We start from the raw sequence: 72,089 nt of genomic DNA, 5'->3' as shown, positions 1-72,089 counted from the left end.
ACCACAACAAGGGCACAAGAAATCTAGAAAAAATAAAAATGTTACCATTATTACATTTTTTATTTTTGTTTTAATTTGTTGAATGAATTGAAAATAACGAAATACTTTTGTTTTTTTTATGTTCATGATATTCTTACCTTCATTTTTGAGGACTTGTTACTCTACCGGAGTGCTAAAATAAAATAAAATTTAATATTTAGAAATATTTTTGGTGATACAAGATGATATCTTCAAAAATCACAATCTAACCACAACCTTATAGAAATAGATTCCTTTTTACTTCTTCTCCTGGTGAACTCTCTCCTACCGAAGATTACCAATCATTAAGCAATCTTACTTTGCGGGGTTCAACTCCAAGCCAAAAATCTGGATATTCTTGGTATACCTTATATTGTAATAGGCATTAAAATCGCTTGACAAACGGAGTCTAGAAACGTCAATCTTACTTTGCGGGGTTCAACTCCAAGCCAAAAATCTGGATATTCTTGGTATACCTTATATTGTAATAGGCATTAAAATCGCTTGACAAACGGAGTCTAGAAACGTTCGATTTCAAGCACAAAACAGGTTTTTATTTATTTTGTAAATAATTTTATAAGAAAACAATAAAAGTTATTCAAGTGAAACTGTCACAGATAATCTTAGCTATAATACTGTATTTTTTTAAAGTTTCCTTTACGCGTTCATACATTTCTATTAAAGAAATATTTTTTTTAGTAGTTTACATTTATATATTTAATTGGGTAATTTATTTTTTTATTTGTATTCTACTCAAACGAAACGATAGGAAAACCTTCAATTTATCTAAAGCATATTTTTTGGTAGTCATAATGTACACCATTTCGTTATAATTAATCAAAATAGTGATTTAGCATTAAGCTTCACCTTAAGTTAAATTTTATCAACTTGTTTGTAAATATGCTCATTGGGATTTTTTTGTTACAAAGTGTCTGTTTAATAGAAAAATGTGAATTAAATTCTATCAATTGTTAGATAGACTGTAATAATAATAAAAAATATTTTCCGCTTAGGTAAGGAAAATAATAATATCAATAACAAAGCATTCATTAATTAAACAAAAAAGAATTCGACAAAATAACAGAAATAATTATAATAAATTGTGTAAAAAGGAGTAAAGAAAAAGGTAAATTATTTTTATTTCTTCTTTATTCTTTTTATTTTTATTTTTTTTTGTTGTCTTCTGCTTTCTACTTTAACATTTTTTATATTTTCTATTTCCATTATAATTCATTCTAATATAATCTTTCATACTTTAAACATGTATAAATATTTAATTCATATGTTAACACTAGACCTCACATACTAACTATATACCATTGGTCGCCACGAGACAGGCAGTCGCCTAGTGTGGTGATTTAATGTATCACATGTAAGAAAATGTATTATTGTATTATCATGTATTCTATAAATAAAAATAAATAAAAAATTAACTAATAAAGTTTTAAAAGAAGAAAAAAATGTTTATTTTCAATCAGTGCGTCTAATATTAGATTGAATTTGAAAAAAATAAAGTTTTGAATTAGTTCAGATTATTCTTTAAAAAAATCTTCATGACAACAGTGTTTATTTTAAAAATACATTTATTTCATTTTAGATATCGCTTTGTTGAATGAATGAATGAATATTTTTATGAATAATGAATTAATAATGGATGATTAAATTAATGAAAATATTGGAATTTGAAATTAACCCACTTCCCGATATCCGATCGAGCTGAAATTCGGAAAATAGGCCCGTTATCGATGACAATGCATTCTAACAATTTTTGTGGAATTCACGCACACAAATGCATTTCTCTGCAATTGGATGACATTATACAAATTTACAGCAGTTTGTGTAAAATTTTAAAATGAGAGATTTCTTACAATCACACTGATAATTACTCATGTATGTAAAAAAAAAAAGAAAAAAAACTGAATTAAGAAATTTTATAAATAAACAAATAAATGTCAATATTATCCATTTGGGATTTTGCGTTGTTAGCGATGTTGACTCTAGTCCCCGGGGAGGAAGATTCAATCCCCAGTTAAACAATTTTTTGTATGTATTTAGTAAAAAAAACTTCGTTTTTTGCGTGTCGATTGTTTCATCAATTTTTCAAATCACAATAAATTTCTGAAATGTACGGAGATTTGATTTGAGTTGTGTAAATACTGACGCAATAATAACAACACATTTAAAAATGTTTTTTAATTTCTAATAACAGAAGGTTGTTTGTTTCGCAATTCATATAAAATCACTAATGGTGTTCTTCACTTGCTTTGTCTTAGCACAATTTAAACTTAATAAACAAATGTTACACTAAAGATGGGTTGTTTCAGATAATTTGAACACTTCATCAAATTTCGAAGTTGATTTTAAAGTTCTGTGAAGGTTCTATTCTATTTCGGTTAATATACCATTATTGACCAGATGTTACACAACACTGAAATAATGAGAGAACTTGGATAGAACATTCACAGAACTTAAAAACAAAACTTTGAAATTTGATGAATTGTTCAAACTCTCTGAAACAATCCATCCTTAGAGAGTATTAGTAAAACGCGAATGCTGAATAAGTGCAAATTTTTTCATGATCTTTTGATATTATTGGAAAATACAGAATTATGATTTAAGTAAAATACTGTCGCAATAATAACTATTTAAAAGTCCTGTTAATCTGAAATTCCGTTAATGACCCATTTGTTTCTCGATATCCGTAAAGCACTGATTTTTGTTTCACTTGTTTTGTCCTAGCTGATGTTAACTAACTTTAAACGCGTGTAACACTTAGATTTCATAAATACGAGTAAAAATCAAATTCTCACCTGATGGAAATAAATAATAAGATCACTTGGTGAATTCAAGAGATCTTCACTGGGGAAGATGTCGAATATCTTTGATGCTAACCGCTTCGTATCGCGAGCTTAAATACTTATCTTCTTGTGAAATCGGAGCAGTTTATTATACACTGGAGATGTTACTTTACTCTTCTAGGAGAATGTTGGGTATTCGTTTATTTATCGAAGGCTGTAGGGACGGAATTAATTTCTGGGTTATTGATAAGTTGTTTAATTATTTATGAAAGTGTAATTGGTTAATCAATTAAATATTTCCAATGTTGTTTTAAAGGATGACGTATCAGATTGTTCATACAAGACAAGAACGAAAACCATACGGAAACTTCCTGAAAGTATTTCAGGAATTCTGTATTTACCCGGCATCAATTTCTTTGAAGAGTTCTTGAGGTGGGTATTTTAAAATGAGAACCGTGCTATATAAATTATTCTTACAATGGTGCAATTTTGCTACTAACTATACATAGTGTTATTACTAAATCAGTTAATCATTGCCAATGTTGTGTTAACACTTAGACGTAAAATATATAAATTATTAAGAGGAGTATGCGAACCATAATATTACAAATCACACATGCACTTACGCACAGACAACTGAAATTAGTACGTTAAATAATTACATTATAATTATTTAATTAATTTTACTAACAGACAGAACGATTAGTCATAATAGACCCGATATAGTTTTACATGACAAAATTAAAAAAAAAACTTATATCATTGATGTCGCTATTCCAATTTCATGTAATATTCAAAAATCTGTTTCTGAAAAAATAAGAAAATACACAGATTTATGAAATGACATTAAAAGAATTTGGCATTCTCAGAGGATAAAAATATTACCATTTGTTATTTCAGCAACTGGCATTATACCCAGCACTCTCATTCAAAATTTAGGCGTATTAGATCTGTCAAAAAATTTATTATGAAAATAAAAAAAAATCATTCATTTTAAATACATGTAGGATTACGAAAGATTTATTAAATATTTATATTGAGGTATGAAGAGGATTTATATGTCCAGTTAGGAGTTATACCGAGCCGAACCCTCTGATGAAAATATCAAGATTCGATGAATTATTTTCCCATTTGATCTCTGGTGAGTTGTATGGTTTATTCATATATAATGCACTTGCATAATGTGGATTGATAAGATTATCATTTGTTGAAAAGTGTGTGGAAGGGTTTAGTTTTTCCTGTATGGAAGATTTATCCCGGACATAAAGTCGAAAAGGTACAAAAATTACGATGTCAGAACATTTACTTTACAAACGGATAAAAATGAGTAATGATAATTTAAATTTATCGGTTTCCTGGTAAACTTTTGAAAATTTCAAATATATCGAAACACGTGATCATTTCGCTTGATTTTGAAAAAAAGACCTAAAAAAAGGCACTTGAATTCATAATTTAGTACACAGTTTTTACTGCAAATAATGTCAGGAATCACTGGTTAAAGAAAGTCAAGTACGACCCTTAACCCCTCCAGCGTTTCATTATCATATTATGACCTGGTGTCCATATTTCATGAAAGTATTTTTTAGGAAATACGTAATTTTTTAACGCTAACATAAGAGAAATAACAATATTTCCTTTATGCTTCAAATATTTTTACTGCAATCCATTAACCGTTCAATACATTTATCACATTTGTTCAGTTTGCAATGTTTTCCGTGTATTTAAAATGCGCTATATACATCCCATTTTTTAATATTCCGTAAAAAAAATACTGTTTTAAAAACTTGATAAAATTACCTTTCCGGAATATGCATTCAAAGTTAACAAAACTATTTCTAAGTAATAACATTTTAATATCAAACGTGAAAAATGTTGCCAAAGCACTAACCACATTTTTACTTAATTCTTACTCAAATCATTGAAAAATTGAGAGAACTCGATATTTCGAAAACACATTAATTTTTTTTTACATATTAAGAAAAGTGTACCTTAAATTTTGTCTCTTTCATACAATAGAAAAAATAAGAATTAATATTCAAAGCTAAACTAAATATTATAAAATAGGCGCCAAAAATAAATTATTCATTATTTTTTTATTATGTGAACGAGATAAAAGTGAAGGTACAGTTTTCTTAAAAATTCTCCAAAAATATGAACGGGTTTTAGAAATATTAAGTTCTCTCAATTTTTCTATGAGTGGAGTAAAAAATGTGCTTAGCGTTCTTGATAACATTTTTTCACGTTTGATATTAAAATTCTATGATTTAGATAGTTATTTTAATTTAATATGCATAGACCAAGAAGACAATTTTATCAAGTTTCTAAAACAGAGATGGTTTTCATGGAAAATTAAAAAAATAGATGTACTTAGCGCATTGGAAATACGCAGAAAACATTGAACAAAAGTGTTGAAAGTACTGAAGGGTACGATGTATAATGAAGGGTATGGTGTATAAAGAAGGGTATGATGTATAGTGAAGGGTACGATGTACAATGAAGGGTATGATGTATAAAGAAGGGTACGATGTATAATGATATGATGTAGAATAGAGGGTTTAATGTATTATGATGGGTCTGATGTATAATGAAGGGTATGATGTAGAATAGAGGGTTTAATGTATTATGATGGTTCTGATGTATAATGAAGGGTATGATACAAAATTAAGGGTATGATGTATATTGAAGGGTATGATGTATAAATAAGGGTTTGATGTATAATGAAGTGTATGATGTATAGTGACGAAATGCGAAAATATTAGGATTTTTATGAACACACTTTCCGACATCGTGATAATACATTCGTATTCTACTAAAAGTTTATCAGATAACTTATAAATGCATTCGTTAAGGACCTGCAATCCCGTTTTTAATTGGATTATGAATAATTTCAAATGATAAATAATAAGCAATGCTCATTTTTCGCTGTTGTGACAAAATCACGCTAACTTCTTCTCCGGCATCTAGCTCAGAATAATACTTAAATATATTGCTGTTTTATACTTACCTCTTCAGCCGTATACTCTGCCTTCTCACCAGTGGGGACTAAGGAGGTGATTTTAATTATGAACATCTATTTATTATGAGTCTCGGTTTTAATTAGGTTTGTCAAATCTTAATACTAAATCTAAATTATACTTAGATCTACTTACATCTATAACTTAACTAGTTGTCATATGGTTCGGATTACTTCTTCACTATTCGCATTGTCATTGTTCTCTGTAGCTACACTGTTGTCACTGAGTTGATTCTGTTCGTTGGCCTTAGTAAGGCCGAAGTCCTAGGTGGCAGCTTCTGCAACCAAATACAAGGTCCCCCGGCCGCGTCTGGTCACCGCACTTTCTTTGCCTCACGCCCAGCATTACGTCGCTGGGCGGAGAATAACATATCTTGAAAATCACTTTCTCTAACTCGTCTGTAACTTCTTCATCCACCGCCCAGCATCACACCGCTGGGCGGCGAACGCGTACTTCACCACCACTCCTGTCTCGGTCTCCTCTCTCTCCCGCCTCGATCTTGACTGTCTTTCTTTCTTGAGCTCGTAGGACCTGTCGCCCTACCCCGCACTTCTCACTTACTTCTTTAAACCCCCCGTCTGTCAACACTTGCCTTTGGGCGCACACTGCGGACATACTCAGTTTAACGTTCAAATTTATTTGTGACGAAATTTGATTCGTCACACTGTGTACTATGAATAAATAGAAATTTAATCAATGGGTTAAATATTTGGTTTACGACTAACAAGTAGATCCTTGACTTACCAAACCGGATCCTGAGTAAAATTCAAATGAAATGTTTTTATACCTTTAATTGATTTTTAAAAAACACATTCGCGACTGCTCAGTAGATTGATACTATAAAAATCGTTCTGGTGAAAAACAACAATTTAGAATCGAATAGTGTTCGTACAAACTGGTCTCCAACTCGTCTTGGAAGAAGTTAATAATTAAGTGGTTCTTTTAAATTAATCAGGGATTTATTATATTTATATTACTCCACGTATTATAATGGTGACTCGATAGTCAACCTAACTAGAAGCTTGCTAATTGGAATCTGAAACAGTAACATTTTTTAAGAGCCTTATCACTGGCCCTGGCGACTACTGGCCACTGGCTCCATATTGCGGACTTCCAAGCAAGATCTATGCACTGCAATCTGTTCGTTCATCTATGAAGCTCTTACTTCCCAACAAATAGCAATTTTAATACAAGCCTCTTGATTTCGATAGATTTGCAAGATTTGCAGAGGTTGATTAATTTATTTTGAAGGTGTTTAAATGATTTGCTAGATACCAGCTCATTTTTTGACTAAATGTTTGTATTTAGGAAGATTATAATATTTCTAATTTCATCACTTATAATCTTTACTATATTAATGCTGTTTTCTTGATTTTCATCCTCATTCCTAGTCGTTTTTTGACATTAATTGTATTTCTGCAAAATTTATTACAAAATAATTGAGTTTATAATGAAGAACTTTGTTTCTCAAAACTAATAACAAGTTCCAGAGTGGTAGATACTTACAGTGTCACCATGATGAAAGATCACCAATCAGAATCGAGGCTTTGCTTTACTGATCTCAATAGCCAGATCCTTCCCAATCTTCCTCTTGCCAACATCCTTCTCCTTCTTTAGCTTAACAATGGATCCCAATCAAGGATGCGATAGTCTCACTGGCTTCACACAGTTGAGAGCAATTGGGACTATTATGCTGTACTCACACATAAAAATTTTTTTTAATCGTCGGACAAAACATTTTTGAATCAAACAAAGACATAAATATTTTTAATCATATTTATTCACAATAAATATTTTATAAAATAATTATTCACAAATCAAAAGACAACAATGATCTTTTCAATTGGGACTGGCACATTCAAATACATTAATAAGTTATATTGCACTATAATCAACTCTTTATCAACACGTCAATGAAATAATAAAGAAAAAAAACACAAAATAAATAATATAGGTACCTACATCAAAGTGAATTTCTAGAAGCCAGCAAAAAAATGATGGCAATTTGAAACACAAAGATGTGGATAATATTAAAATCACAAATGAATGACGTGTTGAATGTAAGTTTCATGTGAGATTCTAAAAGGTTTATGTGGTTTAATATCCTCCGTTGTTTCCTCCTGAGTATCCTCCATTAGCTGGACCCCTGACGTATCCTGATTGGCTCTCCTCGTATCTGATCTTGGGCCTATATCCATTCTCGTCAGCCTCGTAGGTCACAATCTGGAAATTAAAATAGGTAAGATAAAATTTTTCGTTACGCCTTAATAAACAAAATGCTTATCAGCTATGCTACACTGCCTTGTAGGTGAGCTATCACTAAGAAGGCGTTGATGAATGAAGACAACATATCGATACGATTTCCAGTACTTTCTCTCAGATCCCGCACATAACATCCCCGAAGATGACAAAACCCCTGATAGAAATCAATTTTAATAAAGTAAATGTAATAAATTGAAGAAATTGTGGAATTTATACCTGTTTCCTGCCGTCGGGAAGAAGGACGAAGTACTCTCCCTCAGTCATCTCTCCTTGCCTGGACTCCTTGTGGCCGAAGTCGTTTCCAGATGGTTCGTCCTTTACAATGTATTCGAAGTTGTAGTTGGCGGGCTCCTGAAATAACAGACATAATGAACAAACTTACTCTGATAACTTCTGGAATAAAACAAAACGCTGATATAGGAAACAGATATGTTTTTTAGACTTACATTCTGTTCATCTCCATATCCGTTACCTCCAGAGTACCCCTGGTTAGCGGGAAGGTACTGGTTGGAGGGAGCTCCGTATTTTGAGGAAGGTGCGGGGGCTCCGTAGTTAGAAGAAGGCCTAAAAACACACAAAATGTTAGATAGTAAACCCAATGATTCGGAATTTATGCATCTTTTTGTATATGGATGCTGACATTTATTAGGGTAAAATCAATTGACACGGTTGCCAATTCTCACAATCTATAAATGCTGGGGTCCCACAGGAGTCAGTTCTGTGTCCGACTCTATTTAAAGTTTTTTGGACTTCTCGCAAATCAAACACATTTAATGTGTGTTCTTCTAAGGAATAAACGATCTTTTTGAAATATGCGACTAGATTATTTGGTGATATCGTGTAAAACAGTCCTGCCCATCAAAATTATTTGTAAAAAAATTTGAACAGCATAAATTTTTTTCTCTGCGTTTACAAGTTATAAAAGTTTGCTAAAAGCTAAACCTTTTCATTCATAGAATGTAAAATTCAATTTTATTTACCTGGACTTTCTAGATTGGGCGCTTGGAGCACCATATTTGCTAGAAGGAGAAGAGAACTGGTTAGATGGAGCACCGTACTGGGAAGATGGAGCACTGTACTGGCTAGATGGAGCACCGTACTGGGAAGATGGAGCACTATACTGGTTAGATGGAGCACCATATTGGCTTGAAGGAGCTCCATATTTGCTTGATGGGGCAGAGAACTGGCTAGACGGAGCACCATACTGGGTAGATGGAGCACTGTATTGGCTAGACGGAGCACCGTACTGGGTAGATGGAGCACTAAATTGACTAGATGGAGCACCGTATTGGGAAGATGGAGCACCGTACTGGCTAGATGGAGCACTAGAGCCCTGACCGGGGGGGAGGTATCTGTCCACAGGAGGCTCTGCAAAGCATACTGCAGCCAGTACCACAACAATGGCACAAGAGATCTACAAAGAAGAATAGTTTTACAATCAAGCACATATTTGATTTTCGTTGGAATAGTATGTCATGATAATTATTTGATTTTTCTCACCTTCATTTTTAATGAGTTGTTTCTTTACCGGAGAACTAAAATTAGAAAAAAAGAATATTAGAAATATTTTTGGTGAAATCATATGGAATCTGAATCATCACGTTACCCCTAACTTAGAAAAATAGATTCCTTCAAGACTCGTTTCACTTTATTCTGCTGGTACCCACTCAAGTAAATTTTATTTACGCTGCGGGTTGCAGACCGGAAAAACATTAATCTATGCTTAGTTTTTACGTTAATTGTTACGATAAAGTTATTTTTTTCAGTAAGTGCATAAAATATCAATACAAACACATCACAGGAAAAGCTTAATTTGATTAAATTCGGTTCATTCTTGGGTGGACTTTAATAATAGGTAAAATTAAATTTGCTATTTATATAATGCGAGGGAAATATTAATGTAAATAATGTAATAAAATAATGATGTTAGTTTATGATAATACAATAAAACGGTGAATTACATTAAAAATATATAAAAAGGTATATATAGATGTCCAGTGGTAAGGTGTACAAACTTCATGAGGTGATTCTACATTATAGAACTAGTAAAAAAAATACAAATCTCTTTTAGAATTTTTACGCTGGTTGTTTATAGGTACGACAGTTGAATTTTTGTTTAGAGAAAAAAATATTCTTCTATGATTTTTTTTTCGTACGGGAAAGAAATGACGAAATTTCTAAAAAAGTTGTTTCTTTTTTAAAAGCCATAAAAATCTGGTTGAACACAGTGTTGATTTTTTTTACATATCTCAAATCTCTTAATAAATTTACAAAAAATTGATTTCAGATTAAAAAAACTAAAGGAATTATAACTTTAAAAAGTCTTGCAATTTGTTTTCGCGATCGCCGTAAAATGACTGATGTTTTTTTCACTTGATGTTCTTTAACAATTTTAAGTAACTTTAAACACATGTAACACTTAGATTCTATAAGAATTAAGAAATGCAAATGCTCACCTGTTATAACATAAAGATTACGTTTTATTGGTGAATTCAAGAGATCTTCACTGGGGAAGATGTAATTTGTCTCTGATGCTATCTGCTTCGAATCGCGAGCTTAAATACTTCTATCCTTGTGAAATCGGAGCAGTTTTTTATACACTGGAGATGCTACTTTACTCTACAAGGAGAATGTTGGGTATTCGTTTTATTCATCGAAGGCTGCAGGGAGAGAATTAATGCGTGGGCATTGATAAGTTGTTAAATCATTTATGATGGTATAATCTGTATTCTATAAAAATTAAAATGTAAATTATCGTTTATTCAAAATCATAAATCTCCGAAAAGTTCTTCACCGATATCTTTGAAATTTTGACATAACGTTGCATTCGAATATGCGTATGTTTCTATAGGTTTTATATAGATGTCATCTGTGACAGGTAAAACATACTTTTAGTGAAAAACCGCCATAAGTTGGAAGTAAAAACAACACGCGCTATTGTTTCTATATCTAGATATCTAAAGACAGACAGAGCCACAACAACACGTGGCGGGGTACAGCTAGTCAACAAATACATTTATTACAAAGCCCAATAAAGACACTGAAAAATGGTGAACATAGGAAACTCCTTTAATGGAAAATAACAGAATCTAGCATCAGAAGTTCTAAATATACTGGTTATTTTCTTCAGAATAGATGAAGATCAATTTAACGATCTGGGTAAGTCCAATTTTTACAGTTTAATTAAATATAATATTAAAGAGGCGGGTACGGATAATACGCAAGTAGATCATTACAATATTACTATCGTCAGATTTAGGGATTGCGAATCCGGAGCTGTTTCGTAAAATTGATTATTTCGTATTTCAAGAAACTGGAAATCTGCATTTTTAAAAAGCAAACCTTTCTTAAAAAACTTTTCGATTTGTGGGAATGGTTTAATTAATTAATTACTAAAACTACATTACATAGATTTTTGTTCGACCCCATATCTCATGATTATATCTTGTTTTCCTATGGCCTCCCCCACTTTTTATACCATTTAAACACTTCTGGCACTAATAAGAAGAAACAATGAAAAATTCAGTGATATCGGTCGACTACTTTTCGTGTTTTGCGAGCACTAATATACGCAAACTGATTTTTACCTATCACAGGTGACATCTATGTAATATAGGTATATAAAAACACACGATTTAAGATGTTAAACAAACGTACATTTAGATTTTTAACTATATGCATTTAAGAACATTTTAAAATTTCACAACAGTTAAAAGCCAGTCCCTGGGGAGGAAGGTTCAATCCTCAGATAAAAAAAAATCATCTTTAAATAAAAATACATTTTGTAAAAAAACTTTGTTTTTGATGTGGTGATATTTTTAGATTTTTTAATCAATATTTCAAATCCCAATAAAATATTGAAATGTTGTAGATTTGATTTGAGTTGTGTAAATACTAACGCGATAATAAGTAGATATTTAAAAATGATTGTAATTCAAATTACAGAAGACCTGTTTATTTCGAAATTCATATAAAATAACGAATGATTCTTTAGCTTGCTTTGTCTTAGCATAATTTAAATTGAATACACAAATGTTACACCAAGGATGGATAATTTCAGAGAATTTGAACAATTCATCAAACTTCGAAGTTGGTTTTCAAGTTCTGTTATTATATACCAATTGACCAGATGTTTCACAAAACTGAAATAATAAGAGAACTTGGATAGAACATTCACAGAACTTAAAAACAAACCTTTGAAATTTGATGAATTGTTCAAACTCTCTGAAACAACCCATCCTTAGAGAGTGTTAGTAAAACGCGAACGCTGAGTAAGTGCTAATTTTTTCATGATCTTTTGGTATTATTGAAAAATATCGAGTTACGATTTAAGTTAAATACTGTCGCAACAATAAGTATTTAAAAGTCCTTGTTATCTTAAATTCCGATAATGACCCATTTGTTTCGCGATATCCGTAAAACACTGATATTTTTTCACTTGGTTAGTCCTAGATGATGTTAACTAACTTTAAACGCGTGTAACACTTAGATTTCATAAATACGCGTAAAAAGCAAATGCTCACCTGATGGAAATAAATAATAAGATCACTTGGTGAATTCAAGAGATCTTCACTGGGGAAGATATCGAATATCTCTGATGCTATTTGCTTCGTATCGCGAGCTTAAATACTTCTCTTCTTGTGAAATCGGAGCAGTTTTTTATACACTGGAGATGCTACTCTACTCTTCTAGGAGAATGTTGGGTATTCGTTTATTTATCGAAGGCTGTAGGGACGGAATTAATGTCTGGGTTATTGATAAGTTTTCTAATTATTTATGATAGTGTAATTGGTTAATCAATTAAATATTGCCAGCGTTGTTTAAAAGGATGACGTGAAAGTATTTCAGGAATTCTGATTTTTTCCTGCTTCACTTTCCTAAGCGCTCTTGAGGTTGTTTTTTTAAAATGAGAACGGCACTACAGAAATTATCTTTACAATGGTGAAATTTTATTACTAATTATACGTAGTGATTAATAAATCAGTTAATCATTGCCAATGTTGTGTTAACACTTAGAGAAGTAAAATAGATAATTTTTAAGAGGAGTATGCGAACCATATTATTACAAATCACTCATGCACTCACACACCGATAACTGAAATTAGTAGGTTAAATAATTATACAATAATTTTTTAACAAATTTTACTAACAGACCGAACGATTAGTCTTAATAGACCTGATATAGTTTTACAATAAAAAAATTAAAAAAAAAAACTTATATCATTGATGTCGCTATTCCAAATTCCTGTTATATTCAAAAATCTGTTTCTGAAAAATAAGAAAATACACAGAGTTTGGAAATGAGATTAAAAGAATTTGGCATTCTCAGACAATAAAAATAATAATATTTGTTATTTCTGCTACTGACATTATACCTAGCTCTCTCATTCAAAATTAAGGCGTATTAGATCTGTCAAAAAAATTATATATAAAAACGCAAAATCAGTCATTTTAAATGCACGTAGGATTACGAAAGATTTTTTAAATATTTATGTTGAGGGATCAGTAGGATTTATAGGCCCTGTTAGGAGTTCTACCGAGCCGAACCCTCTGATATGAAAATATCAAGATTCTGTGAATTATTTTCCCATTTGATCTTGGTGAGTTGACGTATTGTTCTTGTATTGTTTTGTATTTATTATGTTTATATAATGCACTTGCAGTATGTAGATCGACTTGATGGTTATTTGTGAAAAAGTGTGTGGAAGGGTTTAGTTTTATTTATAAGTATTTTTTACGGCAAATAATAACAGGTATCACTGGTTAAAGTAAGTCAAGTACGTCCCTTAACCCCTCCAGCTTTTTAGAGTCATATATAACCGGGTGTTTATATTTCATAAAAGTATTTTTTACTGCAAATAATGTCAGGTATCATTGCTTAAAGTAAGTCAAGTACGTCCGTTAACCCCTCCAGCGTTTTAGGGTCATATATAACCGGGTGTTTTAATTTCATAAAAGTATTTTTTAATGCAAATAATGGCAGGTATCATTGGTTAAAGTAAGTCAAGTACGTCCCTTAACCCCTCCAGCATTTTAGGGTCATATATAACCGGGTGTTTTAATTTCATAAAAGTATTTTTTACTGCAAATAATGTCAGGTATCATTGGTTAAAGTAAGTCAAGTACGTCCCTTAACCCCTCCAGCTTTTTGGGTCATATATGACTGGGTGTCCATTGTCCATATTCCATTGAAGTATTTTTTACTGCAAATAATGTCAGTTATCACTGGTTAAAGTAAGTCAAGTACGTCCCTTAACCCCTCCAGCTTTTTGGGTCATATTATGACCGGGTGTCCATATTTTTTCATAAAAGTATTTTTTTTCTATTTTTCTATGATGTATGTTTTCTATAAATACCTAATTTTTTGACGCTTACATAAGAGACATAACAATTCTTTTCGGTATTCCTCAACAATTTTTTCTGCAATCCATTAACCCTTCAGTACATTCATCACATGTTTTCAATTTGCAATGTTTTCTGTGTATTTCAAATGCGCTGTACACATATTATTTTTTCATTTTCCGTAAAAACGAATAACTGTGTTAGAAACTAAATAAAATTATATTTCCAGAATATGCTTTAAAAATAAACATAACTATTTCTAAATAATAACATTTAAATATCAAACGTGAAAAATGTTGTCAAAACACTAACCACATTTTTACTTAATTTTTACTCAAATCATAGAAAAATTGAGAGTACTCGATATTTAGAAAACGTATTAATTTTTTTAGGGAATATGTAAGAAAAGTGTATCTTCAATTTTATATCGCTCATATAATAAAAAAATGATTTTTAAAACTAAACCGAATTTCGAAACGGCGCCAAAAATAAATAATGAATTATTTTTAATATTTTATATTTTTATTATGCGAAGGAGATAAAAGTGAAGGAACAGTTTTCTTAAGAATTCCCCAAAAAATATGAACGTGTTTAAGAAATATTGAGTTCTCTCAATTTTTCTGTGATTGGAGTAAAAAATATGGTTAGCTTTGTGCGTTAGTTTGATATTAAAATTTTATTATTTTGATAGTAATTTTAATTTTATATGCATAGACCAATAAGATAATTTTATCATGTTTCTAAAACAGTGATGGTTTTCACGGAAAATTAAAAAAAATAAGATGTTTATATCCCATTTGAAATACACAGAAAACATTGAAAAAATTGTTGAAAGTACTAAAAGGTTTGATGTATAATGATGAAATGAAAAAGTATTCCGACAATACATTCTACCGCATGATAATACATTCTACTAATAGTTTATCAGATAACTTATCGATGCATTCGTTATGGACCTGCAATCCCGTTTTTAATTGGATTATGAATAATATTAGGTGATTGTTAAGATTTCAGGTACTGAAATATTAATATTGGTGCTTGTCACCCTAATGATGTGGCAACATTTATTTTGTGTTAGCGATTGCCGGGGCAATTTCGTATTGCCACGGACTTAATTTTTCTTCTCTTGTTACCATCCGTCTTGGGCGGTCGTTTTGGCAAAACGGCGGAGCTGCCAGGTTTTCACTTACATGTGGGTTATAAAACCGCGGAGAGAGATAGCAATATTGGGCTCACCTTACATGAGCTGCCCTACGGGTCTTTTTTATTGTTAAAATAAAGACCACTATTCGAGAGCTGGAGTTATTATTGAAGACTTACTCCAGTCATACTTCCTTGGAATCTGGTGACTCACCACGCCGGATTGCTCTGTCAGGAGAGTGAAGTCAAGATCCTGAACATTGGTCATTCAAGAGCCGGATGATTATTATTTGGATTGATCCATTTGAGACGGAAGATCATTATTTGGAGTGGTCCAGTCGGGCCTCATCATCATCAGGAGTGGTCCAGTCGGCGTCCTCATCATCATCGGGAGTGGTCCAGTCGGCGTCCTCATCACCATCATTGGATTGATCAAGCGAGCCTCATCACGACGCTCGCATGCACAGCAAATCAGGTTGTAGCCTTCCTTTCATTGTCCTTTCAAATTCCATTTAAAAAAGCTAAAAATCTGTGTAGATGCCACATTATTTCGTATTGATTATATCGAATTATATTCGGGTGTTCATAATCAGATGCTTTCAAAATAGCATAAAATTGTTGGTGATAATAATTTTTATTGTTGTATTCTGCCGAATAACTTTGCTTTGCCTTACCTACATATCTAGCCACGCGTTTGCAAACTTTGTCTTTGCAATTTGCATGCCATAGTATTTTGATCGGTTTCTTTATAATCCATAGTATTATTTTATTCACGTCAAAACGTCAAACTGCCGTTTCGAGTTGTGTATTAAGTTTTAAATCAGGTTATTGTGTTATTCGTTTCTAAAAAATGGAACTCGACAAGTTGGTTAAACAGCGCGGGGTGTTGAAAGGTTCATTAACGAGATTTGAAACCTATTTAAGCAACGAAAATGATATTAGGCCCAGCGTATTGTCGTCGAGATTAGATGCCATCAAACCTTCTCTGATGGAATTCTCCAAAATTCAGCTGGAGATTGATTTATTGAATAAATCAGAAGATCATGACGCGAGGGATAATTTTGAAGGTACATATTTTAATTTAATTGCATTAGGACAGGAAATATTATCAAAATTTAAGAAGATTGAAAATGTCCCGAATACATCTGTGAATTTACCACCAATATCAATACCAATTTTTTCAGGTTATAGTCATAAATGGTTGACTTTTAAAAACTCGTTCATTGCCCTAATTCATGATAACAGTAAATTAAATCATGTTCAGAAATTTCATTACCTTATTAGTTATGTGTCCGGAGACGCACTTGATTTGATTAGTTCTCTAGAAATAACCGGGGATAATTATACTGCAGCCTGGACGATGCTTATTTCAAGATACGAAAATGTCAGACTTATTGCAAATAGACATCTGAATTTCTTATTTAATGTTACACCGTTAAAACGACAGAATCATCATGAATTGCGAAATTTAATTGATCAAGCAAACATTCATTTGAGAGCTTTACATAATTTAAAGCTTCCAACAGAACATTGGGACACATTAATTATACATATTCTAACCTCAAAGTTAGATAATCACACACGTAGCCTGTGGGAATCCATGGAGTGCGATAAAATTTATCCTACGTTCGAGCAGTTTAGCAATTTTATTTCACAAAGGTCGCAGATCCTGGAAACTATCCAAGGTGATAATGATGGAATGCAACAGAAAGCGGAACCAGTTGCAACAAAACCAAAGTTTTTTAATTTTAAGGAAAGGAATTCTACGAACAAGGTTACGTTAGCGTCAAGCAACGTCAATTGTATGCTGTGTAATGACAGCCATTTCATTTATTCTTGTAAAATATTTGTTAACAAAGCACCAGCGGCACGAAGAAAGTTCGTTTCAGAGAGCAATTTATGTTATAACTGCCTAAAGCCGGGGCACCCTTCAAAGGTGTGCAGGTGGAAGGAAAAATGCAGTGTTTGTGATCGAAAACATCACACTCTGTTACATATCAATACTGATAATGTACAAGCGGGTACTTCAACTGGCAAGGGTCAGTCGGAGGCACCAGTGAATTTAGCGTGTCATAGCGACATGAACGGGCGAGAAATTTTACTATCTACCGTAATAGTAAAAATAGAAGACGCGTACGGTGGAACACACAAAATACGCGCACTTTTGGATTCAGGTTCAATGTCTAATTTTATTACAAAGGATACTTGTAAGAGATTAAATTTGCATTGTACAAAATTGAACATACCTGTTTCAGGTTTGCATAATAATTTAATTCATGTAAAGGAAACAGTTGACATTAAATTTAAATCATTATGTTCTCAATACGAGGATGAAATATCTTGTTTGGTATTAGATGAGATTTCTTGCAATCTTCCACAGACCGTGATTAACCCAAAAATGTTGAACATTCCAGACGGTGTCCGGTTAGCTGATCCGCAGTTTTACCAGCCAGCTTCTATTGATATGCTGATCGGAGCAGAGGTTTTCTGGCAGGTGCTTCGTACGGATCAGATACAGTTAGGAAAGGGTAAACCTACATTGCATCGAACGGAGCTAGGCTGGATAATATCAGGAGCTGTACAGAGTCGTCATAATACGAGGCCAGTTAAAGTTTGTCATATTTCATTAAATTCTTTGCAGAACCAAATAGAAAGGTTTTGGAAGGTTGAAGAAACCGAAAATAGTAAGCATCACTCTCTGGAAGATAGTGAATGTGAAAGGATTTTCGAAGGCACGCATAAACGCGATGCAAACGGTAGATTTGTAGTCAACTTACCGTTTAAATCTAACCTATCTCAATTAGGAGATTCATTTAGTATTGCTAAAGGTAGATTAGCGTCAATGGGAAGGAAATTCTTAAGACAACCTAGTTTAAAGGAACAATACTCGGAATTTATTGATGAGTATCTTGCGTTAGGTCACATGACTGAATGTGAACCTCCAAAACGCGATGAAATTACTTATTATTTACCACATCACGCTGTATTTAAAGAAGCAAGCACAACTACTAAAATTCGTGTTGTTTTTGACGGGTCGGCTAAACCCGCTCGAGGGATTTCTTTGAATCGCGCTCTAATGATTGGGCCCACCATTCAAAATGATATATTTTGTCACTTGGTATTTTTCAGAAAACATCAATATGCAGTCACCGCAGATATTGCAAAGATGTACCGCCAAATTAATATCAACCCGGAACACAGAAATTACCAACGTATATTATGGAAAAGGGATGCGGAGGATTGTTTGAAACATTATACGCTAAACACGGTGACATATGGTTTGGCTCCTTCGCCTTATTTATCAATACGTTGTCTGCACCAGCTAGGTAATGACGTTTCATTTACTACATTTGATACTCCCACGGAGTTGCCAGAAACGGCGAGGATAGTTTTGGTTACTAGTAGTCCTGTCGATTGGGAAATATTTAATAATTATTCTTCATTAAGACGACTGAGGCGCGTAGTTGCTTATATGTTACGTTTCATACATAACTGTTCTAAACGAAAACCGATGCGGGTCGACGAGCTTTCTGTAATCGAACTGGAACATGCCATGCATGTAATGATTTTGAACGCTCAGCGATTCGCATTTCGTGATGAAATAGCTTCTTTAAGTAATGGAAGATTTGTATCTAGGCGGAGCAAGGTAAAGGCACTAAATCCTTTTATGCAGGATGGGTTATTGTGTGTTGGAGGTCGACTATCACAATCTGATATTACCTCGGTCTCTCAAAAACATCCAATTTTGTTACCACAAAATCATAAGTTGACTGACTTAATAATAACCCATCTGCATTATGAGAATTTGCATTTAGGATGTAATGCTCTGCTCGCATTACTGCGTTTACGGTTTTGGCCAATATTTGGTAAAAACGCAGTAAAGCGAGCACTGCATAAATGTATTGTATGTTTCCGAGTCCGTCCGCGCGAGTGTCGCCAGCTCATGGGTGACCTTCCTGCTGACCGATTCCGAATCCAAAGACCATTTTATGTAACCGGCATAGATTATGCAGGTCCAATTTTAATTAAGTCTGGTTTAACCAGAAATGCTAAGAGTGTAAAATCTTACATATGTTTATTTATTTGTTTTTCAACGAAGGCAATTCACCTAGAATTAGTGACTAATTTAACTTCAATGGCATTTATGAATGCATTGAAAAGATTTATAGCTAGGAGGGGTAAACCCTCACGACTCTTTAGTGATAATGGAACTAACTTTACAGGTAGTTATAGGGAACTTACTGAACTATTTGATTTTTTGAAGGCATCTGATAAGGAAATCCATAATTTTTTAGCCCAGCAGAATATTAGCTGGAGTTTCTTGCCTCCCCGCTCACCGCATCACGGTGGACTTTGGGAAAGTGCAGTTAAAATGACCAAGTTACATTTGAAAAAAGCCATGCGGTCAACTGTTTTGACATACGAAGGCATGAATACCATACTAATACAGATTGAGGCTTGTTTAAATTCCCGTCCTCTGACTCCATTATCATCAGATCCAAATGATTTAAACGCACTCACTCCTTCACACTTCCTTATTGGCGACAACCTGTTAGCATTGCCTGAGCTTGATATCCATCATCTGCCTACAAACAGGCTTAATATTTACCAAAAGATGTCTACCGTTGTTCAATCTTTTTGGCACAGATGGAGCCGGGAATACCTAGCAGAATTGCAGAACCGAGTCAAATGGCAAGAAGGACGTCAACGCAGTTTACAGCCTGGTGACATGGTCATCATCAAAGACAACCAACTACCTCCGCAGTACTGGAGGATGGCGCGAGTGACGGAGATCCACCCTGGTCAAGACGGACGCGTCCGCGTCGTCTCCTTGAGGACGGCCAGAGGTGTCACCAAAAGAGCCGTGACACAGCTCTGTCTACTTCCCATGGAGGATCCTTCCTCCAACCTGGATTAAGAACAAATTACAACACTAAAAGTGATGTTATGTGTGAATCAAAATGCCGTCAGGCTCAACAGTGCCAAGTGATAAGATATTTTCTCATAAGTGGGTGCAGCGCACCAGAAGTTTCTACGTTATTAGACTTTTATTTTTTTAATGTCAAGTCTGACATAGGGTTATATACGTTGTTATAAGTTTTTTGTTATTATTTTGATATCCATGTATTGAATATTGTTTATTTTTGTATGTGAACCTGTTGGGTAAATTCTGAGTACCAATGTTGCAATCTCTTCCTACATTATTTTATGAAAAACGACTATTCCTTAATACTCGTTTTGGGGCGGGAATATGTTAAGATTTCAGGTACTGAAATATTAATATTGGTGCTTGTCACCCTAATGATGTGGCAACATTTATTTTGTGTTAGCGATTGCCGGGGCAATTTCGTATTGCCACGGACTTAATTTTTCTTCTCTTGTTACCATCCGTCTTGGGCGGTCGTTTTGGCAAAACGGCGGAGCTGCCAGGTTTTCACTTACATGTGGGTTATAAAACCGCGGAGAGAGATAGCAATATTGGGCTCACCTTACATGAGCTGCCCTACGGGTCTTTTTTATTGTTAAAATAAAGACCACTATTCGAGAGCTGGAGTTATTATTGAAGACTTACTCCAGTCATACTTCCTTGGAATCTGGTGACTCACCACGCCGGATTGCTCTGTCAGGAGAGTGAAGTCAAGATCCTGAACAGTGATAAATAATAAGTTTTCATAACTGGATTGTTCTCACGTAAGTGAGATCGTCTGTAAAAACCCAGTATAAATAAATAAATACAGAAATGCACATTTTTCTATGTGTACTATGAAAATATAGAAATTTAATCTATGGGTTAAATATTTAGTTTACTACCAACAAGTAGATCCTTGACTTATCTAACCGGATCCTGTGTAAAATTCAAATAAAATGTTCTTATACATTATTTGATTGATTTAAAAAAACACATTCTTACTATCTTTACCATATAAATAATGTTTTCTTGATTTCCATCCTCATTCCTAGTCGTTTTTTGACAGTAATTGAATTACTGCTAAATTTATTACAAAATAATTGAGTATAAAGTGAAGAACTTTATTTCTTAAAACTAATAAATAGTTCATTAGCGGAAAGTTCCAGAGTGGTAGATACTTCCAGTGTCACCATGATGAAAGATCACCAATCAGAATCGAAGCTTTGCTTGACTGACTTGAGCCGTGTTTGACAACCAGATCTCAATAACCAGATCCTTCCTAATCTTCCTCTTGCCAACATCTTTCTCCTCCTCACTCCCTTTAGCCTAACAATAGATCCCAATCGAGGATGCGATAGTCTCGCTGGTGCCACACAATTGGTAGCAATTGGGACTCTTGTGCGGTACTCACATATAAATGATTTTTTTAATCGTCGGACAAAACATTTTTGAATTACACAAAGACATAAATATTTTAAAATGATTTTTAAATCATCTTTATTCACAATAAATATTTTATAAAATAATTATTCACAAATCAAAAGACAACAATGATCTTTTCAATTGGGACTGGCACATTCGAATACATTAATAAGTTATATTGCACTATAATCAACTCTTCATCAACACGTCAATGAAATAAAAAAATAAAAAAACACAAAAAAATAATATATGTATCTACATCAAAGTGAATTTCTAGAAGCCAGCAAAAAAACGATGGCAATTTGAAACACAAAGATGTGGATAATATTAAAATCACAAATGAATGACGTGTTGAATGTAAGTTTCATGTGAGATTCAAGAAGGTGTATGTGGTTTAATATCCTCCGTTGTTTCCTCCTGAGTATCCTCCATTAGCTGGACCCCTGCCGTATCCTGATTGGCTCTCTTCGTACCTGATCTTGGGCCTATATCCGTTCTCATCAGCCTCGTAGGTCACAATCTGGAAATTAAAAGAGAGAGTTAAAAATTCTGTTACGCCTTAATAAGCAAAATGCTTATCAGCTATGCTACACTGACTTGTAGGTGACCTATCACTTAGAAGGCGTTGATGTATGAAGACAACATTTCGATACGATTTCCAGGACTTTCTCTCAGATACTCCACACAACATCCCCGAAGATGACAAAACCCCTGATGGAAATCAATTTTAACAAAGTAAATGTCATAAATTGAAAAAATGGTGGAGTTTGTACCTGTTTCCTGCCGTCGGGAAGAAGGACGAAGTACTCTCCCTCAGTCATCTCTCCTTGCCTGGACTCCTTGTGGCCGAAGTCGTTTCCAGATGGTTCGTCCTTTACAATGTACTCGAAGTTGTAGTTGGCGGGCTCCTGAAATAACAGACATAATGAACAAACTTACTCTGATAACTTATAGAGTAGAACAAAACCCTGATATTGTAAACAGATATGTTTGTTAGACTTACATTCTGTTCATCTCCATATCCGTTACCTCCGGAGTACCCCTGGTTAGCGGGGAGGTACTGGTTCGAGGGAGCTCCGTAGTTAGAGGAAGGTGCGGGGGCTCCGTAGTTAGAAGAAGGCCTAAAATCACACAAAACGTTAGTTAGTAAACCCAATGATCCGGAATTTACGTATCTTTGTGTACATGGATTGCTGACATTTATTAGGGAAAAATCAATTGAAACGGTTGCCAATTCTCACAATCAATAAATTCCGGGGTCCCACAGGAGTCAGTTCTGGGTCCGACACTTTTTAAAGTTTTTTGGATTTCTTGCAAATCAAACACATTGAATGTGTGTTCTTCTAAGGAATAAACGATCTTTTTGAAATATGCGACTGTACAGTCCTGCCCATTAAAATAATTTGTAAAAAAAATTGAACAGGATAAAATTTTTTCTCTGCGTTTACACAATATAAAAGTTATCAAAAAACTAAATCTTTTCAATCATAGAATGTAGAATTCAATTCTATTTACCTGGACTTTCTAGATTGGGCGCTTGGAGCACCATATTTGCTAGAAGGAGCAGAGAACTGGTTAGATGGAGCACCGTACTGGGAAGATGGAGCACTGAACTGGTTAGATGGAGCACCGTACTGGGAAGATGGAGCACTGTACTGGTTAGATGGAGCACCATATTGGCTTGAAGGAGCTCCATATTTGCTTGATGGGGCAGAGAACTGGCTAGATGGAGCACCGTACTGGGTAGATGGAGCACTGTATTGGCTAGATGGAGCACCGTACTGGGTAGATGGAGCACTGAATTGACTAGATGGAGCACCGTATTGGGAAGATGGAGCGCCGTACTGGCTAGACGGAGCACTAGAGCCCTGACCGGGAGGAAGGTATCTATCCACAGGAGGCTCTGCAAAGCATACTGCAGCCAGTACCACAACAATGGCACAAGAGATCTACAAAAAAAGAATAGTTTTAAAACTAAGCACAATTTTTGATTTTTGTTGGAATAGTGTGTCATGATAATTATTTGATTAGTCTTACCTTCATTTTTAATGAGTTGTTTCTTTACCGGAAAACTAAAATAATAAAGGAATATTAGAAATATTTTTGGTGAAATCATATGGAATCTGAATCATCATGTTACATCAATTTATAAACATAGATTGCTTCAAGATTCTTTACACTTTATTCTGCTGGAACCCTCTCAGGCTACAGACCGGAAAAACATTAATCTTTGCTTAGTTTTTACGCTAGTTGTTTCGTTAAACTTAATTTTTTCAGAAAGTGCATAAAATATCAATATAAACACATCACAGTAATAGCTAAATTTGATTAAATTCGGTTTATTCTTGGGTGAACAAAGTGGATAGTAGGCAGAATTAAATTTGCTATGTATATAATGCGAGGGAAATAGTAATGTAAATAATGTGATAAAATAATGACGTCAGTTTATGATAATAAAATAAAACGGTGAATTTCATTAATAATATATAAAAAGGGATATATAGATGTCCAGTGGTAAGGTGTACAAACTTCATGAGGTGATTCTACATTATAGAACTAGTAAAAAAAATACACATCTCTTTTAGAATTTTTACGCTGGTTGTTTATAGGTACGACAGTTGAATTTTTGTATGGAGAAAATAATATTCTTCCATGATTTTTTTTCGTACGGGAAAGAAACGACGAAATTTCTAAAAAAGTTGTTTTTTTTTTGAAAGCTATAAAAATCTGGTTGAAAACAGTGTTGATTTTTTTTCTTACATATCTCAAATCTCTTAATAAATTTACAAAAAATTGATTTAAGATTAAAAAAACTAAAGGAATTATAACTTAAAAAGGTCTTGCAATTTATTTTAGCCATCGCCGTAAAATGACTGATGTTTTTTTCACTTGATGTTCTTTAACAATTTTAAGTAACTTTATACACATGTAACACTTATATTCTACAAGAATTAAGAAATGCAAATGCTCACCTGTTATAATATAAATATTAAGTTTTATCGGTGAATTCAAGAGATCTTCACTGGGGAAGATGTAATTTGTCTCTGATGCTATCTGCTTCGAATCGCGAGCTTAAATACTTCTATCCTTGTGAAATCGGAGCAGTTTTTTATACACTGGAGATGCTACTCTACTCTACAAGGAGAATGTCGGGTATTCGTTTTATTCATCGAAGGCTGTAGGGAGAGAATTAATGCGTGGGCATTGATAAGTTGTTAAATCATTTATGATGTTATAATCTGTATTCTATAAAAATTAAAATGTAAATTATCGTTTATTCAAAATCATAAATCTCCGAAAAGTTCTTCACCGATATCTTTGAAATTTTGACATAACGTTGCATTCGAATATGCGTATGTTTCTATAGGTTTTATATAGATGTCATCTATGTCATCTGTGACTCTTAATGAAAAACCGCCATCTGTTGGACGTAAAAGCAACACGCGCTATTGTTTCTTTATCCAGATATCTATAGACATACTGAGCCACAACAACGCGTGGCGGGGTACAGCTTGTCAACAAATAAATTTATTACAATGGCATAAGGCACTGAAAAAAATGTGAATACAGGAAACTCCTTTTAAGGAAGTTAACAAAATTGAAGATCTAAATGAACACTTTCTTTTGTCTAGAGTAAATTAATTTAACAATAAATATTAGTAAGAGCAAGTAAGTAATACGAAAGATCAGATTTAGGTATTGCAAACATCAAATTTATCTGAAAAATCTGATTTCAATTATTGAGGAGTGTTTTTCGTTCTAATGTTCCATTTGGGAGGCTGGTTTGGGTAGCGCCGCCCCAGGAACCATTTATTTGATAACCAACACCTCTGTCGTAGGTTGCCCCAAGTGGATAACAACGTTTAGTGATTTGGCATTTAGTGCAGAGGTTTGTTCAGATGCTGAAGGTGGATACATCTGCCCACCAACTCCGTAATTAATGGAATCGGGCGAGGATAGTTGAAGGAGACACTTTTTGACGATTTCAGTCCGACTCTCTCGAGCCATTGCCTTGCATCGCAGTGAGAGGGATTGATTCAAACGTCACTTCTGGACATTTAGAAACTAAATAGTGAAATCTCCTTTTTACATCAACTCCACACAGGAGGCCCTGAAGAAAATAATTTATCTATTTAATATTTGGGGATGCTGTGTTTATGACGTTGAGGGTATTTTTAAGCAAAGACAGAAAAGAAAATTCTGGATAGAAAAACAGTTATGAGGGGTGGGTAGAAATCCGGGAGTCAGTTTGACCAGGAGTGACAAACTGTTTGTGTGTTCAATGAATCTATTCCTCTCACTGCGGTGGAAGGCGCTAGGTCGACAGAGTCCGGCTGGACAGGTCAAAGAGTCTCCTTCAACAGGTATCTCCTGATCCACCACGCAGATGCTGGCCAGACGCATCTGCCGGCATCACCTGGTCAAACTTCACCCCCCCATTAATCTTGGAACCCATGTCGCCGGCCGTAGCTTGGGGTGACCAACGGCAGAAGGGTTGGCTATAATAATAATAACATGGCATTTATATAGCGCAGTTTAGTGTCATTTCACTTCAAGTGCGCTTAAATACTCGTATAACAAACTTTAAAAAAATCGTAATTCAGTATTAGTGGTTCTGACAATTTTTCCTACAGTGTGCCTTACCCAATACAGATCTAATATTATAACACTAAATACACTGTTTATACAAAGTGATGACAAAACTTAGAATAACAATAACAGCAGGACAGGACGAAACACGAATATTAAAACTAAAACATAATATAAAACAGGAGGCAGTTTGTGCTCAGAAGTGAGAATTTTCTGAGCAGACACTTAAAAAGGTACAATAAGGAGACAACCGAAACCAAACAATTACCAGAAGTTTTAGAATATGGCTTATTATAAAATATTGAAAAGAAGTTAAAATTTATAAATGGTAAGATTTTTTAAATAATTTCATTTTTAAAGCCCATTTAAATTAAGCGGCCCAACTCATACCCACCTCCCAAAATAAAAATCTTTTCATTTTGATCGCAATTCGATAAAGCTGAAACAGACCCCTAAATACTAATGGAGGTATGCCAAATAAACAAAATTGCGCGCATTAACCATTTGATATCAATGATCCGTTAAAATTTATGCAAAACTCTCCAACCTTAGTTTATTTTATTTGAATTCAAATATTCATCAATTCGTCTTACACTCTTAACTATGAAGATAATCTCTACGTAAATCGTGGTATGCAATGTTCAACCTTGAGGGAAAATGCGGCCAAACGAAACGAGCGCCACACAAGGGTATTATGAAATGCGGACACGATTTTCTCATCTCATCTTTGATGAATGATTTGGTTTAAATTAATGGATCAATGGTTTCATTATCAAGTTATTATTACAATATATGCAAGTGACCTTCTGTTTGTAATTGTTAATTAATATATATATATTTTTTGGTATAACTTAAGAGGAAGCTACAAGCCAAAAATGAGCAAATTCTTGGTATACCTTATATTGTAGGTAATAGGCATTAAAATCGCTTGACAAACGGAGTCTAGAAACGTTCGATTTCAAGCCAAAAACTGGCTTTTATTTATTTTGAAAATAATTTTTTGAGAAAGCATAAAAGTTAATCAAGTGAAACTGTCACAAATAATCTTAGCCATAATACTGTATTTTTTAAAATTGTTTTCTTTACGCGTTCATACATTTCTGTTGAAAAAATGTTTTTTTATTAGTTCAAATTTTTGAGTAATTTATTATTTTATTTGTATTCTACTCAAGCGAAGCGATAGTATAAACCTCAATTTATCTAAAGCATATTTTTCGTATACGTAATGTACACCAATTCCTTATAAAGATTAATCAAAATAGTGATTTAGCATTAAGCTTCGCCTTAATGAGTTAAATCTGAAATTGTAATATTTAATTATTGAAGACAATATTAGCAATTCCAAAACGAATATTTTGAAACAGAAAAAGCAGAAAAAGATACGGTCACATCTAGGACTCGAACCCAGTACCCTTGCCTTGCCGGGGCACCGCTCTCATAAAGATATCAGCCCATACAAATGTGCGGGTTAGAAAAATGAAGGCAATTTCGGTAATTCTTATTCGAAGTATGATACAGTTAAATATGACCGAAGGAGATAGGGTCCCATTGGCTCAGTTGGTAGAGCAGTGTCCCAGCAAGGCAAGGATTGTGGGTTTGAGTCCTAGATGTGACCGTATATTTTTCTGTTTCAAAATATTCGTTCAGGAATTGCTGATATTGTCTTCAATAAGTTGATTAATAGTTTTATCGCAATTTTGATCATTGCTTTGGTTACAAATAATATCCCCCAATGACACTTTTTGATCGTCTCATGGCTCGAGTGATTAAGATCTCGCACATTCTGAATTTCCACCAACATATGACATACTTCCCTTGAACAGTTTTAGTATTTAAGCTCTTTTTGTATATTTGTTATTTTTTAATACAATCTCTATTTAGATGAAGAGTTGTAACAGTTCCATGTTCACCCTGATCATTTTTTAGTAGCGCGTAATTGTTCATCTTGTTATTTTTAGTTTCTATAAGTAGCTTCCTCTTCATGTATTCCTATAAATCGTAAATGCAGTAAGGTAATGTTATTTCACTGCATCCCAATGGCATAAGCTAAAAGTCGCTTACAATAATGCTTATCGCCAACTATTTCGTCTGCCGAGATACTGCAGCGCCACGGAAATGTTCCTGGAGGGACGAGTACACTCTTTCAGAGCGCTTCTCCGCCATCACATGGGAAGCTTATGGCGCAGACTACGCCAATCAAGTAACAAAATCATCACTGCCATGGTTGCCTGGATGGAGTCCCCTGTGATGACCCTCTGGAGACGGGAGATGTGCAAATATCCTCCATAAACGGCTGCTTTCACTCATTTTTGTGTTCATATTTTATATTTTTTCACTTAAATTCCGCTTTTTTGTGCCTATCAGAATCACCCATGTATTATTGAAGTGAAACTTCTTTAGGCGCGTAATGAATTTTCTGGGACGGAGTAAAACCGAGTCAGGATCGACACGAAAATGCGGGTACCCCCACCACCGCTCACCGTTCACTGTCCCTCTCTCACCATATGCGCTTGTTGAGGTGGGGGAGCCGCTCACGAACGTTCTCTCCCGACACGGGACAACAATCGATGCAGTTTTTGCACGATTCATTAAGGATTTAAGTGCTCATGTATATATCTCGCACTTTAGTTACCATAACCCAATTATCACGACATTAGGAAATGATATTCATGAAATTGACAATGAAAATGGCACATGATTGGTAAATTGTCATTGTAATTTCTTTGTAATTTTTAATTGTAATATTGTTATTTATGTAATATTGTATACTTGTGAATAAATTGAAAATTTTTGGAACTATACATTAATCGAACGTCATTCATCTATAAGAAAATATTAGAAAAAGCAAATCCATGCTTCGTCGTTGAATTATTTAACCTCTAATTTTCAAACTAACCTAAGAGAGAAAATAGAGATGATGAAATGAAAATAGAGAGAGAGGAATACTAGAAGTTTCACTTCTGTCTTGCGTAGGCTTGACACACCCACTTTTTTTTTATTATTATTTTTCTTACGCTTATAATGTATATTATTTCAAATGTGGAATGTATTGCAATGCACTACCGCTACATACGTTCTGGAATAAATTCTTATTATTATTCAAACATTGTATTCTATGATAAAACTACAAATCAATATATTTGATTATACTTTTCTTTTACATTACCTACACGCAGGATGCCCTGAGGAAAATAATTCCCCTCGGGCTTGTTATATTTTTGGGATGCTGTATGGTGGTTCTTTTTAGGGATGCTGTATGGAGGTTCTTTTTTTTTCTTATTGGGAAGAAAAAAGGTATGAGAGGTAGGAAGGATCTTCAAAGGAGGTCAGTGAGTCCAGGAGTGACGGACGTACGAATCCATTCTTCCCACTGCGGTGCAAGTCGATATTCAGAGAGAGAGAGTCTAGGTCCTTTAGTGTCCCTGCACAACAGGATGTTACTAGAATGTTTATTATTGATGGGTTAGTATTTGTACAAGAGTTAGAAAAATTGTACCAAATGTTGGTTGCGGTTTTTCGCCACTCTCCTCTTCACCCCTTTACGTCCTACTCCGATCCTTTTCTACACAAATTATTATGAGCTTTAATTAGTCACCTGAAATATCAATACAAATTGAAAATATCTTCCGATTAAAAATAAATGCCGCCAACGGGAACCTGCACCTTCTGATGTCCGGTCAGGCGCTTTGAACCACTGAGCTACGTCGGCTTATTTCCAACAAGCCAAATAATTCAATGTGTACTAGTACTCAGCTGTAGGCAGACTGATGGAACCTAAGCGCAAACCAAACTTGAAGTTTGGTGATCGCGCTTTCGGAGTATCTGGGCCGAAGGCTTAGAATAAACTCCCTCCGGCACTAAGATCCATAACAAGTCCAACAGAATTCAGGTCTAAAATAAAAAATTACCTTTTTAAGCTGTCATACCCTTAAATTAAATATACCATTCCTGAGAGAAAATCCAATTATATCCAATTTTCCAATTACGTCCTAAATCTTGTCTCTTTATTTCGCTAATAAACAATTAGTTAATGTTAATTAAGTGTTAATCTCATGTGACCTACAAGGTAAGTATTGCACTGTATATTATCTCCATCTATAAGTAAGTAATAAGATAGATCATTGTAGAAATATATTATATATTTGTACAGCGCCCTTGAGGTGATTTTGCACAAAAACGGCACTATAAATATCATCTAATTATTATTGTTACTTCAATTAACAATTACTGCTTGTTATATTTTTTCACCTGTAAATAACCAAATTTATTTTTGTAGGAAAGGCTTTGTTAGTGCTAAATTTTCCACTAGATGGCGTTGAGACATATTATATCTACATTTGTTAGTGAAATATTTTGACTTGTCACAAATATTATTATTTTTTTACTGACAAACTCATATTTATAAGACAAGGTTTTTATGCATAGCCCAAAGGATAACAAAATATTATAAGCAATAATTAGTCGCCTAAAAAATCAATACAAATTGAAAATATCTCCCGAGTAAAATAAATTCATAAAAAATAAATTGTAGCTATCCTTTGTGCCATGCATAAAAAACCTTGTCTTATAAACGTCAGTTCATCATTAAAAAAATAATACCCTTCTACATAGTCTATCTATCACCTCTTCCTTGGTCTTTATAAATGTGCCTTAACCTCATCCACGATTGGAAGGGATCCTTGTTTCTGCACCACTTTAGCTGACATTTTTTTGGCTATTACACTTTCTCTATTTCTTAAATGACATTGATCTTTGATTATAATTATTTGTCCTTATCCCATATAGTTCTAGTATTATAAACTGTATAGTTTCCTTTACTCTTTTAACTAAATTGTGTTTCACTGTAATTCTTCGCCTTCCTCACTCTTGTGAAAAATTCTAACCCATTATTAATAAACATGCTACTAACTAAGAGTAAAACGACTCTTAGTAGCATTAGGATCCTTGTGAGACCTTTTACTCCTATCAATGGTCTCACAAGGATCCTAATGCTACTAACTAACAGTCATTTTACATAAAAATATTTATTTAATAGAACAAATTAGGGTCCTTGTGAGACCCTTGACAGGAGTAACTTTCTTGTAACTTAGAACAGGGATGGACAGCGAAGGGTCTCATCGACTGTTTTTCAATCTGGCTCAAATTCAATTCTACTGGGGCACCCTCATATGATGCCTCTTTTTTAATGTTGATACCGCGCAAGAGTCCCAACTGCTCCCAACCGTCTGGAGCAAATCAGACGTGAGACTATGGCATTCCGTGAACGTTGTGCTACTGTAGGGAGTAAGGAAAGGTGGTGTAAAGAAAACTCGGAAGTACCTGGCAATTGTAAATTAAGTTTAGTAAAGTTCTACAAGTATTTTTTTGGTTTTGGTTATTGTTACAGCTGTTTCGGCTTTCACGCCATTTTCAAACGACAAAAAATACTTTCTACGAATTAAATAAAAAAACAATAAATAGACAGAAAAACTAATATCAACTTATGCAATAGATTGCATCCACCGGTTCGTCGATTACTAATACAAAACTATATGTACAATGCATTTGATCAACGATCGAAGATCTGATTTCCCCAAATACGGCTACATCATTTCAAGCAACGTTTTCAATGGAGGTCTTACACTAGGGCGATTCTCGGTACTCATAAAAAAAAAAGAGTGAACAAAGAGTCCCAACTTATTTGAACCAGTAAGACTGCGGCATCCACAATTGGGATATGTTATTCTCAATTGGAACACTTGTACGGTATTCATATAAAACAAAATAATAATAAAAATTATTGGCGAAAATGTGTTCGTTTGCTCGAAAATTCTTATTTCGTCAATTACACGTTCACATTTTTTGGATAGGATTGAGATGGGCTCGTTGAGGTATTCGTTTTGGATTTGACTTTGAATCGGCAATTTTATCACTTAACCACGATTTTTTAATGAATTTTTGATTTTGGTTTCTGAGAAAAAGTTTTTGAGGAACGATTTTAGAAACAAAATGTTTATTATATGAAAATAAAATTGCAAAATCAACAATTAAAGAAAATGTGTTTATTTGTTTTGAAATCAAAATAACTCAATTATTATGGATTGAGATCTTAAGCAATAAACCGATAAACAAAAATAACCCCAGTTTTTCCTTACTTCCGGTAAAATTGAACCAAATATAATATTATTTTGGTTTTTCTTAAATAGAAATGATCAAATTCATTCTTAGAATATATTTTGAGTAGAATACATCTTGGCCTTTAAAATAATCGAATATTTTAAACAAAAGTCTTTTTATATGTCCAGAAAAAAATAATGTATAGGCTTATGAAAACTGTTTTAATGTTCAAAATCTCCTACTTACTTTTGGTTATGATTTTATTGTATGATGTGGCAAATCAAGTTATTTATAAAATGATCGAAAAAAAATTAATATTTATGCCTGAACATGCACAAAATAAAATAAAAGGTACTTTTTGGCCATGTTTTTTTCTTGCATAAATCAAAACAGGCGGATGGTGGTAAGCGGGAATTTAAACCTTATCGCCATCTACGTAAGGGTTGTTATTGATAGTAGCTCAATTTAAAATATTACACGATGTAGTGCATTGCCTTAAGTGAGAATGGTGAAAATATTTATTAAAACACGACTCGTTTGAAATAGAGCAAAAATCTCTCAAAAATGATTTAACTTAATTTAAAGATACACTGAATTTTTTCATACATATTAAATAACAGAAATAAACGTGTTTTTTATTAATTTACCGAGCTTATTTTTGGATTTTTTTCTATAAAAGGGAATTTCAAATAATTTTTTTTGTAGATGTATAGATATTATCATGTAATAACATTTATTTTTTAACTTTAAAAGTTAAAGGGAAACTTGTTATAATTCGGTAGAAATTAGGAATGCGGGGTTTAAAGGATTTAAAACTCAACTGATTCACAATAATACTAATCGAAATATGTATATGATAATATATAAAAGATTGACTGATCTGATATGTTTACACAAAATAATTCACTGACATCTTGATACTGCATTATGTCTTATGCAATTTTGAATTAAATGTTTCCAATTCCCATTGTTTAAGTACCCATATTTATAAATATTCTACATATTATGTATTAGTTGTCTCTTTTTGTGTCGTTGTCGACTATATAATAAGATGTAGTGTGCTGATGTAGACATTTTTGTCGATAATTTATACGAATTCAGAAAATATGTTCTGCAGTTGCTAAAAAATATGTTGCGCTGATTATATTACGTATTTCTTGCGTCTTTATTTGTGTATCTTATGTCTCTATTTGTGTCTCTTGTGTCTTTATTTGTGTCTCTTGTGTCTCTGTTTGTGTCTCTTTTTTCCTATTTTGTGTTATTTGTCATTTGAGTTAGCCCTCACCACAATTTTGTATTTTTATTTGTTTTATTATTTAATCTTTATTTACATATATGAAAAATAATGTATTCTATGTCTGAATAGATTTTTATAATTATTGTACATATTTGTGTATTAACTGAGTTTTTATAACGGGATTTTCCTCACTTAAGTGAAATCGTCTGTAAAACCCAATATCAATAAATAAATAAATGAAAGAGTAGCTTCGTGGTAACTTATCACCATATTTATTACATTATAAATAATACATTTTTACATTGCACATCAAATAATAATATATTCACACATAAGAAAAAAATTACATTTCTATGTGTGTGGCACTGTTGAATATGTATTTAAATATACAATAAGTATATCATTATTATTTTCAAATATTGCACATCCTCATTTTGACTACCATAAGACAAGAATCCTCAATAATATCTGTTTACGTGTTTGCTTCTTATTTCTAATACATATTATTATTAATTTTTAATTGCAGAAAAAAATAAAATTTTATCATTTTTCAAACAGAAATGTCAATGTATTAAATTTAAAGAAATTATTTTTCGAAATATGGTAAACTTTAAACTGTAATGTTCGTATTTTTGTGAGAGCAAGGAATTGTATTCAATACAATGTTATTTATTTAATATAACGCTACAAGACTGAGATATCTATAGAGCCGTTGACGGAGAGGACACCCGTCTAGTATTCGGAGGCACTCGGTAGTATTCGGCTATCTCCGTAAAACGAACTAGCACCATCTACCGGAACGCACCAACACTACATAAACGTTGTTTTCTTCACGTTTTCAAGAAAAAATAATAAAAACTGTTAGAGATACTTTAACTGACAGTAGAAAACTAATGTACTGTCACAAAGGCGAGATAGTATGACAAAGTTTCTAGATAATAGTGATAATTTAAATAAATGTTATTTGTAGAACGTGATATCAGGTAAAATGTTTCTGTTTGAGACCCGTAAAATATATTAATGGATACAATTTGGGTTGGTATCCGGCACGTTAAAAAATTATTGCTTTAGAATGATGTCCTTAATCATAGTTAAACAAAGTAAGTTAAGAAAACTAAAAAGATTAGAAGAATAAAATTAATAAATTATTTGTTACTTTGACGTTATTTGAAAAGATCACTAGTTTAAAATAATAAATAATACATAGAAGCAAAAGTGCGCAATTGTATGTACAAATACGTTAAAGAATTTTTTATCACAATATAAATAATAATTATTATAATTAATCCGAATCACGGCATCACCGTTAAAAGGCGGGTCAGTTCATGCAGTCAAAGTGTCATGCGTGTTGGGGAGAATTAGTATCCACCGTTAGCCTTTAGGCCTCCGGAATATCCTCCGTTGTTTCCTCCTGAGTATCCTCCGTTGTTTCCTCCTGAGTATCCTCCGTTGTTTCCTCCTGAATATCCTCCGTTGTTTCCTCCTGAATATCCTCCGTTGTTTCCTCCTGAGTATCCTCCGTTAGCTGGACCCCTCCCGTATCCTGATTGGCTCTCTTCGTACTTGATCATAGGCCTGTATCCGTTCTCGTCAGCCTCGTAAGTCACAATCTAAAATAATAATGTATTTATTAGTATGAAACAACAGCTACTGTGATACAAAGATCTGCTCATATGAGGTTAACTAAAGCTAAACCAAAGAAAGTCTCTTAGGCTAAAGTTTCTTAAAGATAGGAATTTTAGTATGTCTTAATACAAATTAGTTGGTAAAATGAGATGAAGAGGAAAATATAATTAGGACAGGAGATCCTCTAAATACTTTCCATCGTATTAATTCGATTGTGCACATTATGAAATTTAGTGTTATACTGGGTGCATGTAAAGGGAATCAGGGATTTTTTAAATTTTGTATTTTAGAAAATTTAACGAAAGAAATCTTTTTATCGTAATGATCTTGACGATAATTATACGAATTTTTAGTATCTTGGTAAGCTGGTCCATGTGGACTTGCTAGAAAGGAGTACAGATTGGTGTGCAGTTTTGTAAGTGGGGTCGATATAATAAATGCAAAAAGAAAAATAAAACTAGATGTAACAATAAAACATGGGAATTGGCTCAACCAAATGAGTCGGGTCATGTTAAGAGTCTAAATCATAATGAAAGGATAATTTGTGTTTGCACAGAAGATATTGTATACTGTACTAATCGTTTCATGAATGTAAGTGAAACAAGGAATGTATGCAGTGAGTTATGTATCAACATATCCTACTATTCAAGAGAAACGGCGTCATGGTTAGTGAGTTGAATAAATCATCGACAATAATAATATTTCAGTTTGTAAAAATAATGACTACGCCTGATTAAGCAAGCCGCGTAACATTCATGATATGAAGAGTGCTTAACTTAAATAAATCTAAAGGCGTTTGGAAAGTAAAGCATCAATACTAAAGGTCCTTGAATGCTACATTAATTGTTTATATATGAAATAAGGTAATTTGATAAATGATAAAACGTGATGAAGTAATAGGTTAGGTTTGGTCAAGTTAGTTCAGGTAACTTTAGGTTAGGTTGAGTTGAAGTTGGGTTTTTTCCTGGATCTTTGGTTTTTCATTAAACCATTTGAAATTAAAGGTTGTCAAAGTAGGAGATGGGCCTAACATCGCACCCTTACATATCCATATAAAATGGTTATAATTAGTTATTGTTATCAGTTGCAATTGAAATCATTTGGTCATGTATTGGTCGTAAATGCTGAGGAGTCCATAGATAGCCAAACGCAGAAATGTGTTTATTTTGTAAGAGCTAGACATCCACAATATGCTTTTAATTATTAGCCTAAAAATTGAGGACTCCAACTTGGAGATTATCATAGTCACTGGCAAAGTTTAAGGCAGGAGAGGCAAAGGAAGGTATAATAATGAGTACTAATATGCTGGGGTGACCAGGTATCACAGGCGTCCGTTATATCAGTGTCTTTCAATCTCCACAGAGCGCAAAACCGCAATGAGTGAAGGAGCCATCTTCACAAGGGCAATTGGAGTAGGAGTTACCAACCAACATAAGAAAAAGTCACGTATTAATGAAAGAATTTCTGATTCCAATAAAAACATCGAGTCGAGTGAGATTCTAGGGATGACTAGGTGCCAACTGGAATAAGCAACTCTAGAAGCTTCATTCAATGTTGTAGAGATATTATTTGGAGTTTACCTGTTTCCTGCCGTCGGGAAGGAGGACGTAGTACTCTCCCTCAGTCTTTTCTCCCTGTCTGGACTCCTTGTGGCCGAAGTCGTTTCCAGATGGTTCGTCCTTTACCATGTATTCGAATTGGTAGTTGGCGGGCTCCTGTTAACAAAATTAAATATATTAATTATTGAAGATGAGGATAACACTAATAAATCGACCCCTCAAGTCCCACAAAACGCAAACCTAATTATCAGAAATCCATATTTTTAAACCAATTCTACAATAATCAAAGATAATAAAAGCTATGTCCACACTCGCTAAGACTACTCAAACTCTACAATTACTCTCATAAATAATTCATCTACGATTACTTGGACAATCAAGTTTAGCTTTGTACTCCACAGGGACGCATATTAAATAAAAAATGAACAGAACAAATCACAGAAAAAGGCAACCGTCGCAACAGGGGATAGAACATAGGACCCAGGATCTCTGTCTATTATGTTATTAGAAATTTTATTAGATTGATTAGTTGACTGTGTCGACAATCCTGATTTTGCGCAGGGTTGTATATCCTGATCCTCTTAGAGGAAATTTACCTTAGCCAATTTTTTTTTTAAAAGAACGTCTGAAAGCGATTTAAAACACTTGAATATTTCGATTAGTAATACTTTCTTATATTTGACCCTTCCAACCCACACGAAATTCGCTTTTGACAAATGCTTTTGGAGCAGTTAGGATTGTTGTGCGGTATTCACAAGGGATCAAGTTTTATGCACAGATTTATATTTTGTTATTTAATGGTTCTCACGTTGTACTGATCTTCTCCACCACCGTATCCTGATTTTCCTCCTGGGTATCCCTGGTTGCCTTGGTTAGCAGGAAGGTACTGGCTAGAAGGGGCTCCGTAGTTCTGGGAAGGTTTTGAGCCTCCGAAGTTGGAAGAAGGCCTGAAAAAAAAAGTTTATTTAAACCACCTGTTTCCCTCACATTTATAAAACCAATAGTTTTTAAATTAATTGCGAAATATTAAATTGATGGTTTTAAACCATATGGTAGTATTTAATAAACAAATAAGACGATCCTAGATGCGTCCTTATCCTTTTCTGACGTTTCTGTTTAAATTTTTATCTGAGAGTTGCTAATATAGTCTTCAATTATTGTAGGAGATGATATTAACAATAACCTGTCAATTAAACATGATATAGAAAAAATGAAAAAGTTAACGATTGCAACTGGAACATTAATTCACAACTCATGACCGAATTCCAGAAGATCTGAATTAAAAGATTAAAACTCTCTTAAAGTGTTACAAACCTAGTGAAAATTACAGACTTGTCGTGCTTGTGTACATAATATATTGAACCATGTAATTGAATCAGAACAATTTTTTAAACTTTATCCGTATGTAAAAGCCAAACCACAAATAAAACATGAAAAAATTAGGTCAGAACATTCATCCATTCAAAATAAATACAATAATAAATTGAATAATTCATAACGTATGAAATATTAAAATTAAGAACGCAAACATTAAAAATATAATGAAACTGACTCACTTTACGGTGTTTTGTGAAAACAAAAAAAGACAAATGTATTTTAAATATTTTTGCCACCACATTTTTTCCTTTACATACAAAAAAATCGACAATTTTTTCACAAATTAGGGTCGGCACCTTTGGTTTCACAGAGAAGTACATTTAAATTATTCTGTAGTTAATTTTTAGATTTGAATATAAAGCGTTGTATTTTTTCTATCAAACGCCACTTAGATCATATTTGTAACCCTGACAGTAAGGGAGAAACAACAATTTCTATGAGACAATATGAAATGTTCCCAAAAGCGAACAAATCAGCCCGACGAGTTAATATGACACTGAAATATTAAAATTACTCGTCTTTATTACACAATATACAATCCATTTGGCATCATTTTACAGAAGGCAAATTTTTTTATCTCATTTAAATCACGTTATTGCAACCTTAAGTGTTGATCTGTTGACCTCTTCCGTTCTGAAAACGAAAGTGCTCATAAATTTACTCAACTTATGTGCTCAGTGGTCATTGCCGCACAGCAAGCAACTACCACACCGTAATTCGTGTAATCGGATCCACTCGTAAAACTGATAAAGGTTTTATGTATCTTCTTCTAATTGACATCTAAATGATTGACTGCGAATCGATACGAGTAATGAATCAACAAAAGAAATCGGTTGAATTATATCCAAATCACTCTGTCATTAATTTACAAATCGTTATCTTGTACAATTTGATATTTATGCGTAGCAACTGTGGGAGATTCAATAATTTGATTCATTAAGTGATAGAAATTTATTAATAGCGTTGGTACCAAACAAAGAAGATAAAGAATGTTACATGTATTAATTGAAGAATAAAATATCACTAATAAATCAAAATAAATATTTAAAATTGTCATTCGATAAGACAGTGGCCAAAAATATAGGAAAAATTAGTTTAGGATAATGTTTATAATTCTCACTATGAAATTAGGTTAAAAATTTTGTCACAATAGCCGAGTAGTTTGAGGGGTTGTCCCAGATAGACAGGGATCCTGTGTTCGATTCCCAGTTGCGACCGTTATATAATATACCTTTTAATTTAATTTTATTATGTAAAACTGCACAAGCGTCCCGACTGCTCCCAACCATCTGGAGCCAGTAAGACTATGGCATCCCCATCTTGGGTTGTAAGGTTGAAAGTAGTGGGAAAGGGAAGGAGATGGGTAAGAGGACGGTAGTTAAGTATCTGGCTATTCGGATCTTGTCACTAAACACCCATAGTTTCAATTCTGAAAGGTGGCCTTACTCCAGAGCGATTGTGAGAGTTAGAGCAAATGAGTAATTTGTGAAATAACATAAATTAATAAAGTAATATTAACTTGCGCATGCAGGGATTTGAACCCGCGTACTCCAATTTGTTAGTCAAGAGCCTTGCCTTTCGACCAAGGAGGCCGTATAAAAAAGGTTATAGCAATAAAATCAAATGTTATATTTGTTTTAGTAGACAATATGAATTAATATTGAGCTGTAAAAACGGGTTTGTTTCTTGTCCAAGCGTTGATGTCTTTTCCATACAGATAATAAAATTATGTAAATAGCAGTAATGAATGGTAATCTTTCTCCAGTACTATATATATACTAAAATATCTACTTGGTTGTTATGAACTAAGAAATATGTAAAAAAATCTTTAGCACGACTTTGATCTCAGAAGTAAATCATGCTATTTCGTGATGTATTGCCGGAATTCACGTAATGAGACATGTTAATTACGCAACTAATGAGCGGGTTTCAGTCCGTTTAAAATTAAATGTTAAATAAAAGTGTTTTGGTCACGTTAATTTATCTTTATTATCAATAAAAAATTACTTTGTGTTAAGATATTAAGTGAAAATTGAAGCTATTAGATGTCATTTAATTTAATTTCTATTATTAATTATTTTGGTTGTAAATAATAAAACTGTGTTAGAAGTGTAAGAAAATACTAACAAAACTTGAATAGAACCTTCACAAAACTTGAAAATCAACTTTGAAATCTGATGAATTGTTCAAATTCTGTGAAACAACGCGTCCTTAGTATTGTATCTTTCGGTGCATATTTATACTCCGGACTTGATAATCTTGCTTACTATTTTTTAGAGTAAAATGCAACTAGTGCATATGAAGAGTTGAACATCGTATTTTTTTAATTTAATTGCTTTTTTCTGTTTTACAACCGAGCACCAATGTTAAAAATGTTGTATTCAAACAATAAATCTATGCAAGAATTGTTTTCATCCCAATCCCATCCCATCCGAATTGATCCCATTGTCATTCACTCGGATAATTAAAAATGAACTTGTCAAATTATTTTATTTATATTCGAGATAAAAAAAAAACTAATCAAATGCTTGAATTTGATATACCTGTGTACAAAATTTACCCAAATGATGATCTAGGGTAGGAATATTGGAAACCCGATAAAGGAAGCAGCTACAATCAGAAGAAGAGAACAGTGTGTTACAGATAAACCTTGTCGTTAAACTAACTTTTAATTAAATTTACTAAAAAAATATATTGTATTTTGTTTATTAAACTCTTTAAATAGAATATAACAAAGTCCTTATCCGCGTCTGTCTGTTTGTGCGCTTTGTTTTTCTTAACTACGCAACGGATTTTGATAAAATTGGTACTATCATTTAGAGATTTTTTTCCGAAAGGTTTACATATATGATTAATGCATATTATATTTATAGGAAGTAGAGAAAATTCGATGTTTTGTCAAGTAGTAAAAATATTTTTTCGGGTGCTAACATTGCTAACGCTGGTTAAACCTTATGAGATACATGAAAATAATGTACTACAGAATTGTATATCTTAAAAAGGCCTACAGAAAAGTTAATGTTGATATTTGTCTATCTTCTAAGGATAACCCACAGCAACGCCAGGTATGCTCAAGTTTTATAATAAATAAAGTATCAAATCTAGCTATATATCACCTACATTATAACATAATGTACTTGTGGATCTTGTTAACATGAGCAATATTTTAAGTTGTCCAACAATAGTAATATTCGAATAGATGACAAACGTGATCTATAAAATATAACATTTACTTTGAATAGTTTGTCAAACAATGCAATAAAGCCAATCAACCGCAATATTATTAACATTCATATAAGGAGTGTGGAAATATTGTTAATTTAATGTCCCTTGACAAATTTCAGATGATGAAATAACTGATGCATAATATTCATATATGGTATGCGTTAAATTTATAATTATTTTTGCATGGTATTTGGGTTTTACGCCAAATGATTTCCAGGCTACAAAATGAACAGATGTTTTTTATATTAACATATTACAGTACTTTATTTCTATACATTTAAATGCGATGCAAATATTTAGGCGTGACAGACAATTATGTGGTTTAATGTGAAACACATGTTTATTGCTTCTGTGAAAGAATCACTGAATATTACTTTATTAGGAATGTTGTGACGTAATAAATGCAACAATAAAGATGTTATGAACACAAAAATTAGCATTATATTTAACGTGATATAAATTTTTAACATCTCGAACACGCTTAACCCCCCCAGCGTTTTAGATTATATATGATTAAATATGATTTAAGATTTCACACATCTGCCCTGATGATGGACACTGCAATGCTGTCCGAAACGTTGGCTAAAGAAGGAGTTAGCGCAACACGCCATAACACCCCAAACACAAGTAACAACTTTACATGATTATATAAAAAGGTTTTTTTTTCTTTTTTATATCACGCGGAAATACATTTTTTTACGTTACAAAGATAAATAATAATTCTTTTCAAATTGCCTCAAATATTTATTCTGAATGCCATTAATAACATCCTAAAAATATCCAAAATTAATACGTCATATTTCGCGTCACAATCGGTTTGACCTTAAAAAAGAATGCTAATTTTTATTATATGAACGAAATAAAAGAAAGGGTTTTTTTATTCTCATAAACAAATCAAATATGTTTTCGAAATATCGAGTTCTATCAATTTGTCTATGATTGGAGTAAATAAAATTAGAGTAAAAATGTGATTAGCGTTTTTGACAACATTTTTCACGTTTGATATTAAAATTTTATTGTTTAGAAAAAGATATGTTTATTTTATTTGCGTACACATATAATTTTGTCTCATTTCTAAAACAGTATTAGTTTTTACGGAATATTAAAAAATAAGATTTATATAGCGTGTTTGAAATACACAGAAAACATTGCAAACTGAACAAAAGGGTTGAAAGTACTGGAGGGTTAGGAAAATATTCTATTTTGACACTGATATAATTTTGTCTGTTTGGTAAATAATACGGATTTTCGTAATTTTCTCATATCGATAGCGGAATTGCAACAATATATCATTAATTTCGATGAAAATTAATGAATATGCTAAAACTGTCCGACAGAAGCATTTTCACTGACTTGGTATTTTTATATAAAATTCGAAATGATGCATTTTATAGCTCAGTATTGCTTGCAGTAGTAATTTTTCAGAACTCGAGATTTATTTCAGTACACAAATTCTGAGACTAACTACCATATGTATTCCTCATTGCCCATAATACGTATAAAGAAAAAAAATTATACCGAGTCGGTGGATGTCTTCAATTGATAACTTTACAAATACAAAAGATTGTTACTGAGACTGTTTAGGTATGTAGTTATGTACTGTATATTTTTTACTATTCAAAGAATATATAAGATATCTCAGTTATTTTCATTGGGGTGAGTAAGATATATAAGATATCTCAGTTATTTTCAAGTGTGTAAGATATCTAAGATATTTCAGTATGTTTTTCTGTTTATTTATGTTTTTTTTGTATGTCACATGAATTTTATGTGGAAACTTCACTGGTTAATGGAACATGTAAAATGTAATTATTTAAATAAAATTGTAACATACTAATTTAAGTTGTGGTTCTGTCTGTGAGCGACTCTAATTCTGGCTCAATGAACTCGGATTTAAAAAAATGAAGTGGTTTGTTCAATATAGGAACTGATTATTAGTATTAAAAATTCAGACAGGCAAGAAAGTACCTACCTACAGTATTATATACGAGTAGAAAATTATCACTTTTTTATTGGAGGTTTTACCGATCAATTAAATGAATCACTGAAGAAGAAGATAATACTAATATACATAAACAAAACATGAAAGAATACAAGACAGAAACAAATTACATACAATAATTAGGTCCCAATGGTCGAGTGGTTAGAAGCGTTGTCGTGAAAATACAAAGATCTTGGGTTCAATTTCAAGTTGAGACGGTCACCTATTTATTTTTGTGTCTTGTTCTGTTTTATGTTTCATTTAGATTTACTAGTAATATTTCCTTCTTCAATAAAAATTATTTCAACTGTCTTTTTTCAGAAGTGTAAATATGATTAATTTAAACAGAAAATAATTTGTTATCTATACTTGAAATGTGTAATTTTCTTATTTATATTCTCTCTGTGCTAATGTTAATAATAATATATAATGTAATCATACTTATACGTGATAATCAAGATTTACATGGTGTGTTATATTCATGGTTGATCGATATACAAATAATTTCACATGATATTTTAATTATAGAAATTGTTATGTGTTAAATACCTGAAAACAGCCTGGGTCTGCTGGGGTGCTCCGTACTGACTGGAAGGGGCACTATACTGGTTTGAGGGGGCGCTGGGTGCTCCGTACTGACTGGAGGGGGCGTTATAGCCTTGTTGACCGCCTCCTTGGCCGGGAGGGAGGTAGCGGGAGTTGGGGGATGGGGGTTCTGCGGTGCACACTGCAGCGAGGGTTAAAAGAACGGCACAGGCAATCTGAAATTATAACCAATAAGTATTAAAAATGAAACTCTTGATAAAATGATATCCAGTGTTTTATGCCATTATCATAATTTGTTGACGAGGTGTCAAGCACGGATAGCTAACTCAAAAAACAATTTTTTCTTTAATTATGAAGACGCAATTGGGGTATTTTGTGAGGTTCTAAGTAATCTTTATTATTCTCATCTATGCTAAGAGATTACTTATAAGAGCGAAAAGTACGAAATATCAATTGTTATTGTATTTATGTGAAAACGCGTAAGAGTATCAACTGATCCCAATTGTTCGAAATAATTGAGCCTATGGCATTCCCAATTGTATATCGTGTTAAATAATTTTAATTCAGCCCTTCTGGGCGGAAGGAGAGAGGCTTCTCCGATTACCTCTTACCCCTGAAGATAGGTGGAAACTTGAGTGGCAAACGGCCAACGTGTGAAATGCCCATCTCATACAGGAGGACCCCACCGAGCGACAGCCTGGGTTCTCATTGCCTCGCAAAACCTGGTCCGCCATCGATACGTTAAGGTGCTTTCATAGTCGCTGTGCCCACATGATGCACAGATGGGGCCTTAAATAGTCGACGATGTGTGAATGTGGTGCGGTACAGACCACCGAACATGTGGTCAACGAATGCCCGCTCCATTCATTCCCCAGCGGGATTGATGAGGTCCACATGGCGACGCCTGAGGCCCTATACTGGCTCAAAGACCTAGATGTCCCCCTCTGAACCCCCCACCACACGAAAAAAGAAGAAGAATAATTTTAATTTGTGTATTTGTCTTTGCAAATGTTTGAAATAAAGGGATGGTACATGTTAAAAAAATGTGATAACCTTACAAAACTCCCAACTGTTACCTATTGTTTGAAATCATTTAGATGACAGCATCCCTTGTGGGTCTTGCTATCAGGTTGTGAGTAGGGATAGATACGGGAATATAAAAGTTGGGATGTACCTAGCTGTCAGATCTGGCGACTAACCATGGCAAAAGACATATCACGCAGCTTTCAAATTTCAAATGATTTTTGTAAACTTAGAAAGTAATTGAAATCTGTTTTGTTTATGTTTGTGAATCATTAAAAATATGAAGAATATGTTACAATCATTCGAAATATCTTAAACACTTGCAATAATAGTTCAATTTGACGGGTTTGATCTGTTCACGCATTGATATCATTTTCATACAAATATTAAAATAGATTAAAAAAATTATGACAAAATTACGTGGCTTGCTAAAAATCATGTGCAATTTACGAATTTGATTAAAATTTAAATAATTAATTCAGTTCGTGATGAAGTGCAAGGTTGTTTACAATATACCGATTTAATTGCATAATTCATATGCAGCTAAATACGACAATTGAAACCATTCAAAAACATGTAAGTTTTGTACATAATATCAATGACAGGCGAATTAGTGTTTTGAACTGTCGAAAAATTCTTGTTTTCTTAATTGATAAATTATCATTTTAAAACTTACCTTCATTTTGACGAATCTATGAATATCCAATGAAACTGAAAAGAAAACAAACACAAAACATTAATATAAAAACCAATATCACAAAAATTAAAAAATAACATATTAAAACATTAAAAACTAAATTCAATACAATATCAATAATTCTTTTATTTTCTACACAAAAACCGAAATGCAGTGATCTCGTATAGTATTGCCATTAAGTAAGGACAGTAGTCGTTTAAATAAATGAAAAAATAAATTTCATGTTACAACCAAAATTAACGTCACAATCCTCTTTTAAGTTTATATTTATTGTACTGTAATAATGTTAATTACTGATATAAACATGAAATAATTGTCAAATAACTCCTACGCCAAGCTCAAGAGCTAGCACTCTTCATTGGAGTAGAAATTCAACAACATATGTTTTACACTATTACTTATTATTACCTAATTTTATGTACAATGTAACAATGTTATAAGTTAAACAATAAAAAATAAAAAAATAAATAAATAATAATCTCTTTTAAAAAAATAGGGTGTCATTCTTGACCAAGACAATATTAACATCTCTCAAACGAAAAATGTTTAATAGAAAAAGATTCGGTTACTTGTGAAAATTGAACCCAAAACCTCTGCCTTGTAGAGGCAATGCTGTGACTCTTGAGCGAATATCAACTTCTGTCAATTTTAATTTCGACTGAAACCATAATTGTATCTGCTATATTATATGTGTGATTGGAAGATTCTACCCGAATTAAATTGCAATCTAGCTAGTGTCTTGGATAAAAATATCTTTTTTTTTTAATATGCGACATCTATATTGATATTGTCATATTTGAGCTTAGATTTAACCCATAAAATTTTGGATTTTTTCAATGTTAAGTTGAACTCAAACGATATTCAGTGTAAACCTTAGAGTTGTAGATTTTTTTGTTAATTATGAAAACTCGAAGGTTTTTTATTCAGTTATTTCACAGAACTTGAATGGATTTTTTTACAGAACTCGAATATTAACTTTGTTGAAACTCACGTAACTTCAATTTGTGTTTAGTATGATTTTGTTTTCCTACATTCTGTAGCTATTTTTATCCCCTTGAAAAACGATGATGGAGCTTTGATAAACGTTATCAAGTTTAAATAGACCTGTTAGCAGCCGAGTGAACAAATGCGTAGTGCTCCCACCGTTCACTCATTTACTAACTAAGTCCTGCATAATTGCGTAGTCAATTTTTCCTGTTAATAATGATGGAATTAGAAGATATAAGAAAGAGTTGATTAAATTAATTTAAGAGTACCTACTCGACACACTAGACATAAGGACCTATTTCAATATCACCATTCATAAACAAATTATTTAGCAAACTCGTCAATTCCTTGCCAAAATTGTGTAGCAAATGATGATACCAATGACATTGACATTTTTAATGTAAATAATTCGATGTTTAAAACACAAGGAAACAATCTTTCATATCAGGATAGTATTTCTGATAAATTCAGTTTGAAATTATTTTTGGTATATATATACTAGCTGTACCCCGCCACGCATTCTGTCAGTGCAGATAGAGAATAACAATAACGCATGATGCTTTTACATCCAACAGATGGCGCTGTTTGTTTTTTTAAAGCATGATTTTACCTGTGACAGGTGACATCTATATAATATAGGTATTTAAAAATACACGCGTATTCGAATTCAACGTTGTGTAAAAATTTCAAAGCAATCGCTGAAGAACTTTCGGAGATTGAAGATTTTGAACAAACGAGCATTAACATTTTTATTTATTTGGATATATATTTTTAACCAATACATAAAATAAAGTATTTTTTGCAACCGTTGTTTATAACCCTTCTATAAAAAATATCAACATCTCAATGTACCAAACTTAAAAGCCCCACTGGCATATAAAAATGGTAAATTAAAAAAATATTTAAAAAAAAAACTTTAAATTTAGAATCTAGTGATATGCACAAAAAAAATTTTAAACAGCACTGTAATAAATTTCGATTGGAATGTTAGGATACGTGATTTTAAACGACTTGTATTATATTTTTAAGTGAAGTTATATTAATAATATTTGTAGATTATCTCACCGAATTAATAAATTAAACACTGTACGATGCACTGAATCTTCTCTTGGGAAGAGACTGTGGACTTGTGATGGCAATCAATACCTCATTCGAAGCTTATATACCACTCTCCAACGAGGCGAGATGGTTCATGTTCTGTGCTCCACTCTTGCGCGGTACATTTTGTTGCGAAATCGGAGCATTTTTTATCTCGGCAGATGATTCTAGTATATTGTATGCTACAAGGAGTACAGAGGAAAGAGGAGGGATCTTCAATGCATGTACGAGGAGATTGTTGTAAGTACGCAGTGCAAGCAGGGATGCACCAAAATTGTTATTTGTATATATATTTTTCTATTCAGCTTACTGTGTAATGCAAGGATTACACAAAATTCATTTCATTTTTAGAATTCCTCTTTCATTTTAAGATTTCCTTTTATATGTTCAACAATATGACTGTTCTGAATAATATGTCGAAATTGTTAATTACGTACCCTCTCCCCTGCTGTTTGTAAGATATCTGAGATATCTCAGTTATTTTCATTAAGGTGTGTAAGATATCTGACATATCTCAGTTATTTTCATTAAGGTGTGTAAGATACTCAGATATCTCAGTTATTTTTATTAAGGTTTGAAAGACACCTGAGAAATCTCAGTTATTTTCATTAAGGTGTGTAAGATATCTGAGATATCTCAGTTATTTTCACTTAGATTTGAAAGACATCTGAGAAATCTCAGTTATTTTCATTAAGGTTTGAAAGACATCTGAGAAATCTCAGTTATTTTCATTAAGGTGTGTGAGATATCTGAGATATCTCAGTTATTTTCATTAAGGTTTGAAAGATATCAGAGATATCTCAGTTATTTTCATTAAGGTTTGAAAGACATCTGAGAAATCTCAGTTATTTTCATTAAGGTTTGAAAGACATCTGAGATATCTCAATTATTTTCAATAAGGTATGTGAGATATCTGAGATATCTCAGTTATTTTCATTAAGGTGTGAAAGATATCAGAGATATCTCAGTTATTTTCATTGAGGTGTGTAAGATACTCAGATATCTCAGTTATTTTCATTAAGGTATGTGAGATATCTGAGATATCTCATTTATTTTCATTAAGGTGTGAAAGATATCAGAGATATCTCAGTTATTTTCATTAAGGTTTGAAAGACATCTGAGAAATCTCAGTTATTTTCATTAAGGTTTGAAAAACATCTGAGATATCTCAATTATTTTCAATAAGGTATGTGAGATATCAGAGATATCTCAGTTATTTTCATTAAGGTTTGAAAGACATCTGAGAAATCTCAGTTATTTTCATTAAGGTATGTGAGATATCTGAGATATCTCAGTTATTTTCATTGGTGTGAAAGATATCAGAGATATCTCAGTTATTTTCATTGAGGTGTGTAAGATATCTAAGTTATTTTCACTAAGGTGTATTTAAGTTTTTCTGTTTTTTTTATGTTTGTAACATTAATTTTAAGTGGAAACTTCTCTGGTTAATACAACATGTAAAATGTAATTATTTACATAAAATTGTAAAACCGTTTGTTTCCCGATTACAATAAAAAAAAATATTTGTAAACAAATTCTGCAGTGTAATTATTACTATACGTGACAGCTATTTGGCCTTCTGAAGACGTCATCAAAATGCGGTTAAGCCACTAACAGACGAGAGCTTTATTTTTATTAAAAAAATTTGAAAAAGATTTCCATTATAAGAACATACGTGGAAATAATATAAATAATATAAACGTATGGTTCGTAAGTGACTTTACCGCGGTTTGACGCCTTCAGAAGACTAAATAGCTGTGACACATAATATAATTTTGCAGAACTTTTTTATAAACATTCAGTTTTTTATAAATTGAATTATAATATTATTAAATATATTAAAAAACATAATTACTATAAAGGGACGCTTAAATGGTTTGGGCATGAGCAAAGAAAGGAGTGTAAGGAGAATATATGACACAAATGTAAATGGTAGCAGAAGCCGGGGACGCTCAAGGAAGACATGGGACGATCGAGTGCATCAGATACTTAGGTCGGGCCATGTCAAGAGTCAGAATAATAGAAGAGTATGTATGAGACGATATATGAATGTGAATGAGGCGATAAGTGTGCGTCAAGACCGGGTTGTTTGGCGGTCCGTTATTTTTGCTTACCCCTGTGGGAAAACGGCGTGATGGTTAGTTAGGTAGTTAAAATTAAATTTAAATAAAAGTATAAAGTAATTTTTTCTCATTAACTCCACTCACTGAGGAAAATAATTGCTCTCAGATCATATTTCATCTTTGGAGGTTATTTTAGAGGATAGAAAAGAGTGAAAATAGTTTTTGAAGAATTTAGTACGAGTAAGGAAACACAACGATCAGTTAATTGTTCCACAGCCAAGGTATTGAACTCAAGAACGAGTCGTAGAAACGACCCATTCTCATGAGACAAAGTCAACAGTGTACAAATGACATGTCGCTAGTTCCTCAGAGCATCTTCCATTGAAATACCCGTAGAAAAAGGACTGCATTTCCACATGACATCTGTGCTCTAAAGATTGCAATCAATTTGTTATGTTATGTTTTTATCATTCCGCGTTTTGTGTTCATGTTTTATTTATACTAACAATGGAGAAAAATTTTAATATTGATAAAATACTTTACACTGTTTCGTTCTAGGGATGGTAATTTTTTTTAAATGCAACGCTCTTTTAAAATTGTTATTTCACTACTAATAGATTTTAATTAAATGCATGAAATTTATAAAAATACGTAGTAGTAAACTTATTAATGTTCCAGAATGTTAGATACTCTCAGTATCATCCTGATGAAAGACTTAATTCAGTTTCGAAAAGTTTTCTTAAAAATGGCTTTAGCCATGTTTGGTGTGAACATCAGATGTGAACATCGAGGTACTCCGCAGTGGAACTACCCCTTGGTTTTAAGGCTCTTTTTCCATCGGGATATACAAGTATCGGATACTCAAGTTGAATACTAAGGTCGCAAACAACTTGTCGCGCACCGTCCTTACTAAAATAACGATACCCTCCTGTGTTGTACCACTCAGTGTTGAATTCTCGAAACGTCAAAACTAGAATGCTTTCATAAACTCACTTACCACCAAACAGTTGCCGAAGTTAGTCAATTTTATGTTATTTTTCCTAGCATTGTTACTAAATGTCTGACGCCATGTTTAAAGTCCCGACTATCTGAATCGAAAAAACTTCGTCGCCGCCGCGTTTACAAAATGTCAGCATCGTGTGCTTGTGTACAAACCCCGCGCATATATATGGTGAAATTTGCCAAGATACTTGAATCGTCCAGTATCAGATACTTGCGTATCCTTATGGAAGAAAGGCCTTAGGCATCAAATAGAATTTGACAAGAATGAAGTCAAATTACTGCTCACCATCAATGTAAATACGACACCTGGTAATGTTTATGAATGGGATTGGAATTGAGTATTAACGATATTATGTTAATTATGGAGGCATGCATGTATTGAGCAATCTTAAGTGATTGCATCATTTCTCTGTGAGCAAATTTGAAATGAAACTATTAAAGGACAATTGGAGGCAAGTTTAAATATCTCTTGAACTGAAAAAAAACTAGGTTTGCTTGTAACTTTTGTACAAGAAAACATTTAATTACATTATGTAAATAAGTACTAATACATTACACAAGGTGTTAAGAGAACTAAAACCAGTGAGTCCTGAGTTTTTACGAGTAAAAAAATATGTTTACTAATTGCATTTTGTTTAGAATGATCACTGACAACATGTATTTTTTTACGTTGTTTGTTAAAAAAAATTTAAAAATAAAAAATGTCTGAAATTGAGACTGAAATTTCATTAAAATTTTTACTCCAAATAATATTAGGAATCACTAGTCAAAGTTAGTCAGTTACGTCTCTTAACCCCTCCAGCATTTTAGGGCCATATATGACCGGGTGTCCATATTTTATAAAAGTATTTGTATTTCTTTTTTATCTTGTAGAAATACGTATTTGTTTGAGTTTAAAAGAGAAATAACAATTCTTTCTAGTATGCCTCAAATATTTATACTGCATTCCAATAAAATCTTAAAAATAACCAAAATGAATCATTCATATTTCTCGCCGCTTTTATTATGTGGACGATATAAAAGTGAAGGTACAGTTTTCTTACAATTTCCCCAAACAAAACGAATGTGTTTTGGAAATATCGTGTTCTCTCAATTTTTTTATGATTGGAGTAAAAAATTAGATAAAAATGTGGTTGGCGTTATTGACATCATTTTTTTCACGTTTCATATTAAGATTTTATTATTTAGATAGTAATTTTAATTTTTAATGCACAGACCGGAAAGATAGTTTTATATTGATTCTAAAAGTTATTAGAAATTTGAATATAACGCATTTGAAATACACAGAAAATATTGAATAAAATGTTGAAAGTACTGAAGGGTTAACACCCTGTGTACCCAACGTTTGTAGATGCAATTTTACTATTCATATGAATTCCTTATTGCCTAGAATACTTATAGAGGTAAATAATTATACCGAGTCAGTGGAAATCTTTGATTTATCACTTAACAAATACTAAAGATTGATACTGAGACAGTTTTGTTGTCTATAGTAAAAATGTACTGTAATAGTATATATTTTTTTAGTATTCGTATATAAAATTCTCTAAAAAGGGAATTCAAAAAGTAACCAAAAAGTTTTAATGATATGGGAACTTACATGTTCGTATTAATTAAGCTTAAGGCGATGCACTACGTCGGGTAATATTTTAAATTGAGCCACTATCAATAACAACCCTTACGTAGATGGCGATAAGGTTTAAATTCCCGCTTAACACCATCCGCCTGTTTTTATTTATTCAAGAAAAAAACGTGGCAAAAAAGTGCCATTTATTTTATTTTGTGGATGTTTAGGCATAAATATTTATTTTTTTTTCGATCATTTTATAAATAACTTAATTTGACACATCATACAATAAAATCATAACCGAAAATGGGTTCGTAAGTAGGAGATTTTGAAGTTGAAAGCAGTTTTCATGGGCCTTATACATTATTTTTTTCTGGGCTTATAAAAAGACCTAACTAAACAATACTCGATTATTTCAAAGGCCAAGATGTATTCTACTCGCAGTATTTAATTAAAGCATCTGAAAAATTTGTAGGCGTCCAAATTTTCAAACCAAAAACACATGATTTTGCATTACTACATATGGCATCGCCTTAAAGCTCGGTTAGATGCGTGAAAAAGGGAAAGAAGAAAATTGGTATAAATACGAATGATAGAGAGAGCGCACGAATATAAAATAATGTGTTATAATTACCAAAAGGCGTAAACGACTGTTTTGAAAACATTTAATAAATCACGAATTCAAAATAGAGCGAAACCTCTCGACTTCAAAGTTAAGTATCATTGAAGAAGATAAAACTAATACATTATACACTAAATGAAACATGAAACAGAACAAGACAAATAAAATTTAAAAAAAAGATTACGGGCACAACATGGATCGAACCGAGGATCTCTTGGTAATTATTTATCTCTTGGTAAATATTTCATATTTCAAATTCAGAATTAACAATATCATCTTGCAACAAATTGTTCACATTTTTTTGGCATTTTTCTTTTTTAAATGGAAAAAAGTTTCTAATAATTTGTAACCTAGATGGTGTCTCGGATAAGCATATGTATTTTAGTTAAGTATTTACGTGGATTTTTTAATACCTATAGCGTGTTAAGTAACAGACTCGATGGAATTTTATTGAATTTTCCACCCAGCATCTAAGTAAAGATTATTAAAAAAAGTACTTATTTTTTAAGATTTAAAAACTAAAAATTTCCAATGGAAGTTTGTTAAAATATATGTCGTTAAAAATTCTGAATGCGGTGTATTAATAAATTGAGATAAATTAAATTAAAAACTTATCTGTACAACTTCCTTCACCGTCTCATAAATAATGTTTGATTATTCTGACTCTTGACATGACCTAACTGAATTATTTGATTTACTTGATCATGCCATGTCTTTCTCGGGCGACTTCGACTTCTTCCACATTCTGCTTTCTCTTATTTCTTTGTGTATCCACTCCAAGTGTCAAAACCATCAAAGCCTTCGTTTCTTCTGTGTTTATTTATAATAAATTCTAAGCTTTCCTTGCCCTAGCAACTTGGGAGGCTGCTTTGTCAATTACTTAGCGGGATTAAGAGGCTTTCTCGCTATACCTACTACCTATTACATAGAACCTTCTATAGGTACTAGCAGCGTCCGTGAGTCCGCCTAGACTCGTGTTTAAGGCTTTATAGGAATGCGTCCATCTCTGGTATGAGGATGGCATCGTATGAATATTAATGAACGTAAAATGATTGCTTTTTGAAATTATTCATGTTTTCACAATCGTTGCTCGCAGGATGTTAAGGATATTATTGAGAAATATGTTTCAAAAAACAATACCTACACTTTATTCAACGGTTATTTTATACCCGCACAAGAGTCCCAACTGTTCCCAACTATCTAGAGTTTGTGATAGTATGGCATCTCGAATCGGCTGCCCAATTTCAAAACCTAGTAACTGTAAATTTATCTCAAGCAAGCAAGCTCTGCAGCAAGAATCCTAGGTGGTGAAGAAACTGAACCAGCTGATGCAGCGAAAGGATCCACCGCGTCCACCAACAGCGCCAGCACGAGGTTCGTAATCCATCAAGGTATGTGTCTGCTGCTAATAAAGCGCTGACACCTGTTTAGAGGGATAGGATTTAGTATTTTGGTACATTTTTTGGTACATTAAAATTTACCTGTTGTTTCATAAAAAAAGATGCCGGTGGGTCATCTGACTTTTGAAAAGACTACGGTGAGGCATGGCATAAAGAAGGCTGGGAAACACTGCCTCACACAGATACGACACCCTGGCAGCACTGCTGTGATGTTCGGCAAGTCCATCATTCATCTCCAAGCAATCCTTTTCCTGGTGATTGTTGAAGTGGTGCATTCAGCCCGCAATAAAAAGCGTAAGTCGGGATAATAAATTACCCTGGGCTTAGCAAAACACTTGCTACTTGGGCCTTCAGAGTTTCCGAGAATTCCGTTGAAAACATTTGGGGTGCATTTACCGATTGACTTTCGTTTCAAATGTCGAATATTTTTTTTAAAAAATTTCCAAATATTCACTTTTAACACACTACACTCAAATCACATATTATAAAATTCTAATAACTGGTTTTTAAGTTTATTTTTATTTAAGTTGAAATGTTGATTGATTGATTTTAAAAATAATTTCAAAGGGTATTGCCTCATTTCCCTTGAAAATACAAAAAAAATAAAGTGGTTGGAGGATGCGTTAGGACGCATCCGGCTGCCACGAAGGGCGCTATACATCCCAGTGCCATATATGGAGAGAAAAAAGGATTATCTTTTTGTGTTCTTTTAAAATTAAATTTAAATGCTGCCTGCAAAATATGATGATAACAGTACATGTGAAATAACACATAATATCGTTTAAATAAAACTTATTTGTGCACGCCGGCCTGCGAACCTGCTATCTCTGGATTCTTAAAATATCATCTTAACAACTCGACCACCAGCATTTATAATACAAACATTAATCCGAAGGTAACATTGTATTTCACAACAATGACGCTGTTAAAATTTGCCAACATTTTTATAATATTGTTACTAAAGAACACTTGACATTAAACATATAAAACCCTTTAAGGTACTTATAAGTTCATACATAAATAATCCGCGAAAGGTTAATTTTAATGCAATAAATGCAATTGATACCGGCGTATAATGATATACAGAAATAAAGAATATGCAGTTTTTTCATTCGATGGCGGCTATTAAATATGACATTGAACCCGAGTCATGTTGGGTCGAAAACAAATTACTGTTACTTGAGTTGAAGCCACGAGGGCGTTACCGTCTTTATAATAACATGTTAAGTCTCGGATCCATCGATAAGAAAGAAAATATTAAACCATAAGTCTAAAATGTTAAATTTTATTTTTTAATATGTTTAAATACTTGTATAAATTTGAATTTTACTTTTGTTTTCGGTAATGAATTAATGAATCTTGGAAGTGGAAATTAACCCACTTTCAGACATCCGATCAAGCTGAAACTCAGCAAATAGACTCGTTATTGATGACAATGCACTTTAAATAACTTTTGGCGGAAATTGCGCGTATCCACGCCGACATATACGCATTTCTCTGAAATTGGAAAACATTTTAAAATTAACAACAGTTAATGCGTAATAAATATTGGTACCATCCAATTGAGATTTGGTTGAAGTGATTGCGCAGTTCACTCATTTTAGTTCAGTCAATCCCTGGGGAGGAAGGTTCAATCCTCAGTAAAAATTTATTTTTTTAATTTAAAATAGATGTAAAATAGCAAAAAAACTCGGTATTTTACGAGATAACTCAACACAGTGACAATTCAACACACCTTTAAAAAGTGATATAAAGTAATTAGAAACAATGAAAAAAATATTTAAAATCTAACCTAACCTAACCTACTTAACCCAGTTAATAAAGTTTTTGTTTCATCACTTTCCATGACTTTATACAACTTTTTAAAGATGTGATGAATTATAATTTTGATGATTTATCCGGTCGTCATTTATCTATGACTCTTTAAAATGTGATGAATTATCATTTTGATGATTTTATCTTATTTTTTTATGATAAATGGTGACCGGATAAATTATCAAAATTATAATTCATCATATCTTTAAAAAGTTGTATAAAGTCATGGAAAGTGATGAAACAAAAACTTTATTAACTGGGTTAAGTAGGTTAGGTTAGGTTAGGTTTAATTTTTTTTTTCATCGTTTCTAATGACTTTATATCACTTTTTAAATGTGTGTTGAATTGTCGATGTGTTGATTTATCATGGAACCGTATTTTACAGGTTGATTTTTCACAAAACACATCTGCAAATGTAATATTTAATTTCATTTGTATGACATGGCAGTTTTTACAGCAAAAAAAACTTTGTATCCAGAATCTTTTCTATGTCAATCAAGATATCAATTCATCGATTGTGTTATGGAATAAAGCACGCTAAGCTGTGGATAAATATAATCACCAGATTCTGCAGCGCAAAAACACAATATCAAAGTTTTTTTTTAATATTTTTTATACTCAGGTCTGTGTATTATGATATCGGCTTCTTCGATTGATCTTACAAAATGTCTTAATGTAACATTATGTTGTAATGATCACCAGTAAACAGTTAATGAGTAAACGCCAATAGCAAAAGCAGTCAATGTTGAATTAATATTATTTTCAAATCATCTTCTTTCTAGAACTTAATGACGGAAAATTATTTTTACTTTATTTATAAATTATTTTAGCAATTTTTACATCTCAATCCAATTATTATTACTTACATACATAAATTATTACATTTTTATTATTATTCTAACATGATTCTATCAATTGGTGCTGACTTTATGGTTTCCAGCAGCGAATTATAATAATATATTTTTATTATTTATTCTTAAATAAATTAGTATTACAAAGTATAGTACGTTGTCCTTCACGCTAGGAGTTCACCTGTGTTGTAGAGGACTTTTTCAATTGTAAAGTTATATAATAGAAAACTATACAGTGGAGATTAGTTACACAGAGAAACAATAAAAATTAAGATATAATTTTTACATAGTTTTAACATAAACAAATGCGAAATATAACAAAATTAAATATTTAAAATGATTGTAGCCAGTTCCATATGTGTTTTTTTGTATTCTGTAAGATTAGATGTTTTATATTGTGTTGGAAGCGAATTGTATAGTTTTATAGCCTGGAATCTGTAGTGTTTTGTCCAAAGGATGTGTTGGTTTTTGGTATTAGTAGTTGGTGTGCATGTCTTGTTCTAGTATTGCGAGAAATTTGTAAAGTTTTAAATATTTTTAGGTTCTTGTAAAGGAAAGTAAGTATTTGTTTTGAATATAATTTTTTAATCTTCAACACTGGGAATTTTTTAAAATATGGTTGAAGTGGGTGTTAGTATAGGTACTTTGAGTATTACTTTTATTAAGGTTTTCTGAGCTTTATACAGTGTGTCGATGTATTTTTTACTGGCATAGCCCCAGGCAATAATGCTGTATTCCATTATGGATTGTGCTATTGCGAGGTATATATTCTTTATATCAAATATGTTTAGTATATTTCTTACGTTTTTGAAAAATAAATCAACTTGTTTAGCTTTCCTTTAACCGTATTCCTTTGTACAGTAAACGTTTTGCGTATTGGCTTCGTCCTTTTTCGGCAACCTAATTGTATTTGCGTTCTTGTGTTACATCTGTGAATATTCTTGGTGTATGTAGTTTTATTTGGAAATAGGTTGTTTACTATTTCATGTATAAATATCATCGCAAATTAATATCACCACGTGTCGAAAAACTTTACATTTACGATGGGAAGAATGCTTTTATCATAATTGACGCCGTCAAATAACCTGTTTTAAAATAAAGTTACTTTTTCATGTTAATACCGCACAAGAGTCCAAATTATTCTCAACTACTGGAGTATCTGGGCCGAAGGCTTGGAATAAACTCCCTCCGGAACTAAGATCCACAACAAGTTCAACAAAATTCAGGTCTTAACTAAAGACTTACCTGTTAAAGCTGTCATACCCTTAAATTAAATATACCATTCCTGAGAGAAAGTCCAGTTATATCCAATTATGTCCCAAATCCTGTATCTAAATTTCGCTAATAAACAATTAGTTAATGTTAATTAAGTGTTAATCTCATGTGACCTACCAGGTAAGTATTGTACTGTATATTATCTCCATATATATAGTTAGTAATAACAAAGTAGAAATGTATTATATACTTGTACAGAGCGCTTGAGGTGATTTTGGACAAAAACGGCGCTAAAAAATCATCCAAATATTATTATTATTACTACCCATCGGGAGCCAGTGATACTATAGCACCCCCAATTGGGGTATGTTGTGAGGCTTGATGGTAGTGAGTGGTAAAGAGGATGTGGGTAAGAGGAAGGTGGCGAAGTACCGGCTATTCAGACCTGGTCTTCATTTTAATTAATTTTACCGACTTGTAGAGTGATACCTACTACAGAAGCAGGTATCGTTACCAAAGATCCTTACCACTCCACCAAGGAGGACGTCAATATATTAATTATTTTTAGCAATAACAACTGTAGAAATTATAGATTATAATAACGTTTTTTAGAGTTTTGGTCGTTCCACGAATTCATTTATTTATTCCTTTAGATTTACACACAGTACAATATGATTTATTTATTTATTTATTTATTTATTGTAAGAAACAAACAGCATTTTTTTACAGGATTAGTTATACAAGAGGTTACATATGAGGTAAGCCAAAATAGTTTCTTATGCTAATGTTGGTTAATGTGATATAATACAAGATTTTAATTGGTTATAACCATTAACTGAAAATGAAAATGAAATTAACAAAAAAAATAAAAAAAATAAAAATCATTTAAATATATTAGAAGGAAGAAGGAATAGGAAAGGGCAAGAGGCAGAGGGAGATGGGATGGGGACAGGAGACGCTCATGTTGTACCTTTTCTATAACTGTACATTGATTTAATTAATATTTGTGGTCGTGCGCTTGACTTCGTTTCGGTATTTCACAAGAGTATTATTAAGAATATCGATATTATTAAATTGCGTGTTATATTGCGCGCATATACGGGGGATCGGAGAATTTTTTCTAATGTTGGTTCTGCACGCGGGCAAATGAAAAAAAATGGTTTTGTCTGGTTGGCCTTGTAGGTATGTGAATTCTTAAATAATTTACGAGTTCAGGAGAGTCCAGGCCGTTATTCAGAATTTTGTATAAAAATATTTGATCAGATATTAATCTACGTGTTTGAAGTGGAGTAAAGTTGTGAAATTTTAAGGATTCGGTGTTATTTGCAAAGAGTAAATTAAATTTATAATTTATGTGTTTAAAAAATTTGTTTTGCACACTTTCGATTCTGTCAATATGGCATTGGTAGAACGGTGCCCAAATTAGTGTGCAGTATTCTAAGTGGGGGCGGATATACGTGGTGTAAAGGGAATACATGGTTTTAATATTGCGAAAAGGTTTAGATATACGAATTATAAATCCCAACATTTTATTGGCTTTGTTGATTACTTCGTTAATGTGTTTGATAAAATTTAGTTTTACATCCAGTACTACCCCAAGGTCACGGATTGATTCTATTTCATTGATATGTGTATCATGAAAGTTATAATTAAAATAAATTTTATTTTTGTTGCGCGTAAAAGATAATTTGTTGCACTTAGAAATGTTTATGATTAATTTGTTTAATTTACAGTATGCAAAAAGACGATTTAGGTCTTCTTGAAGTTTTATGCAGTCATTGATAGATTTGATTACTAAGTATATTTTTTTGTCATCTGCATATGCAAGGTAGTTAGCATGTAAAAAACATTTATAAATATCAAATATATATACATTAAACAGTAATGGTCCCAGATGGGAACCCTGCGGTACGCCAGAGGGCACAGTTAAGAAACTAGACTTAGTTCCCTCAACTGATACGCACTGTAGTCTTTTCTGCAGATATGAAGTTAGCCATCTAAGTAAGTCGTCATGGATTCCTAATTGGTGTAATTTTTTAATGAGGATAGAGTGGTTAACTTTATCGAAAGCTTTCGAATAATCTGTGTAGATAACATCTACTTGGTGTCCATTATCCATATTGCTTGTTAAGTATTCAGTAAAGTTGACTAAGTTTGTTATTACTGACCTTTTTTGTAAAAAACCATGTTGTTGATTTTGTATGCTGCGGACAATAGTTATATAAATTTGATCGTACACAATACGCTCAAAGAGTTTACTAAATACTGTGAGTATTGAGATTGGGCGATAATTTGCAATGTTACTTTTTGAACCAGTTTTATGGATGGGGATTATAATGGCTTCTTTGAATTTTGTAGGAAATATTCCTTTTTTTAAAGACATGTTAAATAAGTTAGTTAAAGGAAATGCAAGATTTTTGGCACATTTTGAGATAAAAAATGGCGAGATACCATCACTACCCGCACCCTTTGTAACATCCAATTCATTCAAGTATTTATTGACCAATGAGTTGCTTATTTGTACGTCCCCGATCGGGTTATTATTATTAACGCAGGTAGAATTATCTATATTACTGGGATCATCCGTGCCCTCATCGCTTACGTAAGTAGATTGGAAGTGTTTACAGAACAGTTGGCACACTTGATGAGCACCGGTGCCTGACTCGTCTTTTAGGTTCATGATTTGTGGTATGCCATTTGTCCTATTTTTGTTCTTAGCGTAATTCCAGAGATTTTTATTGTTAGTTGGAATACTAGACTCAACTGAATTTATATATTGGGTGTAACAATGTTTCTGTAAGTGTTTTTGTTGTATTCGTTTGATAGAGAACTCTATGTAATCAACTGGATTATTATTTGATTTCCATTTTTTGTGTAGTCTTTGTTTCTCATTTATGATTTTGATTAGGGGAGGTGAGTACCAGTTGGGAAATTTTTTCTTTTTGATGAAACGTTTGGGGACAAACTGGTTAATGGTGTTATTTAAAATGTCATAAAAAGTATAAATTGCTTCGTCAACGTCAGCATTATCGTGAGTAAAAGACCAGTCTGTTTTAGACAGGTGTTGGTTTATTAAATCATAATCAGCTTTATCATACCGACAAATTTCTTTTGGTGGAGCATTGATAGTTGGAAGTGTGTCTAATTGTAGTATGATTTTGAGCGATGGATGGTGTAAATCCTCTTTGACAAGAGGGTTGTATGCTTGAGATACAAGGCATTCCTCATTACAGATAACTAAATCTAGTATACGTTTATTGGCATTTTTGATGGAATTGTATTGGTTCAGTTCAGAGTAATGGATTGTGTCAGTAAGTAAGGAAGTAATTGAATTTAAATTTTCAGGTGTTAAGTGTGAATTATTATCTTGTGGTTTCCATGTTATGGTGGGCATATTAAAGTCTCCAATTACGAAAATAATATCATCTGGGTTTTGATCTTTGACGTTAGCAAGCAAACAAAGGAATGAACTGAGAGCATTTTCATATCCATGTCCCTGTGGTAAGTATATACAAGAAACATGAATGGTACGTTTTGAAGTATAGTTAGACGGGGGAATAGTTACCCAAATGCATTCAGCATTACAGACCAAGTCTTCGCGAGGGTATGCGTTAAGATTGTTATGAGTTATGATCATGACTCCACCGCCTCGACGAGAATCTGATTGGGTATTAATGCTATTAATTGTAATGTTATTTGTCCTATCCCGTCTAAAAATACTGTAAAATTCAGTTGGTGCCAGTTCCGGATCTAAAATAGAATCAATAAGCCAAGACTCAGATATACCGAAAATGAAGCAATCGTCATTCAAAAGAATATTATTGTGAAAAATCTCAGTTTTAGTACGTAGTCCTCTACAGTTTTGGTATATAATATTTAACATTTTAATTTAGTTGAGTAATAGTTGGGTACAATTTGATATGATACAAGATATAATTAAAATATTTTTAGTGATTATAGATTATTGTACCTTATCAGGTCGAAATTATTGGTTCCTAACTAGGCAAATTGTACGTTCCAAGGAACCAAAAAATATGTGAAAGTAAGTGTGTGATTTGTCTTTGTCTATAATATATCTCATTAATGTATTAATTTCTGATGTTAAATCATTACAATCTTATGATAGAGTCGAACTTGAGCTGTTGTGTATGTTTCAATTGTGTATGAGCAATAATTAGAATAGTGGAAGATATATATAGTGTGTGATTAGTCTATGTCTATACTATATCTATTGATTATGTGACGTTTTTTAACATTTTTTCAGATTCTCCTCTGCCCAGTCCAATCAACCATTTAGTTATTATTGGGCCTATGTATGAAATATTACAAGTTTTTATGTTTAATTCAGGGGGGATTTTGTTGTACAGTTTAGGTCCCAAGTATGTGTTTGTCTTTTGATACTTTGCCGTATTGCTCGTTGGGATCATAAGGTCATTTCTGGTGTGGCTTCTTGTGATGTGTTTGTGGTCAATTTTATTAATATTGTCTAGATTTTTATGTACATGGATAATAACCTTTTTTATATAGTTTTGACGAACATCAAGTACATTAAATTGTTTAAAGAGCTCATCGCTAGAGAACCTATATGGTTTGCGCATTATGACTTTAATTATTGATTTCTGGGCCTTCATAAGCAGATCTAGAATTGATCTTCCTGATGCTCCCCAGCCAATGCAACCATACATTAAGAGGGGGTTGCACAGTCCGAAATATAATAACGAATGCATATTATGATTATTTTGACATATAAAACAAAAACGAAAATATTTTCCCTACTTCATATTAATAATCTTCCAATTCCCAAAAATTCTATGACACAATATTCCCCAATAATACAATCTTTATTGATGATTATATATTTAAACTGTAACTGATAGTAAAAATCATAAAAAACCGAAGAAAAAATTATCTACCCACGGCCACGTAAACGAGAGCTTCAATTATATTGCAAAATTAATTTACCCACTAAAAATATTCTCACAGCCAATTTAAATTATAAAAAAAGCATTTACATACCGAGGTGTATATTGAATTAATCTCTCAATAAGTTCATTGCAGAAAAGCGATATGTTTTACAAGATTATTGCATGAAACTAATAATAATAACCAATATATTTAACCCTTTCAGACCTGAATAAAAAATTGCAGTTGTCAAAAATATATCATGCTTCAACATTTGGTCAAAATATTTGGCATTTTGGTGCATTTTTATATGTAGGTACTTTAGAAGTAATTGCTACTTTCGTTTGAAAAAACACACACCGTATAAAAAATTGTTATTGATACAGTTTTTTAATAATAAACAGGTTACCTATGAAAATTTAACAATAAAAATGTACTTTAAAAAACAGTCCACACTCATTACACTAATTGCACTCGTTACATTCACAACATTCACTACTTTTACTACTATCACTACATTCAGTACATTCAATACTTTCACTACAATCACAACATTCAGTACATTCACTACTTTCACTAAAATAACTACATTCAGTACATTCACTACTTTCACTACAATCATAACATTCACTACATTCGCTACTTTCACTACAATCACTACATTCAATACTTTCACTACAATCAACAAATTCATTCATTAATTCATTCATCCATTCATTCATTCACTACATTCACTACTTTCACAACAATAACTACATTCATTACATTCACTACATTCTTCACACTCTAGTTCACCAACTCATTACAATGATTACGTACGCTCTGTTCATTATGTTAAATATATTGTTTGAATTATTCTCTTAACTATTAACCTGACAATATTTGAAAACTCCTACTACCACCGCAGTAAGCGGAAAATGTAGCTTCTGTTAAGTAATGGGGGACAGCCAAAAAATTGAACACACTACGCCTGGGTGGGACCCAAACGCGATGCAAAATCAGCCGATAGCCGGTTCATTACCTTCAATAAATTCATTGCGTTTAATACATTCATTACTTTGACTACATTCATTACGTTCACTACATTCATCGCAAATCGCATTCATTACATTAATCAAATTCATAACATTCATTACAATAATCACAATCACTACATTCATCAAAATCATTACATTCAACACATTCATTACATTAATCACATGCATTACATTTATCACATTCATCACATGCATTACATTTATCAAATTCATAACATTCATTACATTCATTGCATTCATCGGATTCATGACATTCATTGAATTATTAACATTCATTACAGTAATAAAATTCTACATTCATTCATTTTGACCGGTCGGTAGCTGAGTTGACATCGCGTTTGGATACCACCCAGGCGTAGTGTGTTATATTCCTCGCCTGGCTAAGTCCTCCATCACAACACAAGCAACATTTTCCGCTTACTGTGGTGATAGTAGGAGATTTTCAAATATTGTTAGGTTATTCGTAACCCGGGATTATTCATTGTGTTATCCCTCTCCTTTAACACGATCATTAAAATTTTTATCACACACGCGCCTCAGAGTTCTAATTTCTACAGAACTTATTCTACTTTCATCCTTTCTCTGCCTGTTCCATACTCCACTGCTGTACACCAGGGTTGGAATCAACACTCCATTGTGGATTGATTGTAAATCTGTCTAAATTAAAATATGTGTAGGGTTTTAAAGTGTTAACGTACATAATATCATAAGTGCCCCGATATAAATGATAGTATAATATGTTGATAATTTCCCAATTTTCTTATGGCATCATTCGAGGCGCACGATGAAGAGATTACATCTCATTTGACCGTGAATCTGCGGAGATGTTACATACAGAAAAGGCTGTATACGGTAATTCGTATGAGCTACAGTGGCTGGCCGTATTAACGTTAAGGAATAAATTATTATTATATTTTTGTAACACAAAGTAGCCAACTACATTTTTAAATTAATTTGAGTAACGCACAAAAGTCCCAACTAATATCTGGTTAATAAACCGTACACGGTGAAAACATACTTATCTGGTCAAATTATTCTTTTTCTTAAGAGGAAGCTACAAGCCAAAAATGTGTATATTCTTGGTATACCTTATATTGTAGGTAATAGGCATTAAAATCGCTTGACAAACGGAGTCTAGAAACTTTCGATTTCATGCTCAAAACAGGTTTTTATTTATTTTGTAAATAATTTTATAAGAAAGCAAGAAAGAATCAAGTAAAACTGTCACAGATAATCTTAGCTATAATACTGTATACTGTTAATACTGTATACTGTAATACTGTTTTTAAAGTTGTTTCCAGCGTTCATACATTTCTATTGAAAAAAAATATTTTTAATATTTTACATTTAAATTTTTTGCTGATTTTTTTTTTGCCATAAAAAATAAATTTTAAAAAACGTAGCTCTGTTTATCTTTCCAAAGTTTTGTAATTTTAGTAATATTATATTTTTTCATCTTGCATGGTGGAGTGTCTAGTTTCCACTTTATTTCGTTTTGACATTATTTTTGTTTAAGAGGTTATGTTTTATTATGCCTTCTATTTTATTTGTTTTTATTTTTTTTTTAATTTGTTGTGTTTATTTAGATGTTCTTTGTAAAAAAAAGAAAATAACCAGCCGGGCGTGTATTTATAAATAAATAAATAAATAACCTATTTTTTTATTTATTTAAAATTAGTATGGGTAATTAATTCAAGATTTTTTTAAAACCACAGGTTGTCAACCCATGCCCCGTGGAAACAATAGTTATAACCCGGTTAAAGAAAAATTTCGACGAAATCCGATTACATTTCACGGTCACGATCTGGTAATTGTTACCATTATAACATTGTCATGACATCACCGCATGAAATGACTATAGTCAGCAAGTACAACAACAAAACCTTCTACGGTAATCTGGTTCAGCAAATTGATGTGTGACCTTAGAAAAATGCTTCAAAACCTTTTTTTTACAATTTATTTTGTTATATTTGGGGATTTATTTTGTTATCTTTGTGGGTCTTTTTGATGGAAGGAAGGAGTGAAGATTGATCTTGAAGAGACCCATGAGACCCGTTCTCATGTGGACAAGGTCAACCATGTATAATTGTTAGTTGAGTGCGCTTTTGGCGTGTGTCCTGACTAAGAAAACAGATGCTGAAGAAATCAATGACCATTAGCTCCACACTGGAGGCCACGCGGAAAAAAAATTCCCTTAGGACCTATGTCATCTTTGGGGATGCTGTGTGGGGTTATTTTTAAGGAGAGAAAGATCTGAGAAGGAAACAGGTATGGTGGGTGAGTAGTAATCAGGGGGTAAGTGTGTCCAGGAGTGACAGATGTTTTAAGTAATCAAATGAAGGATTTGTTGAGAAGATTGCTCCCTTTGCAGGAGATTAGATTTGTTGAGAAGATTGCTTCCTTTGCAGGAGATTAGATTTGTTGAAAAGATTGCTTCCTTTGCAGGAGATTAGATTTGTTGGAAAGATTTCTTCCTTTGCAGAAGATTAGATTTGTTGAAAAGATTGCTTCCTTTGCAAGAGATTAGATTTGTTGAAAAGATTGCTTCCTTTTGCAGGAGATTACATTTGTTGAAAAGATTGCTTCCTTTGCAGGAGATTAGATTTGTTGAAAAGATTGATTCCTTTGCGGGAGATTAGATTGTCTTAAATCAAAGAAACAGAAATTATTTGATTGCGTTTGGGACTTGTGAAACACGTTTATCCAATTTGGGATATGTAGTTACTTTTTTACGAAACCAGGAATTTGCGCGCTATTGTTAAAAGTACTAGTAATTCATAAGTAGATTGTATTTTCGAGGGCCGAATGTTGGTATTACAATGCGAGTTGCCTGTATACTGTCAGATTCATTATCAAAAGTTTGTATGTTTATCTTTCGCTGATTGGCTCGTCTACGCATTTGAACGTCTATGTACAAAACAACAAGATGCAACAAATATTTATCTAAACGGATACAAATTAATGTGAAAATGTAATCATTATGCACGCATAATAAATTTTGATATTACAGTTGGACGAAAAAAATCAATCGTACACCCTACGTAACTACCAGTGAGCTACAAACATAGCTAAAATATCGCAATTTTTCACGATTTTTTTATGCTATAATTATCCACTCTTGATTTCATTGAAGTCAGATTATAATCTCTTTGATTTTTTTTTGTCTATGCATCTTATTACGAAATATATAAGTACTTTTGATAAATGGTTTTAGCAAATAGTTTTATCTTTGCCAACGTTCATCCAGAGGCGTAGCGATAAAACGCCGTTGGAGCATATATCGTGAGTCAATTTAATAGTTGAATACCCGGCTTCACGGCAAAGATCAACTAGTTTCAGAAATACAGGGTTTTCCAATAAGAGGTGTTATTTTAAATAGCCCGCATTTTGGTAGATATTACTTTTAAAGCTGTCATTTTTTAACTTTTGACAAGTAAAAACTACGTCATTAATAAAAATGGAACGATACATGCTTCAACTATGCATTGAAATTATTAAAATTCACTTGAGCGAATCAAATGCAAATCATCTTGAGTGATGAGGCCCATTTCCACCTCGGTGGCTTCGTCAACAAGCAAAATTGTCACATCTGGGGCTCGGAAAACCCAAGAGTTATTGTTGAAAAGCCTCTATATCTTCAACGTGTGACTGTTTGGTGCGGTTTATGGTCCGGCGGAGTCATTGACCTTACTTTTTCGAAAATGAGGCTGGAGCAACAGTTACGGTGAATGGATCGCTATCGAGAGATGAATAATGATTTTTTTGGCCGGAATTGGATGGTATTGATTTGGACAACGTTAACTTACAAGAAACCGGCGCTACGCGCCACACAAGCAACGAAACCATTGATTTCTTACGATTGAATATCAAAATAACATCTCTTATTGGAAAACCCGTTTTGTTAAGAAGAAAGATAAACATTCCCTGGTTACGAATAACCGACAATATTTATAAATCTTTTCCTTCCACGACAGTAAGCTCAAAATGTTAACAGTATGTAAAATAAATATTTTTTCCTAATTATTCTACTTCTCCATATGAGGTGAGCTCCAGGAGTTCGTGTTTATGGGAGGAGAATACAAACAGAAAATATTGTTTGAAAGGTGACGTATGAACAGTATACGAAGTTATTAAAAAAACTACAAACGTAATTCAACATATAAATTAACATAATTCAATCTTTAAATTAGCTACAAACATAATTCAATATAAACAGTTTTAGAGAATTAGTATTAAAACAATAGCCAACATGTAAATTAACATAATTCAATATTTCAATTAGCTGCAAACATAATTCTATATAAACAGTTTTAGAGTGTTAGTATTATAACAATAGCCAACATATAAATTTACATAATTCAACATTTAAATTAGCTACAAACATAATTCAATATAAACAATTTCAGATTATTAGTATTATAACAATGGCCAACATATAAATTAACATAATTCAATCTTAAAATTAGCTACAAACATAATTTAATATAAACTGTCTTAGAAAATAAGTATTTTATTTTTTATTTTATTTTATTTTATTTTATTTAAACGCCCATTGGGCTTTTACATACATTGTTATTAGTGTTATTACATTAGCTATGTGACATTTAAAAGTTTACGTACATATATAAATAAAATAGTTATTATATCTGTAGTACATAAATGTTTTACAAATAATACAGAATACCATTATGGAGAACAGTTTTTTTTTTTTACTTACTTAGAAAAATAAATGGATTGAAATTAATCAGCATTTATAGGGACTTAAAATCATATTAGAATTGTTATTTAAATTACAATATTAATTTGTAAAGTTAAAACATATATATTAAAGTTAAAAAGTCATAAAAGAAAAGAGTGAAAAAACAGAAGCTAAAAAATGGGTTTTTCACTATGGAGTGGATAAGTCATACATTTCAGCAAAGTGTTTATGTAGATTTCGTTTAAGCACTGCTACGGAATCTCTAAATATATCAACAACATTACCAAATTTATTACCAAAATTTTGTATTCGATTTAACGATATGTGCGATAACAATAGCCAACATATAAATTAACATAATTCAATCTTTAATTTAGCTACAAACATAATTCAATATAAACAGTTTTAGAAAATTAGTATTATAACAATAACCATAGTTTTTTTAAATGCTAGAAAGTATAGATTGCAGGGTAAAATATGTCATTATTTTAAATTATTCATATTTCAATGATTCAGTTACCTTAATTTGGTTTTTGGACAATAATATATTGTAACATTTCACACCTAAATACAAGTAGTGGTACTAAACCGTGGTCGTTCTTAGCATTGAAATGTCTATTAGGCCCTTTGTTTTGAATTGTTTGCCTAAGGGATGAAATATTCTTTATAAATGTGATATAATTCGTTTCTTTTATACAATTCTGTGATAGTTGGAACAATAAATTCAAAAAATATTTCTCCTATTAGATATTTATATCTCCTTTTCTGGAGGAATACGTGTACAAATCGCGAGTGAGTCCCACTATTGAGTTTAGCAGCGACCTCTAGTCTGTAAAAATTCCGGATGAAAATACTTTACACCACGCCGAAACGGGTGGCATATTTGATACATTTAACTGTTTTTCAAAACGGATTCTAGTAAATGGATCAGACAGCCATCAAGGGGAAATCCTATTCTAGTTCTACCGGAATTTCAATGGAGGTTTTTTTTTTTAAATTAGCTAGCATTAGCTGGGGATGCTGTGTGGAGAGTTTTTTAGAGAGAAGGAAAAAATTATGAAGGATGTGTAGGAATCTGCGGGTCAATGTACAAAATTATATTATCAAGGTATAATAAAAAGAGGAAATTTTCGACTGATCAATTGTACAAGGAATCTCAACTATTCAATCTCAGTAAACTATTTTTACTTCAAAGCCTGAAATATGTCATGAAAAACCAAAACAAATTTCAAAAATATGAACCCAAAATCAACAAGAAATCACGTATGTTATACCCCACAAACCAATACCAAACTAATGCAAACTCACAGTAGCTTTATTAGACCTCGCACTTTTAATCTATTACCAAAAAAAATCAAGTAACAACTAAACTAGCGCAATACCAAAAAGAATTAAAGTTGTGGCTGTACAATGCAAATGTTGAAGCATTATTCATTTAATTTTTACTTTTTTTTCTATTTTGTTTCTGTATAGTTAGCATTATTCATTTAATTTTTACTTTTTTTTCTATTTTGTTTCTGTATAGTTATTATTATTTTATTTTGTGTTCTTTTACTTCATATATATTATCTTACAATCTTTATTTTTACTTTGATTTATTTTTAATATGCACCTCTTGCACAATTTTTTAGACTAACTTTAATTATAATCCTACCGTTTTTCTTTGTAAGCTAACTGTTATTTTCAGGTACAAAAATATAATGTATACACTTATATTACCCACGCACAGGCTGCGCCTTAGTGGGTTCCCTTTCTTATTATTATAAAACTGTCAAATGTCAAATGTATAAATTGGGAAAAAAAAGGAAATAAAAAAAATAAAAAAGTGTCCATGAGTGACGAGCGTTTGAATTCATCCCTCCCACTGCGGTGCAAGGCGACGGGCCGAGAGAGTCCTGCTGGAGAAGTAAAAAAATCTCACTCAACCAGTATTTTCAAATCCGGCCCGCCACACAGAAAGAGCCACGCAGATGCATCCGCCACCAAGACGGAGACAATCCTCACCCCATGAACCCGGGCGCCTCTGATAATTCACCAAAGGTTTACAATTTTACAATGACAATCTTTGATACTACTCTTCCAGAGAAGCATTCGCTTGTGGTTGGAAGAGCAGTGTACATTATGTTATTGTAGATATACATATATAATCAAGAGAAGTAGGAAAAAAAAATATTGTAAGTAAAATGTACTACTAGTAGCTATAATATATAAATAAAAATATGATGTTATTAGTTTACGGGATAAAGACATTTTTTTTCATGATATATACTATATTTGGAGAGGAAATTGCTTCTTAAGTAGAATATTTACTTTTCATTTTTTTGATAATTTGTCTTTTTCAAAATGCTCAAAGCTTGGCTTTTGTCGTTTATGATTCTGATTTCCTCAGGGAGTTGATTGAAAAGGGTTCTTCCTTGGTATGCATAGTAATTTTGTGCAAATGAAGAGTTTAATTTTGGACATGGAAAAATGTATTTAGGTCGAGTGCGGTTTTCAGTTAGAAATTGGTACTTTTTTTTTCTTTTATGATTTGAATTAATGAATTTTCAATGTACAGATCTTTAAAAGGAGGTACTTGAAATTCTTCGAATAAGCGGTCTGTTGGGTAGTCCGAAGGTTTTTAATATGATTTTAATAATTATTCTCTGCACGACATCTATTGGAAGGAGGTTAGTTTTATATACGGATCCCCAACTAATGATGGCATATTGCAAAGCTGATTGAACCAAAGCATAGTATGTATATTAAATAAAGGTTTTTTATCCACAAAAAATTTCAGATTCTTAAGAATATATACCTAATATAGGTATATACAAAGGTAGTGAATCACTTGTGATGACTTATGGCAGAGGTTTTGGTTATTCAATTAATAATTCCCGGGGTGACGGTACCCATATTTGGCTCTCAAATGAATAGGAACTATCGTCATTAATCCCTCACCAGTGCATAAAATTGCGCCCAACATCTCT

General features: G+C 32.5%; 5 protein-coding genes across 6 annotated transcripts in view; 1 reads left to right on the top strand and 4 right to left on the bottom strand.

The window, feature by feature from the left end:
- LOC149409587 (uncharacterized) overlaps window positions 1-143 on the bottom strand; it is a 1,723-nt gene extending 1,580 nt beyond the window's left edge. The window contains exons 1-2 of the mRNA XM_089649453.1: window positions 138-143; window positions 1-23 (exon numbers count right to left, since the gene is read on the bottom strand). The exon at window positions 1-23 is cut by the window's left edge and continues 432 nt beyond it. Of these exons, the coding sequence (XP_089505579.1) occupies window positions 1-23; window positions 138-143 (29 nt within the window). The remainder of the gene's footprint in view (window positions 24-137) is intronic.
- Window positions 144-7,927: 7,784 nt separating this feature from the next.
- On the bottom strand, window positions 7,928-9,598 carry LOC149409586 (uncharacterized). The gene is made up of 5 exons (XM_089649451.1): window positions 9,593-9,598; window positions 9,073-9,506; window positions 8,539-8,656; window positions 8,309-8,443; window positions 7,928-8,053 (listed from the first exon to the last, which is right to left on the bottom strand). Exons 1-5 carry the CDS (start codon window positions 9,596-9,598, stop codon window positions 7,928-7,930), a joined length of 819 nt encoding a protein of 272 aa, XP_089505577.1.
- A 5,952-nt stretch (window positions 9,599-15,550) lies between these two features.
- Window positions 15,551-21,121, top strand: LOC149409585 (uncharacterized). 2 transcript variants are annotated; one of them, XM_089649539.1, is made up of 2 exons: window positions 15,551-16,641; window positions 18,704-21,121. In XM_089649539.1, the coding sequence occupies exon 2, from the start codon at window positions 18,741-18,743 to the stop codon at window positions 20,490-20,492; it is 1,752 nt and encodes a 583-aa protein (XP_089505665.1). In that variant the 5' UTR covers window positions 15,551-16,641; window positions 18,704-18,740; the 3' UTR covers window positions 20,493-21,121. The 2 variants fall into 2 exon arrangements, with proteins under 2 accessions (XP_089505665.1, XP_089505664.1); XM_089649538.1 differs by having other exon boundaries at window positions 17,989-21,121.
- A 974-nt stretch (window positions 21,122-22,095) lies between these two features.
- On the bottom strand, window positions 22,096-23,948 carry LOC149409584 (uncharacterized). Its single transcript, XM_089649450.1, has 5 exons — window positions 23,943-23,948; window positions 23,421-23,854; window positions 22,909-23,026; window positions 22,679-22,813; window positions 22,096-22,425 (listed from the first exon to the last, which is right to left on the bottom strand). The coding sequence occupies exons 1-5, from the start codon at window positions 23,946-23,948 to the stop codon at window positions 22,300-22,302; spliced, it is 819 nt and encodes a 272-aa protein (XP_089505576.1). The 3' UTR covers window positions 22,096-22,299.
- A 10,151-nt stretch (window positions 23,949-34,099) lies between these two features.
- On the bottom strand, window positions 34,100-47,972 carry LOC149409583 (uncharacterized). The gene is made up of 6 exons (XM_089649485.1): window positions 47,915-47,972; window positions 45,842-45,876; window positions 44,146-44,357; window positions 37,822-37,960; window positions 37,035-37,169; window positions 34,100-35,438 (listed from the first exon to the last, which is right to left on the bottom strand). Exons 2-6 carry the CDS (start codon window positions 45,845-45,847, stop codon window positions 35,187-35,189), a joined length of 744 nt encoding a protein of 247 aa, XP_089505611.1. The 5' UTR covers window positions 45,848-45,876; window positions 47,915-47,972; the 3' UTR covers window positions 34,100-35,186.
- Window positions 47,973-72,089: the final 24,117 nt, after the last annotated feature.

The sequence above is a fragment of the Hesperophylax consimilis genome, chromosome 30, assembly GCF_061612785.1.
Source record: "Hesperophylax consimilis isolate HC1 chromosome 30, BYU_Hcon_1.0, whole genome shotgun sequence".
NCBI classification, from domain to species: Eukaryota; Metazoa; Arthropoda; class Insecta; order Trichoptera; family Limnephilidae; genus Hesperophylax; species Hesperophylax consimilis.
The sequence above is the reverse complement of the archived record's forward strand: the minus strand, read 5'-3'. Positions and strand labels throughout refer to the sequence as shown.

Excerpts from the sequence above, each read along its gene's own strand:
- LOC149409584 (XM_089649450.1), bottom strand. Across the intron at positions 23,027-23,420 it reads GCCCAATCTAGAAAGTCCAG|GCCTTCTTCTAACTACGGAG; the intron begins GTAAATAGAATT and ends GTGTGATTTTAG. Across the intron at positions 22,426-22,678 it reads TTCCCGACGGCAGGAAACAG|ATTGTGACCTACGAGGCTGA; the intron begins GTACAAACTCCA and ends TTTAATTTCCAG.
- LOC149409586 (XM_089649451.1), bottom strand. Across the intron at positions 8,444-8,538 it reads GATATGGAGATGAACAGAAT|GAGCCCGCCAACTACAACTT; the intron begins GTAAGTCTAAAA and ends CTGTTATTTCAG. Across the intron at positions 8,054-8,308 it reads TTCCCGACGGCAGGAAACAG|ATTGTGACCTACGAGGCTGA; the intron begins GTATAAATTCCA and ends TTTAATTTCCAG.
- LOC149409585 (XM_089649538.1), top strand. The coding sequence starts at position 16,425 with ATGGAACTCGACAAGTTGGTTAAACAGCGCGGGGTGTTGAAAGGTTCA. Across the intron at positions 16,642-17,988 it reads CGCGAGGGATAATTTTGAAG|ACGGTGTCCGGTTAGCTGAT; the intron begins GTACATATTTTA and ends TGAACATTCCAG.
- LOC149409583 (XM_089649485.1), bottom strand. Across the intron at positions 37,170-37,821 it reads GTGGAGAAGATCAGTACAAC|GAGCCCGCCAACTACCAATT; the intron begins GTGAGAACCATT and ends TTTTGTTAACAG. Across the intron at positions 35,439-37,034 it reads TTCCCGACGGCAGGAAACAG|ATTGTGACTTACGAGGCTGA; the intron begins GTAAACTCCAAA and ends TTATTATTTTAG.